The sequence below is a fragment of the Lycium ferocissimum genome, chromosome 4 (assembly GCF_029784015.1).
Source record: "Lycium ferocissimum isolate CSIRO_LF1 chromosome 4, AGI_CSIRO_Lferr_CH_V1, whole genome shotgun sequence".
Classification (NCBI taxonomy): domain Eukaryota; kingdom Viridiplantae; phylum Streptophyta; class Magnoliopsida; order Solanales; family Solanaceae; genus Lycium; species Lycium ferocissimum.
In genome coordinates, this window is record NC_081345.1 from 51,159,143 (window position 1) to 51,222,248 (window position 63,106).

Genomic DNA, 63,106 nt, shown 5'->3' on the forward strand with positions numbered 1-63,106 from the left:
ACAATATTCAAGATTCAGATACTAACAGAGTCCAATGACACATAAATGAAACTTGGCATGACTATATACATATGGTATCTGAATTACTCTAGTTAGACAATCATCAGGTTCAGCCAAGTGTCAACAAGTTCTAAATTGGAGAAAGAAAGATGCAATATTATGTAAACCAAACAACTAGAGGCATGAATATTAATAGAGTTAATTGAAGGTATACATGTAGGTATAAGACAAGATCCTCAATCTTTTTCCACATATAGACATACATATTAAGTGATCTGTTCTCATGTGGTCACAAGAAAGCCAGGAGAAATGATTTCAAATAATAGACTAACAAATGCAAAGTTTTCAATTTTAAACAAGACTTATGGAGAAAAATATGCATTTATCATGTTTACGTGACACTTTGAAAGTAATAACTATATCTTTGAGATGAAGAACAAGTTCAGATTCAGTAGGAGGCAACATGAGACTATGCAACTGAACATTTTTAACACTTAGGAAGTCAACAAAAGCCTCAGGGCTCACATTAGATTCAGATTGGTGCCCCTTAAACCTTTTATGAAAATGACACTTCTCACAGTAAACATTCAGAGGTTCAGATTGAATGGTTAGGATATGCAAAGATTCATACTAGTCATGCATTTGACTCAGACTCAAGGACTGTGTATAAGATTCATGGAGATCAAAATAATAAGTCTTAAGTTCAGGTTAACCTGTATTTAGACTACAAACAATGACAAATGGTAATTCTCATGTAGCCTATTTAGGAAGCAGATAACGGGGTCTATCAAGAATATCAAAACCATTTTTTAGACTCAACAATGGACTTAAACAAAGCAGTGGCATTAAACAGGAGCATTCATCTTAGCAAAGGGACACACTCAGCAAATGTAGAGGTGGGATACCACATTCAAGCATAGGTGACTAAACATGATGGCACATTTAGCACAGTTGGGGCATGTACACAGAGTTCTCATGTCAAAACTTTAAAACTATGCTTATCAGACTATCATATGACCAACTTAGACATTTTTTATCCAAATAAGTCATAAGAGCACTTAGTATGGCATCAAACTGAATTTAGGTGGCTCAGATCTCATTTTTTGAACTAGTACTTAAAAATACATGATCTTTGCCATAGTTTTAACATACCCTATACTATTATTAGCCAACAAAACCTTAAGCCTAATCTTAAATCAGATAAGAGCATATTGTATCACATGAGATCAACTAACCATTTAACAAGACAAACCTTATGCTAGTCACAGATAGCTTGCAGACCATTTAACAAACATTAATCCAACTAAACAGGTTTATATAGACATGCCAGTAAATGGGTCCATTCATATGCTAAACACAACCATGTAATTAAACAATACAGACTTATCTAAATAGCACAGGCTAAACTTAAACAAGAAAATAGCATTCAAACATGGTCTAAAGCTGAGTTAATATACAAACTAGGCTTAGTTTGACATAGTAAGGACTAAACTACCAAAAAGCAAGTCAAAATTAAATAAGGCACTGAAACAGGAAACCAACATCTATAAACAGGATTAGACAGGTTTTAGACATGAACAAATACACCTAGGCTAGTAGCTAATAAATTAAACTAAACAAAGGTAGCAATTAGCACATATAAGCATGACTTAGACTAATAATTACATATGCATTAATCATGCTGAGCTATTTATTAACAGAAGCATGGCTAACAAGCTGGTTAAACACCTCTTAATCATGCTTAGGCCAACAACAGCAAATTAAACATACACTGTTCTTGTTAAAGCCAATATTAACTGAAGGCAGCTAATATACACTAAACATATTTAAGCTAATAGGAAATTAACTAAAATGGAACAAGATTTAAACACATATTAAGCATGCTCAAACTAGCATTAACAAGAAACAACCAAACAGTAATTAAAGCACATAACAAGTTAACTATAGCAACTAAAACAAAATAGGAATTAAATAACTTAAAGGAGGAAGATTTACCTTTTGTATGCGCAGTCTGAGGTTGAGAATGGACTTGAGAAGATTCCTTACTCCTCCACACTCAGCCAACACATAAGAACAATAATTAAAAACTTTTAAACTTTAACTAATTTGAAAAAATTAAAGGTCTTGAGCAAATTGCTAAAACCCTAGGTATTTTCGAAATTTTTGTGCATATGTCGGATATTCGGTCTATGCAAAGTGTGGATTGGGGGTTATTTATATAGAGCCCCAATTCTTCGAAACCCTAACTTCAAACCGACGTGGGAGTTTTGCAATTTTCAAAATTGCATCTCTCAATACCACATCCAACGGCCAGGAATAGAGTAAATAAACAAATTAAAGGTCGGATTTGACGCGAATTCGGTCAATCTGTGGGGTTCTTCATGAACCAATAAAAATTGAGCATTAAAAAATCAATTATAACAAAACCCATTAAGGTTTCTCAGTGTATGACCATTGCAATGCAGAAAAAGTGAAGAAATGGGGAAGATTATACCTTGTTTGTTTATAGTCCGGTAGAGAGAGACAAAGAGCGTTTAATTTTTGCCTCAAATGGTAGTACAATCTCTGTAAAAGGAGATTGTACACTGGACATTTCCAAAAATGGCCTATGACGATGAGACAGAAAGGGTTTGAGCTACGGCGGCGTTTAGGGAAGATTTAAGTTGTGGTGACAAAAAAGTGTGATAATTAGAAATGGTGACAAGTTTGACCAGCCAAGGTCAAACTTGTCTTAAAAATGTGATTAACTTAAATTGGGACTCAATTACAATTTTTAAAACTTATAATCTTTTACAAAATACACAAAAACCCATACACATTATACAAAAACTTCTTCCAACCCACACACATTATACAAAAACTCCTTCCAACCCCAACCCACTTCCCCCACGACCCACTTCGTTTTATTTCAAAAAAAAAAAAAGAGCAGTTCATTCTTCAGTTCATCTCATCTCTCTCTCTCTCCGTTGCTGCTGTTCAAAACCGGTGATCACCATTGTTGTTGCTCGTTCCTCTCTCTCCATTCTTTCGCGTCGCTCATTTTTCTCTCTCTCATTGTTGTTGCTTGTCTATTCATTCTCGGGTAAACTTTTTTTTTTTCACTTGGTTCAAAAGTTAGGGTTTTGAAATCAGAGTATGAAAATGATGATTTTGGTTAGAGAAGATGAAGAAGAGCATGGATTTTTCTTGAATGTTGTTTGTTTTGTTATAGTTTCGTGTATTTGTTGCACTTGTTGGGGTTTGTGAGTTTGTAAATAGTGGTTGTAGTTGTGAAATTATGGTATTTGGTGCTGTTTTTGTTCTTTTTCTCCTTGTTATTTCAAAAAAAAAGGCTTGCAATTTTGTTGATATTTTCCAACAACTGAGGTTACCTGTTGCAGCAAATTCAGCACTTGTTTGACAGTTGCAAACATCTGCTGAGGTTGTATGGTTTTGGTGTATTTTGTTTAAGTTGTGAGTGAGATTTGTGATGGTTGTGTGTTTGTAGTGAAATATAGATGTTTTGCGAGTTAAATTTAGATGTTTTTCTTTGTTGTTGTTGTCATGCTATGGTTTAGGAAAAGGTTTGATTTTATCCAACAATTTCTTTGGATAAAATCAAAACAATTGTTGAGGTTTTTGCAAAGAATCGACAGCTTGTTGTAGCATATTAACAAGTTGTTGTAAAAAATCAAAACGATTGCTAAGCTACGTTGCAATCGTTTTTCTATTTCCAACAACATTAAGATTCTCATTGCAACAAGTAATAAGTTGTTGCAACAACTTCGTATTTTGTTGCAACATATTATTAATACGTTGCAACAAGCGATTACTTGTTGCAACATATTCCTTTTCCCTTTTTACTTTGAATGTTGCACTAACCAATTAAAACTTTTTTCTATCTCTTGTGTGTAGATAAAATGTCTCCGGTTAAAAGAAAAGGAGAGAAACCAGGCGAGGGAGAAAGTAGTAAAAGAGCTAAGTGCAAACACCATTAGATAAACTTGTGACTGCTATTTGTCAATCAACAAATGAGGAAAGATTTAGTGAAACTGGGGCTTCAGAAAGAGAGGAAACCCACGAAACCTCTGTTGGGCATGAAGAAGAAAGTGGTAAAAATGAACAAAGTGAAGAAACTAGAGAAGAAAGTGAAAAAGATGATGAAAAATCTGTGAAGGAGATGAAGAAAATGAAGAAAATCTTTGAAGGAGATGAAGAAAAAGGAGATGAAAAAGAAGTAAATGAAGAAGAAGGAGATGAAGGGGATGAAGGAGGTGAAGAAGAAGTAAGCGAAAATGGTAATGAAGAAGAAGAAGAAGAAGAATCAACAGATCAAATCTTAGCTGAGTTAAGAAGAAAAAGGAAACATAATGTGGATGCCAATCTTGTTGAGTCTTCTATTATTGCCATAGATCCCAATAGACCTTCGATTGAGGAGGTCGTCAAGAGTTTCAGCATTGAAAAGTACGGCGTGACGATGCCGCTGAATGAAAATAAGGATTTGTCTGGTGATTTTGTGGTTAGATCAACCATGGGCAAGGGCTTTGACACTTTCAGGGGCATTCTCGGCGAGGGTTGGAGAATTTCTTTAGGGCTAGCTGCTTTGGGCTCTATTTAGATTTGCCTGAAGATACTAGTGCTCGATTTCAAATGACAATGGTTTCTGAGCTTTTGAAGCGTAAGATTATTTGTGATAGAAAGGATGAGATTTGGATCAATTACTGTGGCATGCCGGTTTGCTTTGGCATGAAGGAGTTTGCCATAGTTACCGGATTGAGATGTTATCCTTATGAGCCTCTTCCTCTTTGTTGTATTAACCAAGCCGGCCGGACGCCCAGGCGGACAAGAAAGCGAAGGGTTCCAAAGCTAAGAATAATGTCTCTTTGGTAAACTTAGTGGGAAGGAGCTACACTCAAAAGAAATTATTGCAAGACTTGGAGTCCAAAACTTTCTCAAAAAAGCACAAGGAGGCACTGTGCTTAGTTTGGTTTGTGCATAGTGTTCTTTGGGCAAGAGACGTAAACTACAACATACCGCTTGGATTGATTAAACTCGTTGAGGACTATGATGCCTTCAACAACTATGCCTGGGGTTTTCAAAGCTTTAACTTGACTATTGAATATTTGATGAAGGATTTGAAGCCAACGGGGAAGACACAAAACCTATATGGCTTCCCTTGGGCTTTCATGGTAAAATTTTCTTTAATGTTTTACCTTTTTTTTTTATTTATTTCAATCACTATTTTGATTTTTGATGGCATCTTTTTTTTCTAGGCTTGGGCATTTGAAGCCATTCCTCACCTCAGGCATCAAGTCAAGGAATACTCCAAAGAAGTTACCTATCCAAGAATTGTTAGATGGCTCACTGCCAGGAACAACACAAAATTGAGTGTTGACCTTTTCAACCCCCCTAAGGAAGCTGTAAGCATTAGAACACAACAGATGACTAGGTGTTGCAACAACTTTTATAATCTGCTACAACAACACATTTATCTGTTGCAACAAGTTATGCATCTGTTGGACAATGTCCAACAGATAATTAACTGTTGCAACAAGTTACCCAAATGATGAATCGTTATAACATGCAACTAGTTTTTTACAACGTATGAATAACTTTCTTGAAACAAGTTACCCATCTCGTTGGAAAATGTCCAACGGATGATAAACCTGCTGCAACAAGTTGACAATCTGTTGGACAATTTCCAACAAGTACCACAGTTGTTGCAACATATCACTTTATTTACTAATTTGATAACTTCTGAATCTGTTACAGTAAGTTTTTACAACAAGTACAATAATCTGTTGCAACAAATTACTAATCTGTTGTATAATATCCAACATATGAGAAACTTTTTTGCAACAAGTTACCCATATTTGGAAATTTTTCAACAGATGAGATACCGCCGCAACAAGTTACCTATTGTTGGACATTGCCCATGACGATGTGTAACCTTTTGCAACAACCTGTTAACTTGTTTTAAATAGGTTTTGCTTTTTATGATTTAGAACCATTATGATATATCTACTTTTTTGTTGTAGGTTGTGAACCCATGGCTTGTTCCAACAATAAGAGAGTTGGAGATGCCATGCCTTGTCACCTTTGTGCCCATAGAATCGTGCTGACAGTGATTAATGGGTTCAAAGCGGGGAATTGGCTGGAGTGACAAAACCATCACTAGGGTTGATAATGTTATACCGGTGGTGGTGGTGATGTTCTTTGGTGGTCATGTTGTTGTTGGTCTTTGGTGGTGATGTTCTTGTTGATCTTGTTGGTGGTCGATCTTGTTGGTGGTGGTGTTCGACCTGTTGATGTTGTTGGTGGTGGTGGTGGTGATGATGTCACAAGTATTCTTTGGGAAAATTAAGAGATGATGATGCTAATATTGGTGGATTTACCCCAGTTCCTGGATTGAGTGATTTTTCCGGATTTGGTGGTAATTTTAGTAGTGGTGGATTGAGTGGTAGAAGATTTGTTGATGTTGGTGTCGGTACTTCTAAGGTCCCTTCATGTGTTTGTGAGTGCACCACTTGCAAGGACACAATGGATAATTTGATTAGAAAGGTGGAGGAATTAGTGCAGTGCCCGAAGCCACAAACACTTCTATTCGAGGTTGATATCCAAGAGGGGTATCAAACCATCAAAGAATCTTTCCTCACCTTATACTCCGTTCATGCTCGGAGGAGGGGCAAAGCAATTGCCAAGGCACTTGCATCGATTAGATCAAGAAGATCCGTTGCTACTCTAGTAAGTCGGTGAGACTCCTCTTCTTGATGTTGGGCCAAAAGTGCTAAAAAAGGTGGACATTTTCAAGCTCGTACATGCCCAAAGAAAGAAAAAGGTTGAGCGCAATCAAGTCCAAAAAGAGTGGGAGAACCATGTACTCAATGCATGAATTTGGAGCGACGGACTTCAAGGCTCGACAAGCATGGAAATATGGTGGGAGGATTGGGTAAGTTTCAACACTTGTATATATCTATCTAATTCGGTATGTTGTTGCAAAAAGTAGATAATCCGTTCCTTTATTTTGTTGAATACGATACACCAAGTTAACTAGTTGGTGCAACAAGTAGATAATGCGTTGCAACAAGTTAACTAGTAAGAGTTGCAACAAGTAGATAATCCGTTGCAACAAGTTAACTAGCTTGTCATGCAACAAGTAGATAATCGTTGCAACAAGTTAACTATATTGTTGCAATGAGCTTTCCTTTATTTTGTTGAATACGTTGCACCAAGTAACTAATCGTTTTACTACTTTTACTTTAGTATGTAGATGAAGTCCTGCTTCTAATGCGTATGAGGCAAATCAATTTCCCCGAGTACTATGATATATACCGACATAATCCGGACCTCAACTTTTATAACAACATGTCCAAGAGGTACGCGAATTGACAAAAGAGAGTACGAGTTCCAAATGCCGTGTCTCTCGAAGGTTAGACTTGTCATTGAATTCAAGTGGGATGATGATATGGTCGATTATTGTAGGGGTGTCGGACCCTACCCGGGGAGGCTGCTCTTGGGCTGGTGCAAAGAGGGTTTTAACAGTGATGAATATTAATGCCACACATTTTGTCACTCTCGAGTTCATGATTGAAGAGGGAGTGGTAAATGTGTATGACTGCAACGTTCCTGTCTATGAAGAATCTAATTTCTTTTGTTTCATGGAGCCGTAATGGAATTGTGGCCCAAGTTATTGCAACAAGAGTGGAATGTTCGCACACTTGCTCGCAAAGTTACTCAATGAATCTTGGGAATTCAATAGGCTACGAATCTCCCCCGCAATGTCCTTTGGTAAGGCATGTGGTTCGTGGTCAATTGCTTTTATGGAGGCTTTGCTTACCGCACAACCGTGACAAAACCCGAAAGTCTAATCGGCGACAACTCGTAGGAGGATGCAATGGAGATGGGCATTAGTGTCATTGAAAAGGTGTTGGAGCCCTAAGATGGGTTGATAAACAATTCATTGATTTTGCGTTTTTTTGGAGCCAAAATGTGGCCTGTTGAACAATTTAAGTATATATTAGGAGTTTTTTTATGACATTGTGTAATTTAAGTATATATTAGGTGGTCAGTACTTTTCTAAGACATTTTGTTAAGTATATATTAGGTGTTCATTATTTAAGTTGTGTTCAATACATTATGTTCAGTGGTTTCAGTAGTTTTAAACAAGTCACAAAATCTAACGGTTGAAGAAGATAATGCATTGCGACAAGTTAACGATCGACCTATCCGTTGCAATCTGTTGCATCTACTACTTTTCGATGTTGAAGAAGTTGAGGCAAATCAACAAGTTGATAATCTGTTGCAACAAGTTTGTCATCGTTGCAAAGAGAACGAGATGAGTAAGTTGTTGCAACAAGTTTGTAATTATTGTTGCAACGGATGGTTCGCTTGTTGCAAACGTATAACGATGATGATGCCGCGCGTTGCGACAAATCTGCGATGTTGAAGAAGTTGCAACAAGTTGATAATCTGTTGCAACAAGTTTGTCATCTGTTGCAACAGATGAGTAAGTTGTTGCAACAAGTTTGTAAATTGTTGCAACAGATGGTTCAGTTGTTAACATATGGGTCATTGATGCGACAAATCTAGCGATGTTGAATTTAAGTTGCAACAAGTTGATAATGCCAACAAGTTTGTCATCTCGTTGCAACGGATGAGTAAGTTGTTACAACAAGTTTGTAAATTGTTGCAAAGATGGTTCGAGTTTGTTGTTGCAACATATGGGTCGAACCGTTGCGACAAATCTAGCGATGTTCAAGATGAGTCGATTACAACGGATAAAGTGGAGTTGTTGCAACAAATCTATCAATTGTTGAAGAAATTGCAACAACTAACCCATCCGTTGCAACAAGTTTTTAATCCATTGCAACAGATTGGTTAGTTGTTGCAACAAGTTACTAATATGTTGCAACGATTAAGTTAGTTGTTGCAACAAGTTACTAATATGTTGCAACAAGTGCATTATCGTTGTAACGGATGAGTAACTCGTTTAAAAGTTTCACATTTAGTAAACAATAAGTATCATTGGTTTTCGTTATTTACACCTAAATATGGGTGAATCAAGTAGTTCTCATCAAATTACACCAACGATCGCTCGATTTGGGAAGTATACGCTTAGTTGATCATATGTCCTGACTCAGAATACCATCAAATTGGTTAGGAACATTTAATAAATAATAAATATCATTGGATTTTCGATGTTTACACCTAAATATGAGTGAATCAATTAGTTCTCATCAAATTACACCAACGATCGCTCGATTTGGGAAATATACGCTTAGTTGATCATATGTCCTGACTCAGATACCATCAAATTGGTTAGGAACATTTAGTAAACAATCAATATCATTGGTTTTCGTTGTTTACACCTAAATATGGGTGAATCAAGTAGTTCTCATCAAATTACACCAACGATCGCTCGATTTGGGAAGTATACGCTTAGTTGATCATATGTCATGACTCAGGATACCATCAAATTGGTTAGGAACATTTAGTAAACAATCAATATCATTGGTTTTCGTTGTTTACACCTAAATATGGGTGAATCAAGTAGTTCTTATCAAATTACACCAACGATCGCTCGATTTGGGAAGTATACGCTTAGAATTTCCCATCAAATCAATGAAATTACCGTCTAATCCATTAAGGATGTTAGTAGATATATATATTGATCACTAAATATCATTGAATCCCTTTGTTTAACACTAAATATCATTGGTTCCCTCTGTTAATAACTAAACATATGTGACTTATATCCTAGTTGTGTTAAAGCAATTTCATGATCTGTTAATTACTAATTACATAACTGCGTTGCAACAATTGCATAATCATATTCTGCAACAATTACATAATCATTCGCAACAATTGCATAATGTCATGTTATTCTTGCATAACCTGTTGCAACAAGTACATAATCTGTTGCAGCAATTATTTAACCTGTTGCAACAAGTATATAATCTGTTGCAGCAGGTAACATAGCTGTTGAACAAGTCATATCACTTGTTGGATGAAACAACTCATTCTACTGTAACAAGTCATGTCACTTGTTGGAACAAGTCATGTCACTTGTTGGAAAACCAAATTAAGTTAGTTGCTGCAACAAGTACATAATCAAGTTAGCAAAATCCCAACAAGTTACACAATACTGTTGCAACGTAATTTTTACTTGGTGAAAACTGTTCAGAAATTTCAAAACCACAGAACATACATTGGTGATTTGAGCAAGATCAACATATCATTTAAACCAATTTTACTAACAGAAACGACATAAAAATGTCATAAAGTCTAATTTCACAAACACAAAAAATAGTAATTATTATTACAAGACATTGCAAATTTAACAACTAGGGAACAATTCGGTTCGGGCATGTAGTTTTTTTATGGCCATTGTTTTACATATGGAGCATTTGTTTTTCCTCGTTGCAAGTGATTCCCCGATTCCACGCCTCCTCTTTGTCCGTCTTCTTCCCGGTTTGCTCGGATCAACATGTGGAGGAGGTATTTCTCTCTCTAAAATCTCCATAGGAACTTCCCAAGATTCTTCAGAAGGCACGGGATTCATTTCCTCACAGTATGCAATTATGTAATTCTCCACCCTATAATATGGAGATGAGTAGTCATAAATCCGCCTTCCAAAATCTTCACCATATTGGACTCGAAGCGCTGCCATAGCATGTGGGCAAGGTATTTTGTCCAGGTCAAAACTCTACAAGTACAAGATCTTCTTTGCATCGATCGTTGCAACTAAACCGTGGCCGATGACGTCGAACTTGTAGTTAGCAATTTGATGGGCCAATAACTTATTACCCAAGTTGATAAATTTTGATATTTTTTTTTCCATTAAGGGAACAAAGATGGTTGGTGAGTCGATGAACTCCATACGCCTCTCATGAAATTTCTCGCAAACCTCCCGTTTATGGAATCAAATAGAGCAAGAATGGGAAATTCTCTTTCAACATTGAACATTGAGTTTATCGACTCAGCAGCCGTTTGTCGTCATAAAATCATACCGACAAAACAAACATATTAGTGTTAGAACATGTGGCCGAGGCTCCGTGTCAAAAATCACAACAAGTACAATATCCGCCGCAACAAGTTACCTATTAGTTGCAAAACAGATACGTTACTTGTTGGAAACGTAAATGTGAAAATACCTATTTCCGGCGTAACGCTCGCTCCATCCGTGGAATCCAAAGACGTTCAAGATGTTCGGCGGCCCTGTGAACCAAATCTCTCGATTTGATTGAAATGGTCATTGAAGACATCAATATTGTACGCTTTTTCGCTTTATAAAATTGAGATACGACCGCCCCATTGTGAAAGGTGGTTCTCGCATTTTCCCCTAGGTGCCTCATGCAAAAACCATAATGACACGTAGGGAAGACAATTGAAACCGCCTTTTTGATACTTGGATGTCTATCGTAAATTATGCACAACTCAGGGGTATCCTCTATATAGCTTCTCATTTGTTCAAAAAAATATTTGTACGAAGCATCACACTCCTTGTCCACCACACAAAATGCCACTGGAAAAATATGATTCTCCGCATCTTGTGCAACTGCTGACAACAACACTCCTTCGTACTTGCTCCTCAAGAATGTCCCATCGATGCCTATGACTTTTTTCATTTGCGCAAAACCAAGCATCCAAGCCTTATAGGCTACAAAAAGTACTTGAACTTCCCATTTTCATCAACTTTCAATGCCGTCTTACTTCCCGGATTTGCGAACGAAGCATATAACGGTACGCATCAAGCACCGCATACCCGTGCTCACGTGTCCCCCTTGTCAAAGCCTTTGCAATCTCCATGCCCTTCCGTACCTTCCAATAACTTACCTTACAACCCAAACCGTACGGATTGATTGACTCATATCTTTTGTAGATGGGCCTTTACCGTAAGGAAACTTATGTTTGAAGTATTCACCAATGACTTTCGCATAGCGTGTGGATTATGGCTCGTAATGTGCTCGTAACCACATGTGTGATGCTTTATGTAAGTTCCGATACAAAATCGTTAGAACTTAAAAGCTTCTGTACCCCTAAGCCACCACTTGCACTCCGGATGTACACATCCGAAGCAATACACAAGACGCGAATTAATCACCTTCGATTCTAAAATCTTTCTTCAAGCAAGCAAGTTTCAACCAAGTGGCTAGTTCTTCCTTGTTCTTAAATGACATTCCTTTATAAAAACCTCGTTTCATCATCTTGAACATGGCTAGATTGTATTGATTGTGTAGTGCCCAATGTATTGCTCGCAACTTCGGGTATAGGAATCGGGTCAGCCCCACTTCCATTATCTGGGATATGCACATCCACCCCATCTAATTCATCATTTAACACATCTTGTTGGTCTTGAGATAAATTGTGGTTCTCTATCGGGCTTCCAACAACGTATACCCTTAAAATGGGCCTAGCTACATCATTCAAATAAGCACGCAAACGAACTCCGATCATTATCTTAAATGGCAAGACCCTCTCGATTTTCAAAAAAGCGGCGTGCATGTAAGTGATGGCAAGATCTTTTGGTTCACAAGTTAATTCGCAATAGGTGATGATTAGGTTCACAAAATCATCGAACATAACATCTCTTTGGACAAATATCGCTATCGTCTCTAATGTGTCACTACCCTTCCATCGCCAAATATATCGATTGTTCTTCTCGATCCATTCACCATGGCAATCAACCCCTATTGTTATTGAGTCCCCCATTAGTGGTGTTCGAGGTACCTGAAGATATTTTTTTTTAACAAAAAATTGGTCATGAGAGTACATATCAATCTATAACAAAATGAAACAAGTTAAAGCAGCTTGTTCCAACAGATTATTGACTTGTTGGAACAAGTGGACTACTTGTTGCAACAAGTAATAAAATTGTTGCAACAAGTCACTAATCCGTTGGAGCTTTTGGGTTCGTTTCAAACAAAAATTGAAGCCGACTCAACAGATAGTTGAGTTGTTGCAACAAGTGGAACACCGTTGCAACAACTATACAACTTGTTGTAAAGAAGTCAATAACTGTTGGAGCGGCTTCAGCTTTTTGGGTTCTCCGTTTCTTTACAAAAGCGAAGCTGACTCCAACAGATAGTTGAGTTGTTGCAACAAGTGGAACACCTGTTGCAACAACTATACAACTTGTTGCAGCAAGTCAATAATTTTGCTTGTTTTTCTGCATAAAACCGAAGCCGACTCAACAGATAGTTGAGTTGTTGCAACAAGTGGGTTGCAACAACTATACAAATTGTTGCAAAGAAGTCAATAAACGGGAAGCGGCTTCGCTTTTTGGGTTGACAAAATCGAAGCCGACTCCAACAGATAGTTGAGTTGTTACAACAAGTGGAACACCCGTTGCAACAACTATACAACTTGTTGCAGAAGCAAGTCAATAATCGTTGGAAGCGGTTTCGCTTTTTGGGTTCTGTTGCAAAAAATCGAAGCCGACTCCAACGGATAGTTGAGTTGTTGCAACAAGTGGAACACCCGTTGCAACAACTATACAACTTGTTGCAAGTGATAAAGTCAATAACTCGATTTTTTGAAGTCGAAGTTCGACTCCAACGTGGAACACCTGTTGCAACAACTATACAAAAGAAGTCAATAACTGTTCGGAAGCTTTTTCGGGTTCGTTTGCATAAAAAATCAAGCCGTCAACAGATAGTTGAGTTGTCGCAACAAGTGGAACACCCGTTGCAACAACTATACAACTTGTTGCAAAGCAAGTCAATAATCTGTTGAAGCGCCTTCAGCTTTTTGGGTTCCGTTTTGCATAAAATCAAGCCGACTCAACATCGTTGAGTTGTTGCAAAGTTGGAATTTGCTGCAACAACTCACTCGATTGTTGGAGTTATTTATTTAACAATTACAACAACTTCATAACCGTTGTAGAAGTTGCAACAACCACATTATATGTTGCAACAACTACAACAACATCGTAAGTTGTTGAAAAATCAAGTAGATTTATACCCAGTGTGAAAAATTGAAATAAAACAACGTTGTTGTACTTACCAAATGAGCGGAAAACACTTATGAAGTAATTGCCGTGCTACACCAACAAAATTCAGTCAAAAAATTGCAAAATCGGGTGGTCACAGTTTTTTCTTTCTTGAGCAACAATGGCGGACGAAGAAGAAGAAGAAGAAAGCAAAACAATGGAATGAGTTATGAAGTAATTTCCGGTGCTACAAGAATGAAATCCAAATCAAAAAATTGCAAAATCAAGTGGTCTTGTTTTTTTCTTTCTTGAGCAAAATCCAAGAAGAAGAAGAAGAAGAAGAAGAAGAAGAAGAAGAAGAAGAAGAAACGAGCATCAGAATAAGAAGAAGAAGCAAGAAGAAGATCGTAACGAAGCAAAAAAAGAAGAGCCCAAAATGGTGGAAACGGCGCGCATACAAACAAAATATTTGGCGCGTTATTTTGGCTCGTAGGGTTTATATGGGTTGGGTCAAAGTGTTAAAAATAAAACTTGGGGGCAAAGTGTAAAAAATAAAGCTTGGGGTTAAAATGTTAAAAATATAACTTTGGGGTGAGTCAAATTTCTCTAATCACTAATCCAAAGTTTATCACCTTTACTCAATTAAAAAAACTAGAGTTACCCCAACTCAATTTTAAAACCCATTTGTCACCTATAATTAAAACCCCCGGCGTTTAGGGTCTGCTTAGAGGAAACCCTCTTCTTATGCGTAAAGGGTCGTTTGGCTATGCTAAATATGAAAATGAGGAGGGGAAGGGGTATTGCCCCTTTTAGTGATCAGTTGGGCCAGGTCATTGTCCTTATTGGACCGGGCCCGACTAAAATAAAAGGGAATGGGGAGCAGTCTTTGTGTAAACATGCATATATACATGTATATACATGTATATCTGTTTATATATGTGTATATATATAGAAAGAACCTGACACTATTTTAATAAATGGCGACAATTAAGAAAGTCTATTGATTGAAACCCCTCAATTATAGTCAAACACAATTAATCAACCGTCTAAACAAACTAACAAACATGGTTAGTTATGCAAATGGACTTACATTGCGAATATAGCCTTAATTGACTTTAAACCCTGAAATTGGTTATTTCAATTATGGCGATAATTAGACCAATCAAACAATTAAAGACTAGTTTTTGCAATAATGACATTAACTCAAACCATGAATTTGGCTATTTCAATTAAGGCCAGATTTGAAGTTAGCCAAGTAATTAAAGGCTAACTTTGCAATAATGACCTCAACTGACTTAAACCATGAAAATTGGCTATTGCAATTAAGACCAAAATCACCCAACAAATTGGCTATTTCAGTTGTAGCCACAATTACCCACATAATAAACAATTTAGGGAATTAACCACAATTAAACACTTGATTAATTATGATTAAACTCTAATAAATATTCAAATGCATATTGGATATGCAAAATCAAGAATTGAGGGCTAAAATGATAAATTCATTTAATTAATCAAATTTCTTGAATTAAAATGGAGCAAAATGCTTGCTAATTGATTTTTCTGATAATTTTAGCAATTAAATAAATAATTGTTTTTAAATTACCGTCTTGCTTAATTTTAGCAAATGTGTAAATTAACTTCTAAACGGCCTTATAATATTATTGAAGTTATTTGCCAAATGAAATGGCAAAATATTATCTAAATAATTTTATAAAATCATTTTGACTTGTAAAATATATATTTTACTCCATTTGATATCCAAAGACTCTGGCTAATTAAAATAAATTATGGGAAGTCAAAATTTAGGCCTCAACATGTATTATATTATTTAATTACTAAATTATGTAATCAATATGCTAGTAATTAAGAAAACAGAGGTAAATATAAAATAAATAGCAAACTTAGGGTGCGTATTTGAACATTTTCCTTTCATATTTATATGTTAAGAAAGATATATTTGCTAGGTTTACCGGAGAAGAATATACTTTCCTCTTGACTTACCAAAAAATCGCCGTCCCTTTCCCCTTTCTAATCACTTTGCTTTCAGAAAGTCAGAAACAGAGAGTCCACCGAAGCCAAAGAATTTGAAGATATAAATATATAATTATTTAATTCTATATATCATTTAAAAATTATATAATATTTTACAAACATATAATTATTTAATATTATATTCTTAGAAAATAATATATATCCTAAATACCTAGCGATAGATAAAATTTAGTAATATATCTTATATGGACACACATTTATCAAACATCAACGTTTAGTCTTTGATAAGTAGCTTTTATTTTGAAAATTTTAAAAAATTATTTGTGTAATTATATTTATCCAATCAAACATTACGTTTGTAATTACATAATAATTGTGTTACGACAAATAAATAGACTTCTATACTACTACTCTAGTAAGTACACAAAATCCTATTGGAAGTTGACTTTCACAACAGATATGAGTTTTTATGGACAGATATGTAAAAGGGAAGTAAGGCCTTCTAAGTCTCCATGGTCATGCACTGCTTTTTATGTTAATAAACATGCTGAACAAGAACGAGGAGTTCCTCGATTAGTCATAAATTATAAACCTCTTAATAGAGTTTTGAAATGGATTAGGTATCCTATTTTAAACAAAAAGATTTGTTAGATAGACTTCGTAATGCTATAATATTTTCAAATTTTGATTTAATATTAGGCTATTAGCGAATTCAAATTGCTGAAGGTATAAATATAAAACTGCTTTCAATGTCCCTGTAGGGCAATTCGAATGGAATGTTATGCCATTTGGATTAAAAAATGCCCTTTCGAAATTTCAATTTTTATGACTTATAGCAATTTTATTATTGTCTATATTGACGATATCTTAATATTTTCAAATACTATAGAAATGCATTTTAAACATCTTGATATATTCAAGAAAATTATTATTCAACATGGATTGGTTATATCCAAACCAAAAATGTCTCTTTTTCAAACCAAAGTGAGATTTTTGGGTCATAATATTGAAAAAAGAAAAAAATTATTCCTATCGCTAGAAGTATTGAATTTGCTTCCAAATTTTCTGATATTATTACTGATAAAACCTAGCTCCAAAGATTTCTTAGAAGTTTAAATTATATTTCACCTTTTTATAAAGATTTGGCAAAAGATACATCTATTTTATGTGATAGATTAAAAAAGATTCCTAAAGCATGGACTGAGAGTCATATTCAAGCAGTTAGAAAAATCAAGGAAAAGGTTAATAACCTTCCTTGTCTCATCTTAGCAAATCCTATTTGGCAAAAAATTATTGAAACAAATGCCTCTGATATTAGCTATGGAGGAATATTAAAGCAATATTCCCCGGAGAAAGACAGGAATATTTGTTTCAATTTTACTCTGGCAAATGGAGTAATAGCCAGAAAAACTATGCGACTGTTGCTAAGGAAATCCTTGCAATAGTGAAATGTGTACTGAAATTTCAAGGTGATTTATATAATCAAAAGTTTTTAATAAAACTGACTGCCAGGTAGCCAAATTTATGTTCAATAAAGACTGTAAACATGATGTTTCTAAACAAATGTTTGCAAGGTGGCAAGCTTTGTTAGCACCATTTGATTTTGAAATACAATATAAAAAAGTGTCAGATAATAGTCTCCCTGATTTTCTTACAAGAGAATATTTGAGTTCATAACTCTTAATTACATTATATGCAGGATGAGACCGCAATTTAACTCCCACTCTAATAGAGGCTGGGGAGGCAGATGAACCGTTCTTGCCTAAGTAGGCAACCAGAGGCTTATAGCCGACAATGTTGCAGGATCTTCTAATATTAATATTACTAAAGAATACCCCACATATCAACAATTTCTCGATTTTATAAACTCCAAAAAGAAGGGTGATAATACTCCGCCTCCTTATTCAAGTGTCGTTACTGAAGATGATCATGAGGACACAGATACACATGATCAAAGTGAAAACAGAGATTTAATAATCCTCCTCGAAAATGAAGACCTTCAATGGAAGGATGAACCTTGACAAATAATGCAGATGTATTTTGACACAACGTCATACGCTACTCATAAGTATAGAATGAATTATGAGCTGATACTCTCTTCTATAGGATCGACAGAATTTCAACATTTTTATCATGCTAATAGCAAAAAAGTTTATAACTTTTCAAAAATTATAATAAAAAAGATTTTTTCTCCAGTTGAATGGGGATTAAGCCCTATTAAGGAAAGGGATTATATCCATCCTAATCAAAAAGTCCCAGTTAAATTTAATTATTGGGATTATGTTGAAAGCTTTAATAAAGCTCTTTTATATGAGAATGCTAATAAGAAACATTTTTGGTTTATCAAGATATGTGTCAATGTTTATAAACAAGGCATACCAAATTAGTTTTGTCAATGGTGGATTAATTATGGTCCATCGGTGAAAATATTACTCGAACTCTTCAAGAGTTTATATACAAAAGGGTTGAAGTCTCTCCCAAGTTAATAGACTTGGAAACTAATAATACATTTTTTTGATGGAATGGCTAATATGTATTTTTTCATAGAATTTTCAATTCCATGGATCATGATATGATCTATAGACGTGGGTTATACCCCACAAAACCTTCCTTGTCTCAATAGAATTTTTTATACAAAATTCTGGAAAAAACTTATTCACAAAACAGTTGATGGTAATATCCCCGGCCAAGAATTAGTCGATCAGATAAAAACTACTGTAATCAGTTATAGAGACTCCATTAATTCCAGACAACAGAGGGAAATTCCAAGTCCCTTCCAGCACATAGCCAAAAGAATTCAGATGAAGAAAGGTGTTATATCCCGAGCAGCAATGATAGTTGCCTATATGGAAGAAGTCAAAAAAGATTTAATGCAAAATCTAGACATAGAGGTGCCTTCAGACATATCCATGGCATCGGTTGGTAATACCACAGACAATGATGATGAAGACCAGACCTGTTTAGCAGGGGAATCCCAAAGTCTTGATGATACAGAAGATGTTGAATTTTTTTTGAAATTTTTGAAAAAATTCAAAGGCCAACTGGAAGAATCTTCAACCTTCGCAAAAGACAGAGGAAGGGAAAAGATGACGTGATGCATAGACCTCACGACAAAGTGAAGAGAAGACTTTTGCTTTTATAAAAGCAGAAACTTTAATAAAAGTTTTTCTGTTTTGTATCTATTATTTTACTTTTCTTTTTCTACTTTTCTTTTTTCTTTAGCCACGTTTTTCAAAAGGTGATACCTTTTGCTTTTTTATCTTGTCGGCCAAGAAAAATTGTCGGCCATTTTTATCATTTGAATTTTGTCGGTTTGTTATATTGATCCGTTATAAAAAGATTATAATATGAGGAAGAAGGCAGGCTTTCACGGACCCCCTTCTCTTTATGTAAAAATACTCCCCATAATAAAAAATTTGCTGTTTATGATATCTCCATTTTTGCTGAGCACAACTTCCATTTCTAGGTAATTTTCCTTTTATTTCATTTTTGTTTTAAATTTTAATTTACAGACTCATATTTAGCCTGAATGACAGGCTAAGCATCTTGTGTTGAACTATATCACACTAGAGTACTGAGAATTATGGTGAAAATGCTTTAAGTAGTAAGGATTCACCAAGGATGGTACTGAGGTCAGATAGAGAATAACCCAGGCGGACTGTTCATATTCAAGCAGATGGTCTTGTTGTGTGCTTACTGAGCCGAGGTGGCGTTAAGGGTTGTTTTTGGACATGGCCTGAGTTGGGCAACCTCCAAGCCAGGGTTATTGACCTATAAATGTCCCTCTGTAGTATCATCCCTCGCTATGCGGTCCTGTTCGGTTATGGTACACAGACAATGACAATGAAGACTAGACCTGTTTAGTAGGGGAATCCCAAAGTCTTGATGATACAGAAGATGTTGAAATTTTTTTTGGAAAAATTCAAAGGCCAACTGGAAGAATCTTCCATCTCCGCAAAAGACAGAGGAAAGGAGAAGATGAAGTGATGCATGGACCCCACGATAAAGTGGAGAGAAGACTTTTGCTTTTGTAAGCGCAGAAACTTTAATAAAAGTTTTTTGTTTTGTATCTGTTATTGTACTTTTCTTTTTCTTTATCCACCTTTTTCAAAAGGTGATACCTTTTGCTTTTTTATCTTGTCGGCCAAGAAAAATTGTCGGCCATTTTTATTATTTTAATTTTGTCGGTTATGGTATCAGAGCCATGATATAATAGTAGTAATAGGTGGTATAAGTTCAACAAAAAATGCTTAGCCTGTCATTCAGGCTAAATATGAATATGTAAATTAAAATTTAAAACAAAAATGAAATAAAAGGAAAATTACCTAGAAATGGAAGTTGTGCTCAGCAGAAATGGAGATATGATAAATAACAAACTTTTTACTATAGGGAGTATTTTTTCATAGAGAGAAGGGGGTCTGTGAAAGCCTGCCTTCTTCCTCATATATTGATCCGTTAAAGTCGACTTTCCAAACATATATGAATTTTTATGGACAGATAAGTAAACGGATGGTAAATGTAAGACAAATATCAAACTCATGGGGTGTATTTGAACTTTTTTTCCTTTCACATTTATTTAGTAAGAACTTAAAAGATATTTCTGCTAAGATACACTCCTCCTTCCCTCTTGACTTACCAAAAAGTTGCCTCCCCTTTCTCCTTTCAAAATCACTTTGCTTATTAAAAACAAAGAGTCCACCGAAAGCTAAAGAATATAAATATTTTTCTTTCTTATTTTTTTTAATTAAGTTGTGATATTATTCCATTTTTTAAACCATACTTTTAATCGTTAAAAGAATGAGTCACTAAGGGTGTCAAATGGACAATTGGGCTGAATTTGGGTGGGTCTTAACAATTAATTTTTGATAATTAGCTTTCATTTTCAAAATTTTAAAAAGTTTCTGTGTGTAATGACACTTGTGCCATCAAACATTACGTTTGTAATTACATTACGATAAATAAATAAGTCTTTGTAATTATTATATTATGTAATTACTATCCCAATAATTACACCAAATCTTATTCCAAGTTGACTTTAAAAAAGATACAAGTTTTTATGGAATGTTAAGCAAGCGGGGGTGGGGGGTGGGTGGGGGATGGAATCTTTAACACAATTAATGTATCATATATTCGAAATAAATTCAGAATTAAATTGAATAGATATATCAAGGGAGAATTCACTTTGAGGAAACTATTCCCTAGATACGCATGTCGTGTTATTTTGCAATTGAATCAAATAATTTTTTTTTAAAAAAGACCGAAAATTAGGAATTTATCAATAGGTAATGTTGCACCAATGTCTAACCAAAAAGCGACTGCGGTACCAACCAAAAAGGCAGTCATATTAACATCCTCTAAAAAAAGGTACTGTTAATATAATCCTAGGCAGTGAGGTGGGGTAAAGATATGACAAGTAGAAAACTCAAGGGGTGTATTTGAACATTTCCCTTTCAAATATATTTGCTAGGGTTACGTGAAGAAGGTACTTAGACTTACCAAATCACACTTAGGTATACATCAAAAGTGAGAGTGCACTTACTAAATTGCGAGATTATATAAGACCATTAAATTCATTTGAAGAAAAGAAAATATAGTATAATGTATAACAAATAATATTTTTCTCCAAAGAAAAGGCTAAGACCTGAATAGTTGAAAATATGAAGCCACTGTTCCATACTTATATTAGCCAGACATCAGATATGTTACCAGATGTTATACCAAGGATGTATCAAGGGAACATTCAAAACCCCACTTACTGAACTATCCCGGTGGCAGTAACGCTGCATCAAACATGATAAGACTCCCAATATATGTGATGAGGTTAACAAGATAGGTGTCTTTCTGTTAAGAAATGTGGATATATCAATTTTAAATAATCACATATAAAACCCCTGTAGCCAAGTCCAAATATAACAGAGACAATGAAAAATAATCTATACCTTGAATGTGAGCAAAGGAGAATTACTTATTCAAACCTTTTCCTGAAATGACTTTATGCATAGTATTTTACCTTTAATCTATGCCTCGTGCTGACAGAGTGTTATAAAATAAAAACGGTGTAGTAAAATAAAGTAGCAAAATGGAGAGAGAGAGCGTAAGAACCAAGTGTATTAGTACTGCTTTTCTCTCTATTCTAAATTGTGTATGCTTCCATCAATTATACAGGGCTATATATTTCTATTATATATTGTAAGTGTCCAAGAGGGACTGACACAGTAATGAATGTGTGTACTAAAAGCTATATAAACTGTACACTTTATGTCACACCCTAATTTCCGATAGGGCATGACGGGCACCCGACCCTTACTTAGGGCCGAGCGAACCCGCAGACTCTCATAATACTCATAGCCATACTGGGCCCGCAAAGCATAACATAAGCACATAAGGAAAACCCTTTTTTTTTTTTCGACAAATCAAACATGCTTTTCATCTTTTTCAAATCAAATAAAACCGGTAACCATAACAAATCTGTAAACACATGAAATTCATAACACAATACATAATGATACAGCGGCTTACATAGCCGCTTACAAACGAACATCTCATACACACGACACTGTCTGCAAGGTCTCTAACATGAAACAGACTCTCACAACATAAATACTCTGACTCGGCAGCACTCCGGGAGAAAGTGGAGCTCGCCAATCCAGCTGGAACATCTGCTGCTAATATCCTCTACTCATCTGAATACACCTGCGTGGTACGAAACGCAGCCCCCCGAAGAAAGGGGGTCAAGACGACATATATACCGAGTATGCAAAGCGTAACATACAAAAAACCAAGATCATAACCGTAGTAAGAAGTACGGAAAGTGAGCACAATAACCGAATACCAAAGGCTTGACCGAAACACAAATCGTATCCGCCCATACCCGGACCGAGTGACATACGCAAATAATCATCATACTCATACCGAAACACATCATAACTCGTCATATGAGATAACATTAACCGATGTGGATTTGCCTAAACCAATGCGGGATTTGCCTAAACCGCAGGGATTTGCCTAAACCAACGTGGAATTTGCCTCATCATCGGGTTTGCCCCACCACCGGGTTTGCCCCACTATCGGGTTTGCCCCACCATCGGTGAACAAACTCATCGTATCATCATACATCATCACATATCATACGCGGTCCAAAGTGGGACCCATGCGGACAGTAACGTGGTCGCCACCCTATCCGGCGCCACAACACAAGATAACACCGTACGTTTTAAATCTCCGTATCCCCATCACACATCATAACGCCAAACACAAGATAACACCAAATATAAACGGAACCCCAGCCTCAAGCGAGTGCCCGGTGAACCGTAACACAAGATAACACCGAATATATCATATGCGCACGATAACATACCGGCCCGGATCCGGTGAAAGAGGTAACACAAAACGACGAGCAGATCGTAAGTAGCCATAATCATACAAATCATCATTTCAAACTCAACCGAATAACCAAAGCGAACTATTGGTTCGAAACCGAAACAAGAGTCAAATCAAAGTTTTCTTCCGAATCCCCCTTGGGAGCATATCAAACCGAACTTCAAAAACCATAGTTGCGTATCAAAATCATAGGCATAAAATCCTTATTTCCAACTCGACGACAAATAAATAATCATGCTTGGGATCGGAAAAGTGGTCGTATTAAGTCCCTTTTAAAAAAATAGGTCATTTAAAACCAACATAGAAAAGTCGCGGGACTACGGACGAGCGTCAACCCAATCCGGGCCCGCCTATAAGAATCAAAGTCCTTACTCGTCATAAAATCATTTGCGAAGGAATCAAGGCGATCCGAGCTCTTTCTTGAAAGCTACGGTCGTTCGTAGTTTCGAACTCGTTCAGGAACAAATCTCTTTTTGAAAAACAAAATTCTTTTGAAAACAAAACTCTCTTGAAAACCTTAAAAATTTAATCATACAAAAGATATAAGAATCATAACTCAACCGCATTAAGGATACGAATATCAAGAGACGAATGAGAATCGTTTACGAGCTCAAAGCAATCCAATTCCGTTCATGAAAGTTACGAACATTTTTAGACGTAAGATCCTTTCAAAGTAAAACCGTTTACACAACTTTTCAAACTCAATCATATCAAAGACATACGAACCACTACCTAACCATACTAAGGATGCCAACATCAAAAGCAAATACGAATCACAAACATACTCGAAACCTAAGAATAGAGTTACCCCGAGGCACAAATCATGTCATACCTTAATCCCGTCTAAGACATGCCAAAAGAAAAGAAGCGGTAAGCTTCACATACCTCACTTGCTTCCTAAGCTAATCCAAACGTAAGTCTCGTCTTCTCAAAATCTACAACAACATCAATAGGCATCGAACATTAGCCATAAGCGTCGAAGAATTCAATTCCAAGCCATTACTTTATTTACGTAAATTTTGGCAAAGACTTCCCCGTAAATTCAACAACCCCGAGATTTCAACTCGGCCAAATTCATCAACAACAATACCAACAAACATTCTAACAACATCAACCATTCAAACATGATTCAATAACATTTCCAACAATCCACAAAAATATTCAAACAATCCAAATAATATGCCATAGAACCCAAAACCTTCCCAACTACAACATGAACAACCATAACATATTTCTTCCTTCCAAATTCATAATTTACACCAAAAACAATTCCAACAATACCAACATTAACCATAATATTTCCAATTTCAAAATACTTCATAAACATTCCATACGGTATTTGTCCCATATTTCCATCACAGAACCATTTTATCCGATTTTCTGACTCCTTCTCCGTAAATAAACCAATATTAACACAAATAGAAAGAGATTCATACCTTTCCCTCGATAATAATGCTATATATTTACTCCTCCACCTTGAACTTAAGCCACAAAGCCTCAATACGTTAGCTTTTGAAGTCGCAACTATACGCCGTCCGGACCGGAATTTGGGAATTATACCGGTTTCGGCTAAAAGTTGGTGGTGGAAGGTTGGGGAATTTTCTAGAATATTTGAAATATGTTTGGTCTGATTTTTTTAGCCGAAAATGAGGGGTTAAGCCCTTTATAAAGTGCGAAGTCACCGTAGCGTCTTATACAAGCGATCTTGTGTGCAGCCGATTACCGTAGCAATCACTGTTCATCCACGGAAATTATTTCGAGACCTAGAACTTTTATACACCGATCTCTTTATTTGCATACCTGGATATGTCCAAAACTCCATACAATCTGTATAACTTATTCAACATCCCAAACTTTTCCTTATTCCAAATTTACCCTTAACACTCCATACCAATGAAAAGATGAATATGCAACTTGTGCATTAAAACAAAAACAAAATCAGAAATTAAAAGTCTTATCCACAACTTGTCGCAATCCAACTTAAAATATTCCAACGTGCAAAATACGGGATATAACACTTTAACCAATTACTTTTTTATCCCACCTGGACATATGTCATAATACTGAATATTTATTCTCTTCTCATGTATACACGTATGCACTTCAATTTTAATTCTCCGACACATATATTTCCTCCGTGCACTTTTATTTGTTCACTTTTGACTTTTCAAGTTCTTTAAGAATTAATAAATGAAGTACTCCCTTCGTCCCATATTACTTGGTCACATTACTAAACTATTTTTTTATCCCACGTGGACATATGTCATAGTACTGAATATTTATTCTCTTCTCATGTATATACGTATGCACTTCAATTTTAATTTTCTGAAACATATTTATTTTCTCCGTGCACTTTTATTTGTTCACTTTTGACTTTTCACGTTCTTTAAGAATTATTAAATGAAGTACTCGCTCTGTCCCATATTACTTCGCCACATTACTAAAAATATATGTCTAAATTACTTGTTTATTTACAAAACCAAGATAAAATTAATTAAATCTTTCCCATCTTACCCTCTCCGTCCCATATTAATTGGCCATATTACTAAAAATATATGTCCAAATTACTTATTCATTTACAAAACCAAGACAAAATTAATTAAATCTTTCTCATCTTACCCATAGTAATAAATGTTCTTGAAAATAGTCAATTTGATTAGAATATATTTATTGGAGGGAGATAGGGGTAAGATATTAAAATACATCTTTTATTTATAATTTCTTAAGGGGCATGCAAAAGGGAAAGTGACAAGTAATATGGGACGGAGGGAGTATATATTTTACCATAATATTCATATTTATTGGTACAAGTCTCAATAGCCTTGGAAAATGATTTGAAAATGAGTAATTAATGTGAAGAGTAAAATTAATAATAAGAACAAAAATTTCTTTCTCTCGATATGTTAACATGGACAAGTAAAAGTGAACGGAGGGAGTGACTTTTATCCCCGTTTTCCTTCTTTGTCAATACTTTAAACATGAAGAGAGGACGAACAATAGCAATGCAAATTTGTACCAAAAGTTATATACATTGTACACTTTAATACTTTTTTATCCCACTTGGAGATATGCCATAGTACTGAGTATTTATTCTCTTCTCATGTATACACATATGCACTTCAATTTTAATTCTCTTACACATATTTATTCCCTCCGTGCACTTTTACTTGTCCACTTTTGACTTTTCACGTTCTTTAAGAATTAATAAATGAAGTATATATTTTATCATAATATCCATATTTATTGGTGTATAGTCTCAATAGCCTTAGAAAATGACTTGAAAATGAGTAATTAATGTGAAGGATAAAATAAGAAGAAGAAAAATTTCTTTCTCCTGATATGTCAACGTGGACAAGTAAAAGTGAAGGTAGGGAGTTACTTTTATCCCGTTTTCCTTCTTTGTCAATACTTTACTTATTTTACTCTCCTCTGCATTCTCTGATTATTGTTTCTTTACATTTATAAAATGTATTCCTTTATATTTTCATTTCGGAATTAAAATTTGGTGATTTACGATATAACATATATCTTTCTAATTTTGATTTCTTTGTAACAATTCTTTTTATCTATAATTGTTAATATAAAAAATTATAATATATTTTTAATTAATTTAATGAAAATATTTTATTAGTTTTGCTTTTAAAAAATCCAATAGATACAACAATGGTTCTTAAGTTTGGATCTGAACAGTTAGTTAATTGAGATGTATATCAACCTGTCGGTATACATATAAGATATTAAAGAATTTAAAAGAAAAAATCTAGAATCAAAATATTAATATTTCCTCATATTCTTACTAATTTTCTTTTTCACATCGATGAACAACTTTTATTGTCATGACAATGAGAAAAAAGCCCGACTCTTTCCGTCTCAAAGACTTAATTTCATCCTATGTTTTTAATTTTTAAACTCCATTTTCTAATTATAACTAAAGTGATGGTACATAAAATACATTTTGTATATGTTGCTATATATAATAACAATTACAATGTTTTTAAAAGTTATTTTTAAAATACAAACTTTAAAAACTGGCTAATTAAAGTGAATAAATATGTTCAGCACGGGCATATATTTATTGCTAGTGTAAAGCCTTAAAATGTAGTGACTTGCACCACATTTATTATATTATGTAATTACTATCCCAATAATTACACCAAATCTTATTCCAAGTTGACTTTAAAAAAGATACAAGTTTTTATGGAATGTTAAGTAAATGGGTGTCACGGTGGGGGGGTGGGTGGGTGTGGAATCTTTAACACAATTAATATATCATATATCCAAAATAAATTCAGAATTAAATTGAATAGATATATCAAGAGAGAATTCACTTTGAGGAAACTATTTTACAATGTCCAACCAAAGGTCGATTTTGGATTTTTATTAACATCCTCTGAAAAAAAAAGGTACTGTTAATATAATCCGGGGGGAGGAGTGGGGGGTGGGGTAAAGATATGACAAGTAGAAAACTGAAGGGGTGTATTTGAACATTTCGCTTTCAAATATATTTGCTAGGGTTACGTGAAGAAGGTACTTAGACTTACCAAATCACACTTAGTTATACATCAAAAGTGAGAGTGCACTTACTAAATTGCAAGAATATATAAGAAGAAAAGAAAGCAGAATAGACGTAAGATAGACCATACGAATCTTTCACTTTTTTTGCGTGATTTGTACGGTCTATCCAACGCCAATCTGCAATCTTTTTCTCTCTTTTTTGTTGTTGTTGTTGTGCACTAAAGTGGATCCAATTCCTTTTATAGCAGGTTTTATTTCTATTTCTATTATTATGCTTAAACAATTAATTTTCATTCTTGATTGGGTGTTATTTTCTGTTTTTACTGATTTGGCTTGCTCTTAAAATTAGTTAAAAATCATATCTTTACTGTAAAAATGGTTTCTTGGGTTGAATACAGGATCTTGGTTTTTTTTTTTTTGGTACTCATTTGGGTGGCTCTTTAATTAGTTAAAAACCATATCTTTACTGTAATAATGGGTTCTTGGTTGAATAAATTTTGATTCTTGGTGGTTTTTTTTTTTTTTTTTACTCATTTGGGTTGCTTTTAAATTAGTTAAAAATAAAAACTTTACTGTAATAATGGATTCTTGGGTTGAATAAATTTGAAACTTGGGTTATTTATTATTATTTTTTTTTTGTTGTGCACAAAAGTGGATCCAACTTCTTTTATAGGAGGTTCTATTTCTATTTTCTATGATTATGCTTAAAGAATTAATCTTGATTCTTGATTTTGTGTTATTTTCTGTTTTTTGTTGTGGGGTTTTGTTTTTACTCATATGTGTTGCTGTTAAATTAGTTAAAAATCATGTCTTTACTGTAAAAATGGGTTCTTGGATTGAATAACTTTTGATTCTTGGATTGAATAAATTTTTGTTCTTGGATTAAATGTTACCTTATTCAAAAAAAAAAAAAAATTTGATTCTTGGATTGAATAAATTTTGATTTTTGGGTTGAATTCAGGATCTTTTTTTTTTTTTTTTTTTTTTTTTGTGGTTGTTGTGGGTTTTTATTTTACTCATTTGGGTTGCTCTTAAACTAGTTAAAAATCATATCTTTACTGTAAAAATGGGTTCTTGGGCTTGAAAAACTTTTGATTCTTGGATTGAATAAATTTTGATTCTTGAGTTGAATTCAGTATCTTTTTTTTTTTTTTGGGTTGTGGGTTTTTATTTTACTCATTTGGGTTGCTCTTAAATTAGTTAAAAATCATAACTTTATTGTAATAATGGATGGTGATGATGGTCGATTCCTTCTTTTTGTTTATGCCCTTGTACTACCAGCCTATATATGCTATTATGCTGAAAGAATAAATTTTGATTCTAAGGTTTCGCGTTATTTTCTGTTTTATGTTGCGAGTTTTTTGTTTACTCATTTGGGTTACTCTTAAATTTGTTAAAAATCATAACTTACACGATTTTTAACTAATTTAAGAGCAACCCAGATGAGTAAACACCCACAACAAAAAAAAAAAAACAGAAAATAAAGCAAACTTTACTACCAGCCCATATACAATTATGCTGAAAGAATAAATTTTGATCTAGGGTTTGTGTTATTATTATTATTATTTTTTTGGTTGTGCCTTTTTATTTTACTCGTGAGGGTTGCTCTTAAATTAGTTAAAAATCATAACTTTACTGGAAAATGGATGGTGATGTTGGTCGATTCCTTATTCTTGTTTATACCCTTGTACTATTATATGCTGAAAGAATAAATTTTGATTCTTGGGGTGTTTTTAATTTGCTCATTTGGGTTGCTCTTAAATTAGTTAAAAATCATATTTTTTCTCTCCTTTTTTTTTTTGTTCTAGCAGGTTCTATCCAGCCCATTTTTTATGCTTATGAAAGCACATATACTATAGATTTTGTTTCTTTTTGTTGAAACAGGATCCGGGTTCGCGTTATCTTCTGTTTTTTTGTTGTGGGTTGTTTACTCATTGGGTTGCTCTTAAATTAGTTAATGGGTTGCTCTTAAATTAGTTAAAAATCACAACTTTACGATTTTTTACTAATTTAAAAGCAACCCAAATGGGTAAACACCCACAGCAAAAACAGAAAATAAAGCAAACTTTACTACCAGCCCATATACTATTATGCTGGAAGAATAACTTTTGATCTAGGGTTTGTGTTATTTTTTTTTTTTGTGGGTTTTTATTTTACTCATTTGGGTTGCTATTAAATTAGTTAAAAATCATAACTTTACCGTAAAATGGATGGTGATGTTGGTCGATTCCTTCTTCTTGTTTATACCCTTGTTCTACCAGCTCATATATACTATTATTATGCTGAAAGAATAAATTCTTGGGTTGTATACAGGATCTAGGGTTTGCTTTTATTTCCGTTTTTTGTTGTGGGTTTTTAATTTACTCATTTGGGTTTCTCTTAAATTAGTTAAAAAATCAAATCTTTTCTCTCCTTTTTGTGTTCTAGGAGGTTCTATCCAACTCATTTTTTATGCTTATAGAAGCGCATATACTATAGATTTTGATTCTTTTTGTTGAAACAGGATCTGGGTTCGCGTTATTTTCTGTTTTTTGTTGTGGTTTTTTTGTTTTACTCATTTGGGTTGCTCTTAAATTAGTTAAAAATCATAACTTTACTGTAAAATGGATGGTGATGATGGTCGATTCCTTTATGATGGTCGATTCCTTCTTCTTTGTTATAACCTTGTGCTACTAGCCTTGCCTTATTTCTTGTGTTGGTTCCTTGATCATCAAGTTTATTTCTGAAAACCCCCCTAGTGCCAATGATCGTTCTATCTTTAGGCTTTGGGATGAAGTTTTCTTGCATTGCAATGATCCTAGTCGGCATCTAGAAGAGCCTCTTTGATGTTTTTTTGGCTCAATCATTGACAGGTAGGCAGTGAAGACACATAGATTTCTGGCGTTGGATCTTGTTGTGCACAAGCGGATCCTACTCATTTTGCAGCAGGTTCTGTTCAGCCCATTTTATTCCGAGTCCGTTAGCGTATATACTATTATGCTGAAAGAATAAATTTTTGGTTGTGGGTTTTTGTTTTACTCATTTGGGTTGCTGTTAAATTAGTTAAAAATCATAACTTTACTCTAAAAATGGATTCTTGGGTTGAGTAACTTTTGATTCTTGGGTTTCGCGATATATATATATATATATATATTTTTTTTTTTTTTTTGTTTGTTGTGGATTCTTTGTTTACTCAGTTGGGTTGCTCTTAAATTTTAAAAAAATCATAACTTTACGATTTTTAACTAATTTAAGAGCAACCCAACTGAGTAAATACTCACAACAAAAAAACAGAAAATAAAGCAAACTTTGCTACCAGCCGATATACAATTATGCTGAAAGAATAAATTTTGATCTAGGGTTTGTGTTATTTTCTGTTTTTTGTTGTGGCTTTTTATTTTACTCATTTGGGTTGCTCTTAAATTAGTTAAAAATCATAACTTTACTGTAAAATGGATGGTGATGTTGGTCGATTCCTTATTCTTGTACTATTATATGCAGAAAGAATAAATTTTGATTTTTATTATATGCAGAAAGAATAAATTTTGATTCTTGGGGTGTCTACGGTTTCCTTTATTTTCTGTTTTTTGCTTTGGGTTTTTAATTTGCTCATTTGGGTTGCTCTTAAATTAGTTAAAAATCATATCTTTACTGTAAAATGGATGGTGATGATGGTCGATTCCTTATTCTTGTTTATACCCTTGTACTACCAGCTCATATATACTATTATTATGCTACAAGAATAAATTTTGATTCTTGGGTTGTATACAGAATCTAGGGTTTGCTTTATTTTCTGTTTTTTTGGTTGTGGGTTTTTAATTTACTCATTTGGGTTGCTCTTAAATTAGTTAAAAATCATATCTTTTCTCTCCTTTTTGTTGTTCTTGCAGGTTCTATCCACCCCTTTTTTTATGCTTATAAAAGCGCATATGCTATAAATTTTGATTCTTTTTGTTGAAACAGGATCTGGATTCACGTTATTTTCTGTTTTTTGTTGTGGTTCTTTTGTTTTACTCATTTGGTTGCTCTTAAATTAGTTAAAAATCTTAACTTTACTGTAAAATGGATGGTGATGAGTAGGGGTGGCAAACGGGTGGGTCGAGTCGGATATGGGTCGGGTCGAAAATGGGTTGACAAAAAACGGATCAGTTATCCGACCCGCCCATATTTAACACGGTTAAAAAATGGGTTACCCGTCGGATAATATGGATATCCATATTATCCAAATTATCCAAAGCTACTTCAAAGATGTTGGCTTCATGTAGCCAATATGGAGAAGATTAATTTACCATTTTGTCCACAAATCCAATCTAGTACATAGTTGCACCTCAACATTTGTGGGAAAAGTAGAACTTCGAACCTTTTCAACATTTGTGGGAAAAGTGACAAAAATGGCTATTTTTGTAAATTGACCATTTTTATAAAGTGACAAAAATGGTTATTTTTGCAAAAATTTATTTCTTGGAAAACGACCGAAAATGCAAATTTGCAAAAATAAGCAACTTTTTTGTCATTTTTCAAAAAATGGCCACTTTACAAAAGTAGCCATTTTTGTGCCACTTTAAAAAAATGGCTACTTTACAAAATTGACCACTATCTTGGAAATGGTTATTTTAATACTTTCACAAAGATGCTATTTTAAAAAATGGCTACTTTTGCAAAGCAGTTAGTTTTTAAAGTAACTACTTTCACAAAATGACTATTCATGAAAATTGACTACTTTCAAAAAGTGACTATTTTTAAAAAGTATCTACTTTCACAAAGTGGCTATTTTCTAAAAGTGACTAATTTTACAAAGTGACTATTTTCTTAAGTGAATACTTTTGCAAAACGACTATTTTTGAAAAGTAGCTACTTTTCGCAAGTAATATTTTGAAAAAGCGGCTACTTTTGTAATGTCATTACTTTTGCAAAGTTGCTATTTTTGAAAGTTACTACTTTCACAAAATGTCTAGTTTTGCAAAGTTGAGAGATAGGGGTGGTGGTGGGGAGGTGAGAGGTAAGGGTTGGGGGTAGGTGGTGATAGGGGGAGGGGGTGGGCTGGGTGGTTATAGGGGTGGGGAGGGAGGTAGTGGGGGGTGGGGGTAGGAGGGGGTGGTTAAGGAACTTGTTTTCTAGAGAAAATATTTTCCAAAACATTTTGACCAACCAAACATGGGAAAATGGGAAACATTTCCTTCATACCAAACACACTCTATATGTTGTGGGTTTTATCCATTTTACCCATTAATTTACCCATATTTTAAGTGGATAATATGGGTTGACTCATATTGGACCCATATTAAATGGATAGGGTATCCAACCCATTTAAAATGGGTTGGATCGGGCGGATAACCATATTTTTAACCCATTTTGCCACCTCTAGTGATGAGGGTCGATTCCTTCTTCTTTGTTATAACCTTGTACTACTAGCCTTGCCTTATTTCTTGTGATGGTTCCTTGATCATCAGGTTTATTTCTGAAAACCCACCTAGTACCAATGATTGTTTGGGCTTTGGGATGAAGTTTTTTCTTGCACATTGCGATGATCCAGTCAGCATCTAGAAGAGCCTCTTTGATGTTTTTTGCCTCAATCTACAGGTAGGCAGTGAAGACACATAGATTTCTGACCTTGGATCTTGTTGTGCACAAGCGGATCCTACTCATTTTGTAGCAGGTTCTATCCAGCCCATTTTATTCTGAGTCCGTTAGCGTATATACTATTATGCTGAAAGAATTAATTTTAATTCTTTTTGTTGAAACAGGATCTGGGTTCGCGTTATTATCTGTTTTTTGTTGTGGGGTTTTAGTTTACTCATTTGGGTTGCTTTTAATTAGTGAAAAATCATACTTTTACTGTAAAAATGGATGGTGATGATGGTAGAGTTTCTGAGAAACCCTCTTACTGGCTTGATGCTTGTGAGGATATCTCATGTGATGATCTTATACAAGATTTTGTCCCCGGGTCGACCGCTCTACCCGTTCCGCCATTGAATCAATTGGGTCCGGATGGGAGTCTTGATCCTTGTTTCTTTGGTGGTATTGATGGGATACTTGAAAAATTAAAGAATGGTGATGATTTCATACCGGAATCGGATAGTAAAGATTCAGCTGCACCTGAAATTTCCAATTACAGTGGGCCACAAGTTAACAAGGATACAGAGCAAAAGAAGTCTTTAGACGAAGGAAATGGATTTAGGCATAAGGAACGAGATTATTATGATAAAGAAGAGAGAAATGGAAAAAGGGCGCGACTTGGTGATGATAGCTACCAGAGGAGAGGAGGGCGTGGTAGACCTTTGGGCAGGAAGAGACTCCGCGAGAGTGATGAGATGAATAGAGTAGAGAGGGATCAAAGAAAAAGAAGAGAAAGTCGTGGGGGTGGCGGCGGTGGAAGAGATAGGGACTGGAGGGAAGGGAGGGGCTATTGGGAATGGGACAAAGAAAGGAAAGAGATGGTTCATCGTGTGGGTTCATGGGAAGCCGATAGAAATCGAGAGGGAAAGTTACCAACTGAGAGAAGCCTTGAAGCTTCTGGAGTTGTTGAGAAGAAAGATGACAAACCAAAGGAACAAGCTCCCAAGGAGCAAGCACGAAAGTATCAGTTGGATGTGCTTGAACATGCCAGAAAGAACAATACCATCGCTTTTCTTGAAACAGGATCTGGAAAAACGCTTATTGCTATCCTCCTCATGAATAGTCTATGTAGTGATTTGCAAAAGAAGAACAAGAAAATGCTGGCAGTTTTTCTGGTTCCTAAAGTTCCACTTGTTTATCAGGTATTATTTCTTTAGCACGTCTTCTGCTTCCCCCTTTTTACATCTGTGTAAACTGGAATTAAATTTGATTTATTGTTTTGGAACACAGCAAGCAGAAGTTATTCGTGACCAAACCGGTTATCAAGTTGGCCATTATTGTGGTGAGATGGGCCAAGATTTTTGGGATGCACGAAAGTGGCAGCGTGAGTTTGAAACTAAACAGGTAGCTTCAAGCTTCTCTCTTCTAATGTTGTGATTATCATGAAGACTCTACCTACAAGTTTGTGCAAACCTGTTTGTGCTGAATTTCATTATATTCATATCGACCTTGTCATACCTTTTTTTTTACCACTTGGAAGTATTAAGTAATTGCTACTTATGAAGTCATATGTTGGTGTAAGTCAGCTGATCAAATTTCTTGTTCTTCTTTTTGGGGTGATTGTTTGTGGAATTTATTTACTTCTGTTTTCCGTTTGAGTAGTTTTCATAATCTGCTTGTTTTGTAGTAGTTTTTATGTTAAAAAATAAAGGTTCCTTATTTACAATCATTAGATTTGTGAAACAATAAAAGTTGTTGCGTGGGAGAAGGAGGATAGTTAGAAATATGCAAAAGGTCAAGATCATCAATTTATCCATGGAATAACTTTGGAGCTTTCAAAAGATAGGTGGAAACTATTCATAACTGCTTAGCCAAAATTTGTTCACCTGCCTGGCCCACTTTTCATTTCATCCGTAAATCAAAGGTAAGGAAAGAAGAAAACTGCCAGTGAAAATTTGATCTTTTCTTTTTCCTGTCTATCAAAAATAGAAGAAAATGGAAGAACAGTGAATGTTAGGGGCTTTGTTCCCCTCCTAATCAACAACACAATTACTTCTCCCATAAAAAGAAAAATCCTTCAAGTATTAAAGAAAGAACGTCCCGTACTTGGAAAATAATGAAACTAAAACACAAACATATGAAGATTATATTTTCCCAAGCATCAGCTGATCCTTGGCAACATCTCTTTGCTTGACGTATGACCCCCCAGAAAGACTTTCCCGTCGAGGTATATAAACAATTTATAAATAGTATAATGAAACTAAAACACAAACATATGAAGATTATATTTTCCCAAGCATCAGCTGATCCTTGGCAACATCTCTTTGCTTGACGTATGACCCCCCAGAAAGACTTTCCCGTCGTGGTATATAAACAATGTATAAATAGTATATACCACTCAAACACCACCGCATCTCCGCCTGTACACCACTATCCATCACTTTCATTTTCCCCAATCTTCACCATATACACGATAAAATCCCTCTTTTGGAACAAAGTACCTTTCTCAATTGGCAAAAATCTTAGAAGCTCATAGCTTTGAGATGTCAACGCAAGGGGTTTCACCCTTGCAACAGTGATAGAAGGTTAAAAATTTCGGCGCCTTGAGATCTCACCAAAGCCGAATCAAAGGTTGCTTGGACCAAATCAAAAATAGATTTTGAGGGGATTCCATGTTTTATTATATATTTTTAAATATTTTCACCCTTTCTTTAAAACCAAGTTCCATTGTTAATTTCAGTGTTGTCAAAGGCGCGCTTAAAGCACGCTTAAGCCTTGAAGCGAGGCTCAAAACATGTAGAGCGCTTCGCCTCGCTTTATGTGCGCTTCAGTGTCATCATCAAGGCTCTAAGACATACTTTTCCTTGCCAATTAGCCTCTCTTGAAGAGATGACACCAGATAATTGATATTTCACTTTCGTTATGTTTTTACAATTTGTTTGCCCATATATTTCACTATATATATTTTATTATTTTGTCCCATTGCGCCTTTTTTCATTAAAGCCCACGCTTTATTTGCGCTTTGCGCTTAAAGCCCCAGCTTATTTTTTGCGCTTTTCGCTTTTGATAACATTGGTTAATTTCAATGCTCTTTGTTTAAAGAATTATTATTTTTGTATAATTCATAAGTATATTTGTAGTTAGTTCATTAGACACATTGGAATTACTAGCTTAGCTGACCTGTGGAAAATTATTTTTACTAGTAATAGACCTTTAGTGAGATGTAGAGAGTTTTTAAGAGCCAAAACGGATCTCTACACATTCTAGAATAATGTGGGGTTATGGTGCAAATTCGGAGAATATTCCTAACAATTTTCTTGAAGCTAATTTTTAACTTTTAGATGGTAAGAGAATCAAATTTTCTACCATTCTTTGGTATCTATTCACGTAGGCAGCCCCCCAACCCACAAAACCCACAACACACACAGAGTTTCCAAAGTCACTTTCTTGTTTTTTTCTTTACCAAACCCTCCATGGAAGAAGGGTCAACTCAACCTTTACTATATTGGCATGCCTCTCGATACAAAATGGTGTTGTATGAGAAGTTCCGTTGTTAAAATGAAATGTAAATCCAAAGCCAACATGGAGCAAGATCCATATAGTATCAAGAGGCATGCCTACATGAATAGTTGTTGTATAGGTGTGCGTTGACTCTTCTTCAATGGAGGGTTTGGTAATGGAAAAAGAAGAAAGTGACTTTGGGAAGTGGGGGCTTCCTACATGAATAGCTACCAAAGAAAGATAAAATTTGTTCTCTCGTCATCCAAAGGCTAAAAATTAGCTTCACGATCCAATGGTTAGGAATATTCTTCAAATTTGCACCATAAACCACCTACATTCTAAAATGTGTAGAGAACAATCATAAGGCAATTTTTTTAAAATGAAGTTACTCTTTTGAGATAGTAACAGTTCTGTATATTTAAACAAAACAATACATAGGTTGTACTGAAACCATATATACAATGGGGGAAAAGGAAGAGAAACTATTCAAAAGTCCTACCAAAAGCCGAGGATATCTATGATTGAAACAGTTTCTTCTATGTAAATCTGTTTACACCAAAAGCAAAAATGTCTAATGCAATTCAATTTGATCTTCTGTACTGAATTGCTACTGTCTTCAAAAAAATCTGGAATTCCCCTTTTTCTGGATTGTCCACCAGATACGAGTTGGGACAATCCTCCGTCTCTGTCTATTGCTCCTACTCCAGCCTCCTCCCAACTAAAAAGAAACTTCAGTAATCTTCCTAGGCATTATCCAAGCTATGCCTCTTAAGATTAATAAAATTCTTCAGTAGCTGATCTGTTATCCTGCATTGTAGAAATAGATGGCTGACTGTCTCGGCTTTTTCACCACAAAGATAACATCTTGAATATAGAGAAATCCCTCTCCTTCTAAGGTTGTCATGGGTCAATACAACTTCCCTTGCTAGTAGCCAAGTGAAGCAAGCTACCTTGAATGGTATCTTCACTTTCCATATGTGCTTCCATGACCAAAAGGGCCATCTGTTGGTTGGCTTGACTCAAAAACTTGTAAGCTGAGCTCACCTTGAGAATTCCCCTACTGCCTTCTTGCCATTATTATCTTTGTGCTCCATCCTGTATAGCCTTGAATTCTTCCAGTTGCTTGTAGAATTTATTTAACGTAGCCACTTCCCGGTCATTTAAATTGCTCCTGAACTATATGTCCCAACCATGAGAGGTCCATGCTTCTGCTACTGTCTTCTGTTGTTGCAAAGTTAGAGCATCAATACTAGGGTAGAGTTCCTTTAGGCATCCAAAACCAATTCAATTATCCTCTCAGAAGGAGGTATTACACCGATTGTTCACCTTGATGAAAGTATGACTCCTCATAAATGGCCAAAGTGCTCTTATAGATCTTCACAAACTAACTCCATAAAGAGAGTGCACTTCCCTAGACATCCACCTGTTAGCCGCACCATATTTAGCTCTGATTGGGTTTGGGGTTCTTGGGAATACCTCCATAGCCATGTCAGTCTGAGGGCCTTGCTCTACAGCTGTAGGTTCCCACTGCCTAATCTGCCTTGCCTTTCCCAAGAAGGATAGGGCTCTATTGACCAAATGGAAAGTCCTATTATCCTTTGCCATGGAAATCCCTGCTAAGCTTGTCAAGTCTCTGAATAACCCCATCTGGGATGGGAGAAGGGACATCATATAAGTGGCAAGGCTCCTACTTCTCCACCCAAAATTAGACTCAACTGATCTATATTAGAGACTTCATTAATATGATACACATGTGACATGACTCTTTTTTCAGTTTATATGTAAATCAGACATTCCTTCAAACAACACCGAAATGATTCTGAGAAATCTTAGTTGATCCTCTTCAGCATCACAAAAATTTAGGGGTGTCAAATGTGGAGAATGGGGTGCAGAAGATCAAGCTAAGCTTTATTTTGCTGTTGTGTTTTTGGTGCAATCAGATCTACTCTAATGATACTGTCAATATAATTGATGTTTTAGATACAATATAAAGAGAGGGCAGTAAAAGTTAGACTTTCTTGTAAATACGGTTTCAGTACTACCTAAGTACTGTTTGCTACATATGAAATATAGAAAAAGTTACCAGTTTAAAAAAAAATAAAATTTAGGGGTGTCAAATGGGCGGCTTGGGTTTGAGGCATAAAAATCCGACAAAAATGGTGGATGGTTAGGCGACTTCTCTGAAAATAAAAGAAAGAGAAGAAAAAGAGTAAAGGCGGTTGTCCCAACGGCTTCTTTCATTGTAAGTTAACATGTAAAATCTGTTTTTTTGCAAAATATATACAAATGGGCCATTTTGGGTAAGAATTGAAATTTAAGCACATTTTTTATATAAGGTTGGGCTCCAGTACATGTGATCTATGTTAATTCAAGGAGCTAATAGATTTCAAAAAATGATCTACCCTATTTATAGGGGTGAGATAGTTCCTACTAAATAGATTTTCTAAGCATATAGGCTTGAGGGGAGTAGGTTGGAGTTGAGACTTGAGATGCCATGGAAACACTTGTGGTTTCTGTCTGTCTAGATACGCCAAAAATTAACTGCTGGAATCATTCTCTTATTTGGATGGCTTTATCAACTCTCCAAAAGCACCAGCTTTCACAGGCTTGCTTTATTGTCTGTGGCATGACCCTTTCAGACCGAAAATTGAGTAGAAGTGGCTCAAGAATTCACTTGCAACTGAGCAATTGAGGAAGAAGTGGTTAATAACTTGACACTTTCTAAATTCTGTTTGCACATGTAGCATCTGTTTGCTAGTGTAATATTCCTTTTGCTTAAGTTGTCTTGAGTGAGACGGGCCCCAATTTAGAGTTGTCCAAGTGAAGCAAGGACAATTAGCTATCATACCATTCTGGGCAGAATAGTGTTTGTAACCATCTTTGATTGTGTATTTTCCCCATTTAGTAGAGCTTTCCCAAGTGCGTCTGTTTGGCTGCTGATCATCAATGTTGCGGCCTTCTAGGCAGCTTAGCATAGCTAGTAGGTCATTGACCTCCCAATCCTGAAGATTCCTCCTGAAATGTGGGCAGCAGGTGCCATTTCCTCTATTTCTTCTATTTTGAGCAACATCGGAATCCATGTTTAGGAAAAGTGTCCCATCAGTGGTGTACTTCCAAGCCATCTATCCTTCCAAAATTTAACATGCTGATGTTCTTCCGAAGGCCAATCCTTATTTGGTGCAGCCCCAAAAGTCCGTATAATCTTAGTGATTCTAGAGAGACTGCAGGCGGTGGAGATGTTGCTTCAAATTTGCTTTTTACGTAACAAGGACTTAGCAAAATTTTGTTTTTTGATCTCCATGCATACTTAAAAATTGGAATGGAGGGAATACACATCCAAAGGTTGGTGGAATCAAACTTATTAATTCACTTGCTGAAAATAATGCACCAAAGTCCTTATAAAAAAAGAGAGGAAGAAACAATGCACCAAAGTAATCTGGATATTCTACTTTCAGAGTCACTTTCTCTTTTTTTCTTTTTAAAAAAAAATGTTATCGGTACATGTTACCTTCTCAAAAAAAAAAAAAAAAAAAAAAAAAAAGTTATCGGTACTATTGTAATATCAACAGTGTTGCTGAATCCCGATAGGGGTGTCTACTGTTTCTCCATCATCACAAGTCATAGTTGTGTTACCGGAAGGCTGATCTGCTATTTGTATTCTCGATCAATGTTCCAACCTTCAGAAGGATCACAATTGCTTCAATTTTGTCCCGGTTCTTGTTTTCAGCTAGAAATCTAGCTATAATTTTTCTTCTGATAAATGAATAACCGCTTTTGACTAATAATACATCAAGATAGTTTCAATATTATTTAACAATATGGATGTTGGTATAATCTCATCCTTCTATCGAGCCTACCCATCCATGCAAAGAGGTATCTTCTCTTTAGTCTTAAGTTGAACAAATAGCTAGAGTTGTTTGCTGCATGCATCAGTTTGATCTCATTTTCTGATTGCTCATTAACCTCTGTATACGAAACAAGATGGAGAATAAATAACTGTCACATTACTATGTTGTGGGAGTTGGTAGATGGTTGAAATTTCCATTCCTTCTTACCCAAGTACTTCTGTATTTTGCAGGTCCTGGTTATGACTGCCCAGATTCTTTTGAACATCTTGAGGCACAGTATAATAAAAATGGAAGCAATTAATCTCCTTATTATGGATGAATGTCATCATGCTGTGAAGAAGCATCCATATTCTTTAGTCATGTCTGAGTTCTATCATACGACACAAAAGGAGAAAAGGCCATCTGTTTTTGGCATGACTGCTTCACCTGTTAACTTGAAGGGTAGTCTTTCTTTTCCCTAAGACAATTTGATTTGATTCTATCGAAAATTATAGGTTTGCAGATGAGGTTTCCTCTTCACTCTTTGCTCCTGAATCTCTAACTTGGCTTGGTCATGTTTTTCGTTTTCTATCTCTCTGTATTTACGGGTTGCATTAATTCTGTCAAAAAGTGGTGGCCTTGTGAACAAAGTCTCCTCTTCCTTTTTGTATTAAATCTTGAACTTGGCTTTATTCATGTTGTTTTTCTCTGCATTCTTGTTGCCAGTCAGCTACTGCATTATATAAACTTGTAATGTCTCGATTGATGTAGGTGTTTCCAGCCAAGTTGATTGTGCAATAAAGATTCGTAATTTGGAGACTAAATTAGATTCGGTCGTCTTTACCATAAAGGACCGCAAGGAGCTGGAGAAACATGTCCCAATGCCGTCAGAAGTAGTAGTGGAGTATGATAAAGGTGCTAATCTGTGGTCCCTTCACGAACAAATAAAACAAATGGAATTAGCAGTTGAAGAAGCTGCTCGGGCAAGTTCCAGAAGAAGTAAATGGCAGTTTATGGGCGCTTGTGATGCTGGAGCTAGTGCAGAGCTGCGCCAAGTCTATGGTGTATCTGAAAGAACTGAAAGTGATGGGGCTGCTAATCTAATTCAAAAGTTGAGGGCTATCAACTATGCTCTTGGTGAACTGGGACAGTGGTGTGCCTATAAGGTAGCAGATGCTACCACTTTTGCTGTGCCTTATTACCTTGTAAATGTGATATTCTTGCATGCAGCGTCTCCTGAACCCCTTTTATGTTGTAGGTAGCACATTCTTTTTTGACAGCTCTACAAAATGATGAAAGGGCAAGCTACCAGCTTGATGTCAAGTTCCAAGAATCCTACCTGGATAAGGTTGTCTCTCTCTTGCAATGCCAGTTATCGGAGGGGGCCATTGCAGAAAGTAACTTGAATGGCGAGATGGATAAAGGTGATAATCCGAATAGTGATCGGCCTGATGAGATGGAGGAGGGCGAGCTTCTTGAAAGTCATGGTAAGCACCTGTTACAGTTTTGTTTAATTATTTGTCCATAGTACAACAATTGATTACAACTCGTACGTTGAATTTTGTGAATGCGGAGAACATATATTGGATTCTTAGTCAGATATTTATGTGTTCCCATTGGACTTCGGACTACACACCAACATGAAGACAGCAAAATTAATACCAATTGGAGTGTGGAATCCTCATGAGCTTGCCACGACCAATGGTTGCAGGATGGCCCATCTTCCGAAATATTTGGAGTTTCATTTGGGAGGGAAATTCAAAGATGTAGAGCTTTAGAATCATGAGATTTAGAAGATCGGGAGAAGATGGGAGGGATAGATAATACAGTAGTCCTTCCATCCCATTTTATGTGAAGGTGTTTGACTAGACACATAGTTTAAGATACAAAGGAAGACTTTGGATGCATAAGATAAATATATGCAAGTATCAGAATTGCCCTTATTACCTATAATTAAATGTGCTGGTGAGAGTTCCACATGTCTTTTCATTTTCTTCTCTCCTAGTAAAAGAATGAACTTTCATATCAAGTGGGTCCAAAAAAGTCTCGTGGATAATTTGGGATAATTCTTACAGGTTTCCTAATAGAGAAAGGTATCTTTTTATTTTTTTATTTTTTTTTATTGACAGAGTAAAAACGATAGTATGCCACATAAAATGGGACAGAGGAAGTATTGTTCAAAACAGAAGTCTCCTTAATAGTGGACGCTCTCTAGTATAAGATATGTGCTTCATGTTTTTGTTTATTATTCCAACTGTAATTAATATTAGAATTGATAAGCTAATTAGGGAATTCTTATGGGGTAGAACATATAGGACGTTACCATAGGCATTCTTAGATTCTTTGTTAATGATCTTCGTCGGTCTCATTTGAGAGGTGGCTGTAGAGATTCCTTCCCCAAGAGAAAATAGCTATTTCTTGTTCTTTTGGAGTATAAACGATACTATATGTGTAGATACTGGGATGGATATTTCTGAAGCTGGATATCAACTGATTTCACAGTGATTCCTATTCATATGCATTCCAGTTATTAGTTTCAACAGTGTACTTTTTGATAATGCATGACATTAGCTGTAAGACCTGAATGCCTTGACCATCACTAGGTCTGAAAATAAACAAATCAGACATGCATCAGAAAAATTATATGACTTCAAGTATTGGATTCTGGAAGCTGCAGTAGACAGATTACAGGGACAAGGAATAAAGAGTACAGCAACAACAACAACAACCACCCAGTGAAATCCCACAACGTGAGGTCTGGGGAGGGTAGAGTGTACGCAGACCTTACTCCTACCAAGGTAGGACGGCTGTTCCGAAAAGACCCTCGGCTCAATAGAAAGCATAAAAAGAGGTCAGATAAAGCCAAGAAATTCAAAGCGATATGGAAATGAAAATAACTAAATCGGCGAGCGCATGATAGGAAACAGTTGCAAAGTAGTAGCTATCACGGATTAAATAAGATAATCAAAGTACAAGAAATAACAGATAGTAGTAGAAATCAAAGCACAAGAACTTATATCGCGATAATGCGACTACTAATATGAAAGGATAAACGATACTATCTACTATCCCTTCTACCCTAATTTGAGTCCTCCATACCCTCCTATCTAAGGTCATGTCCTCGGTAAGCTGTAACTGCGCCATTTCCTGTCTAATCACCTCTCCCTAATACTCTTCGCCTACCCCTACCTCTCTTCGAAACCATCCATGGCTAACCTCTCACGCCTCCCAGCCGTGGGTGCTCTACGTGTCTCTCCTCTTCACATGCCCAAACCATCTCAGTCTCGCTTCCCTCATCTTGTCTTCCACCGAGGCCACTCCCACCTTGTTTCGGATAGCCTCATTCCTAATCCTGTCACTCCTGTTGTGCCCACACATCCGTCTCAACATTCTCATCTCGGCAACTTTCATCTTTTGAACGTGAGAGATCTTAACTGGCCAACACTTCGCCCATACAACATAGTCGGTCTAACCACCACTTTGTAGAACTTGCCCTTAAGTTGTGGTGGCACCTTCTTATCACATAGCACTCCGGAAGCGAGCCTCCATTTCAACCACCCTGCGCCAATACGATGTGTGACATCATCGTCAACTTAGATCTATCCTTATGCATATTTTGGACAATTTGGTTGGAAGGAACTCTAGACATTTTAAAATGGCCTAGCCTTGTCTTTTGCTGTAAATGATTTTGAAATGTGCTGGAATTCATAAAACTCCTTATAATAGGAGTCAATTCCACAGATACTTTTGTAAGCTTACAGTACCTTCTAGGCGCTGTGGTTTGTTAATCAAATTTTAGCTTATACAAAAGAGAAGGAAAGAGGTAACAACAACAACAACATACCCAGTGAAATCCCACAATGTGGGGTCTGGGGAGGGGGGAGGGTAAAGTGTACGCAGACCTTACCCCTATCTCGGAAGATAGGGAGGCTTTTTCCGAAAGACCCTTGGCTCAAGAGAAAACATGACGAGAGGTCAGATAAGCACAAGCAGTTCAAAGCAAAATGAAAATGAAACTAACGAAAGCAATAAAGTCATGATAAAGCAGTCTGAGAAGAAGAAGCAGTAGCTACCACAGATAAATAAGATAATTGAAGTACAAGAAACAACATATAGTAACAAGAATCAAAGGAGAGAAGGAAAAGAAGTATAGGAGCGAAATGTCCAGGGAAGAGGTTTCTGAAATATCACACTATTTCTAGTAATATTATTATCTTTTATCATAGTGAATATATTCCATCAATTGGATATTAGGTATGCCCTTCTGTACTCATTTGTGCTTATTTCATTTCATGTCTTACAACAATGCCAGGTATATATTTGATGTGCCTCTGATGTAACACTTGTTCCTGAGTATGCTCTTATATCAAGAGAAACATAAGTTTGTAGCAAATCTAAAAAGTTTGTTACTATTTTCTTCTTGAAGTGAGATATGTTGGCCAATATGCACTTTTGTGCTGAACTTTTGTTCCGTGAATTTTCTCTGAAGTCTATGCTCCTCACGTTTAGGCCTTTTACCAAGAAAAATGTACTTGTGCGCTTTGGCATAATTGGATATGTCTGTTGCAGTTGTATCTGTTGGAGAGCATGTAGATGTGATTCTAGGAGCTGCTGTGGCTGATGGGAAAGTGACACCAAAAATTCAATCATTAATTAAGATACTTCTCAAGTATCAGCATACTGAGGATTTTCGTGCTATAATATTCGTTGAACGCGTTGTGACTGCCTTGGTTCTTCCAAAGGTGCATTGTTGCTGCTTTCATTTTCTTGACAGGCAAAGTACATTGTTATAGCCCTATGCTATAACACGTTTTGTTAAGCATGCAGGTTTTTGAGGAGCTCCCTTCCCTAAGTTTTATCACTTCATCAAGTTTAATTGGGCACAACAATACTCAAGAAATGCGAACAGGTCAAATGCAAGATACGATAGCCAAGTTTCGAGATGGTCGTGTATGTCTCTATACTAAGCTGTGGTTTCGCTGTTATTAGTTTTACATCAGTGACCTACCTACAACATTTAGATTGCTAATTCTGTTTTGTATTGGCAGTAGATTATTGGAATTATATGCTATATGATATTTTAGATTAGTGGCCTTGACTTATCTATGTACTTTCAAGTTGGAGTCAACTCTTATGTGTTACATGCCTACTGCTTAAAAACTTTACTGCCTGCCTTGCTATTCTTGAGTTCTTTGTTGGATCTGTTCTGAAAATGAACTGTTGAGTTTGAAATGTAAAGTTGGTTTTGTTTTATATTTCTTCTCGTTGTTGTAAGTTGATTAAATAATTCTAAAACAAGATATACTTCAAATTATATGCTGCAACTTATTCTGTTGGAATTTTGAAACAGAGTGCTAGTACCTATAAGGAAGTAACTTTAGTTGTCTTTCGATGGCCAAATATTATTCAAATTATGCCCTCATTACTGCATCTTACTGTTGAGAATTCCTAATTTCATGTGGTCAGCTTTACGCACAACTGAACCTCTGGAAAATTTCTTTTCTAGAATCTTTGGCTGTGTGCCAAAAGGAGCTTGTGTATAGTTGATCATCCCTATTTTATCCTAATTGTTTTGCATGGTTTTGACAGATTAATTTGTTAGTTGCCACTAGTGTTGCTGAGGAAGGACTTGACATCCGGCAATGCAACGTTGTCATCCGGTTTGACCTGGCCAAAACTATTTTGGCGTATATCCAGTCTAGGGGCCGTGCCCGTAAGCCTGGATCAGATTATATTTTGATGGTTGAGAGGTATCTGCATCTTTATGTATTCCAGCACGTATAGTCCTCCTCCTTGTGCACTATATGGGTTCTAATGCGTTATAATAAATCATTGTTTAGGGATAATTCATCACATGAAGCATTTCTGAGGAATGCCAGAAACAGTGAAGAGACGTTGCGGAAAGAAGCAATTGAACGGACTGATATTAGTCATCTCAAAGGAGTGATCTCTCGGGAGGCACCAACAGATTCAGTTTATCAGGTGGAGTCCACTGGAGCTGTTGTGAGCTTAAATTCTGCTGTTGGGTTGATCCACTTCTATTGCTCCCAATTACCAAGTGACAGGTGAACTACATACATACGCCTACTCAGAAATTTATTTTAGTGGTGATTGGTTTAACAGAACTTCTGTCCCATTCAGGTACTCGATTCTCCGTCCTGAGTTTATAATGGAGCGTCACGAGAAGTCAGGTTGTGCAACCGAATATTCATGCAGGCTTCAACTCCCCTGCAATGCACCGTTTGAGAAACTTGAGGGCCCTGTATGCAGCTCAATGCGCGTTGCACAGCAGGTCAAAAAAAGTTTCCTTTTGTTCTCAATTAACAATCTTGATGATATAGCAACATATTGAAAGTAGTTTTGACGCAGGCTGTTTGCTTGGATGCTTGCAAGAAGCTCCACCAGATGGGGGCATTCACGGACATGCTCTTGCCAGACAAGGGAAGTGGGGTGGAGTTGGAGAAAGTTGAACAGGATGATGAAAGTGATCCAATTCCCGGAACTTCCCGGCACAGGGAATTTTATCCCGAAGGTGTTGCTGATATTCTGAGGGTTAGTGCCTTAATTTTTGGCAGTGGACTTTTTCTTGGCAGAGTTTGGAAAGTGATTTACTTTCTTTTCGGGAATTTTAAGTTGAAAAGCTTTGTGCCAACAATTTTTATCATGCTTTCAACCAAACTTCGAACCTGTTTGGACAATCTTCAGCAAATCTATATATATATATTTAAAAGCACAAAGTCCCTTAGCGGAATGGCGTTCGCCCTTTTTTCCCTTTAAAAACAGATTTTACATTAGACAAATAGTCATTTCATTATTTTCCTAATATTTAGAACTTCGAAATCAACTAAAATTTTGGTCATTAAATCTTTCCTTATTCGAATTGTGTAGGAAGTCCTAATATTTAGTACTTCAAAATCAATTAAGACTTAACCTAATATAAATTCTTTTCTTAGTTGAAAAAGCTTGAAAAATATATATATTCCATGTGGAAAAAAAGAATGTTACAAACCGAATGAACACAAAGTAGGAATATTGGTCCATTTTGACACCAAGTTTAGTCTCATATGGAATACCTGGTGTTGTGGAATACTAACGTCCATTGTTGAAGATTAGTACATTCACTGAAGACAAATATTTATATGGAATTGTTAAAGTAAAGTTATTGTACATCCAATAATTTTTGTTTGAAACTGGTAATGTTGTATTCCTCATTACAAGCTTCAAAAAGGGACAGAGAGGAAAAAGGGTACTTGCAGAGAGCCTAACAAATCTACAAGCTCTGATTCCTCTACTTCTTTTTCTTTACACAAAAAATAAAAAAGTACAATACAATTCCATTTAACTATGTGAATGGAATTGGACCCATCTTCAAAGCTTCTGCTATTCTTTCCGCCCACACAGTCCACCAGATGTAATGTGGGGTTAATCCACAACTCAATATATCTGCAGTATGCTCAGGCATGGTCCATTTTGTGTTTGTGAGGGTAAAAGATAAACCCCATAACCGTGCAGTGAATTTACAATGCAAAAAGAGATAATTGTTGGTCTCTTCTGTTTCCCCCACATAGTTGACATCTGGAAACAATAATCTGCCCCTTTCTTTTCAAAACTTCTTGTGTCAAGCAAGCCCTTCTGACTACAAGCCATGTAAAGCATTGTTATGTTTTTCCAGACATTGTTCCACAAAAGTTGCTGGTTTCTGTTTTGTTGTACATTGTCAATTTCATAAGCCCTTTTAACCGAAAGTTTCCCATCTTTGTTATGTTTCCATTTGATAGAATCTGAATCTGAGGTAGTGCCAGAGAAACCTTCTAGCCCATGAAGCAAATTGGCCACCCTGTCTACCTAAGTTGCATGAACTCTTCACTTTGGATGCTGCACCCATGTCAGATTCTCCAAAAATACACGACTTTTGGAGAATCCGACACGCACCCGTTCACATTTTTGAAGAGTCCGAGCAACATAGCTGTCTACTTCCCAATCATTCAAAAGTCTCCTAAATGATAAATCCCACTCCTGAGCAGTCCAGCACTCATTGACAGTTGCTCCGGATTGTTGCATATGTTGAAAAGATCAGGAAAGTCATCTAATAATTAAAGCTTCGATAGAACGCAATAATTACATATTGGAGCTATAGTTATATGCTTATATCCATATATATATATCTATCTCTATATATGAAAGCACGAATGCCTATTTACCTTTTAAAAATAGTTTTTCACACTAAACAGAATAGTCTTTTTTATTTTTTTGATGACATGTGAACCCGCAGCCACTACCCTTTGGGTGCGTATAAGGTAAACCCATCTCCTGTGCAATAGCTCGCAAACCACACAGGAGAGGTAACCCGCACTAGGCAAGCCCCGTGCGACGAGCTCAATTCATAAGGCAAATCCCCTGCTGTCGTAGGCAGGGGGTTTCGAACCTGAGACCTCCATTATGAAAGACCCATATGCTCAACCAACTGAGCCACCCTTGCGGTTCAGAATAGTCATTTTTTGAAATTGGTAACTGTATCTATATTTCATCATGAGAAAAATAGTACATAGGTTTTACTGAACCATATTACAAAGGTATTCCTACTTTTTTTTTTTTGGGGATGATGTAAGTGTTTTATAATAACAAAAGCATCAAGGGGATGCATAGTTACAAAAGAGGGGGAAATATTAGCTCATACAAAGATAACAAAAAGCCTATCATAAGTCTAGAGAGCTGACAAATCCAAGAATCTATCATAAGACTAAGGAGCTAATAAAATCCAAAAAAGAGTCTGGGTTATATGCAGGGGTAAGATTAATCCAGCTAAAAAGAGTAGTCAGGCATCTGGCCTTGAGACCATAAGCACCACAAAATGCAAGTAGGGACCATAGACCAGATTCTTCTGATGGCCTTCCCAACTTTCCAAGAACTCCAACAGACAAAAACTTCCCTGACAGTGCAAGGTATAACCCATTGCAAACCAAACAAAGTGAGGAACATATTCCACACATCTGTAGCAACTGGACAATGTAAGAACAGGTGGTTAATGGTTTCAGAGGTGCAATGGCACATGTAACATCTATTAGGGAGATGAAATTTCCTTTTCATGAGGTTGTCCAGAGTTAAACAAGCCCTTTTTAGAGTGACCCAGAAGAAACAGGAGACTTTAGGCGGTAAATTGACTTTCCAAATGAGCTTCCAAGGCCATTGGTCAATCAGGTCCTTGTTGGAGCTCAGAAGCAGGTAGCCTTCTTTAACAGAATAAGAACCGTCCTTGTTACTGCCCCACTTAAGTCTGTCATTTCTCTGAGTGAGAACTGGACTGTTCTGTAGACACCCAATCAATGCTATCATGTCCTCTATTTCCCAGTCATTTAGGTGTCTCCTTAGGTGCAAATTCCATGAGTTGTCCTCCCAGTTTCTGAGCAATTGTTGAATCTGGGTTAGTTGTTATAGGGAACAACCTAGGAAAAGCATCCTTAAGAGTAATAGAGCCAAGCCATTTGTCTTTCCAGAATAGAAGATGAGCCCCATTTCCCACTTGGAAGGAAGAGTTGAGAAAGAACTCATCCCACAATCTCCTGATATCTTTCCATAAACCAGTTCCATAAGGAGCTAAGATTGGGTTGGAGCACCAATGGCTAGTGCTCCCATATTTAGCTTGGATAATCTCCTTCCAAAGACCAGCATCATCTTGGTTAAACCTCCAGTGCCACTTCATTAACTTACATTTGTCGTGTACTGCTAAATCCTTTATACCAAGACCACCTAGATGTTCTGGAAGAGTTACTTTGTCCCACTCGACTAGATGACACTTGTGATTTTCGCTATTACCTTCCCATAAAAAAGTCCTCCTTAGTTTGTCAAGTTGATATTGAACCTCTGATGGTATTGGGAACAGAGACATGAAGTAAGTAGGAATACCATCCAAGACACGATTGATGAGTGTTACTCTGCCACCAAGAGAAAGGTACTGTTGTTGCCAAGAGGCCAATCTTTTCTCAAACTTTTCAGTGACCACATTCCAAATCTCCATTGATCTGTGACTAGCTCCCAAGGGAAGTCCTAGATATGTGGTGGGGAAAGTGCCAGTGCTACAATACATGATGCTGAGAAACTCTAAATCTGGAACCATATTAACAGGGTAGATAATGCTTTTAGTCATGTTAATGTGGAGCCCTGATAAGGCTTCAAAGATCATAAGGGTGAGGTTGAGATACCTCACTTGAGACTCCTCAGCACCACAAAAAATAAGGGTGTCATCAGCAAAGAGAAGATGAGAAACAGGAGCGGTAAGACCAGGCCTGTCACCCACTTCAAAACCACCAATCCACTGCAATTGCTTTGCCTTTTCCAGCATGTTACTGAGACCCTCCATGGCCAAAATGAAGAGAAAGGGAGATGGGGGTCACCTTGCCTTATCCCTCTCTTAGGGGAAAAGAACCCTACAGGACTTCTGTTGACCAGAACAGAAAATTTAACTGTAGAAAAGCTGTATTTAATCCATTTGATCCATTTCTCACCAAACCCCATTTTCCTTAGAATAGAAGTGAGGTGCTGCCAGTTGAGTTTGTCAAAAGCCTTCTCTATATCCAACTTGAATAAGAGACCAGGGGCATCATTTTTTTGTCTCCAATCCAAGACTTCATTTGCTATAAGAGCTGCATCAGTGATCCGCCTGCCTCTTATAAAAGCATTTTGATAACCTGAGACCAATCTCCCAATCACTTTTTTCAATCTTTCAGTCAGCACCTTTGCCACCAACTTGTAGACACTACCAATAAGACTGATAGGCCTAAAGTCTTATTCTATAGCACCTTTCTTTTTAGGGATAAGGGCAATAAAAGAAATAAGGTATTCCTACTTACTGATGTCCCACTCCTGCATTGAATCTAATACATCAATGATGGACACACTGTCATTGTAATAGACCTGAATACACCAAAAACATAATAACAAAATACAATTCAGCTTGATTTTCTACATTCTCAAAACACCTAGAGTTCCTTTCCTTCCAAATTGTCCACTAAATGCTTACAGGGACAATTCTCCATCTACCTCTGTTCTTTGTCTGCCCTGCTTCCTCCCAAGTGCCTCTGTAATCTTTCCAGGCATTGTCCAAGAAATACCTTTCTAATATTTAAAACTTTAAAATCGACCAAAATTTTGGGTTATTAAAACTTTCCGTATTTAATCTAGCTAGGAAATCCTCGAATTTAGGACTAAAATCAAGTGAGATTTTAACATACAAATCTTTTCCGTATTTGAGCTCTATATATAACATAAATGTAATTACCTTTTATGGATGTATATTCTGCGGAGAAAAAGAGTAAATTAACGTGTTTTTTCTTTAACGAAATTAATGCAACTAACAGATCCTGCAACTTTTATGCCTAATAGTTAAAAGGGCATGTAAAACATGATTTTGATTTAAAAACAGTGTAGACAATGCATACAGATGTAATAGGTGGGCATGAATTTAGAACTTCAAAGAGCAGTTAAGAGGTTCTTTTTTGGTTGGACAATAGGAGGACTTTGAATTGGAAGTACACTCCAATTCTTTGTCTTCTGTTATTGTCTAATCCAATTAATTTCAAAATCATAAATTTTATTTCCTCCGTCCCAATTTATATGAGGGTGTTTGACTAGGCACGAAGTTTAAGAAAGAAAGGAAGTCTTTTGAATCTTGTGGTCTAAAACATGCCAAAGAATTTTTTGTGCCTAGAAATCATTTTAATAAGAAAATGGGAATTTTAGAGTTAAATTGTTGCTAAATATAGAAAGATGTCATTCTTTTTGGGACTGACTAAAAAGGAAAATGTCAAATAAATTGGGATGGAGGGAGTAGAAAGTAATTAAACATTTTTTTTTCTAATCTGAAATCTATCTTAAAAGGGTAAAATTTTTATTAACATTTTGTACAAAAGATAAGGAATAGGAAAAGGATGCATTTATATAATTGTTTGTGTGTAAATGAAGTACCTTAGAATGAAATCATAGGCAGAATAAGATAATGACCGACATAAAAGTTTTATAGGACGATTAACAACTGTCGAGTTCGAATACATATGTGACTACTAAGGTATGAATAGAACAAGGTACAAGTTTTAGCACTCTCATAAAATGAGTAAAATGTGGATAGAAAATTTTCAATTGTTAGTAAACTGTTGAAGAGTCCCACATCGGATGAAAAAGGGACGAGTGGTCTCTTTATATGGTCTTGGGTAATCCTCCTCTCATGAGCTAGCTTTTGGGGTTGAGTTGGGCCCAAGATTTATTTCTTAACATGATACCAAAGCAGGACCCATCTCAATTCTTGTTTACTGATGTTGGGATCCCATACCACAAGATTCAAAAGTCTTCTTTATTTTCTTAAACTCCGTGCCTAGTCAAACTAAGACAAACAAATTGAAACAGGGAGAGTATCTAAATTGTTTTAAAAGTTTGTTCTCATTAATGCGAGGGACACTTCGCTGCTGGGATTTCTCCTCTGTAAATATGGCTTCAGCACTGCCCTAGTGTTATCAATGCCAATGTAGCAGGTATCCAGCGGAATAGTAGAGGTGGCGCACACACTGGCCTGGATACAACCATCAACAACAACAACATACCCATAAAAAGAAAATCTAATCCATACTATGTTTTTTATTTTGATAACCAAGATCTAATCTATACTCTGTTATGACAATGGAAGAGTTTTAATAATTTTTCTCACTACTAAGTTTGGTGAACAAACTTTGGTTTTAATCTCTGTTTTTCAATATTCTCGACACACTTATGGGCGACTCCTTTTTTTTTATTTTTCTTCCTTGAAGGGTGATTGGATTTTGTCGGGGAAGGATTCGTGTGACAGCTCAAAGTTAACTCATCTCTATATGTATGCTATCAAATGTGTGAATGTTGGCACCTCGAAGGACTCATTCTTAACTGATGTGTCAGAGTTCGCTATACTGTTTGGCAATGAGCTGGATGCAGAGGTTTTTCTTTTCTTTTGCTTTTTATATCTTAAACATGAACATCTATTTACCAAATGTGGATTCTGTTAACGTTTCCTCACTTAATAATATTTTATCGGTACAGGTATTATCGATGTCGATGGATTTGTTTATTGCTCGAACAGTAGTAACGAAGGCGACTCTTGTCTTCAGAGGGGCAATAGACGTTACAGAGTCTCAGGTTGAGTTTCCTTTTACTATCTAACTTATAATGAACGGATTTAACTACCTTGAGCAAAATTCTAATTTTCTGCTGACTGGCAGTTGGCGTCCCTTAAGAGCTTTCATGTAAGAATGATGAGCATTGTTTTGGATGTTGATGTTGAGCCGTCCACCACTCCTTGGGACCCAGCAAAGGCATATCTATTTGCCCTTGTTACTGGTGATGAATCTGGAGATCCTGCAAAAGATATCAACTGGGATCATATTAACAAAATTACTAAAACTGATGTATGGAGCAATCCTCTTCAGAGAGCTCGCCCAGATGTGTATCTTGGCACCAATGAGCGTGCTCTTGGTGGAGACCGAAGGGAATATGGGTTCGCAAAATTGCGACATGGTATGGCCTTTGGACTGAAGTCTCATCCAACATATGGTGTTAGAGGTGCTATTGCACACTTTGATGTGGTCAAAGCATCTGGATTGGTCCCTAACCGGAGTAGCCTTGATATGGTTGAAATTGACAAGATAGTGATGGCTGACTGTTGTCTTAGAGCAGAAGATATAGTAGGAAGAATTGTCACTGCTGCTCATTCTGGAAAGAGATTTTATGTTGATTCCATTCGCAATGATATGACTGCCGAGAACTCATTTCCTAGGAAAGAAGGTTACCTTGGTCCTCTTGAGTACAGCAGTTACGCTGCTTATTATAAGCAAAAGTATGTTCCTCTTTTTCCATTTCCTCAGAAGTTTGAACCTTTTTCTTGATTTCTGCTGTGCTAACAAATGCTTAATTATGTGCAAGGATTAGGTGGTTACAGTGCACCTTGGTTGTACTCGAAAATAACAAAAGAATTCTCATGTTGAAGGCTTTCAAGGGTGGTATAAGTTGGCTTTCTGTGGCAACTAGCCTGTACTTTATCCCTTATCCACTAGATTTGAGAAGTTCTTTTGTTTGTTTTCAAGTACAACCTTGGTGCACTTGGCTATCCAGTCCAATTTATATGCAGATATGGAGTTGATTTGGTTTATAAAAAGCAGCCTCTAATAAGAGGCCGCGGTGTTTCATATTGCAAGAACCTTCTGTCACCACGATTTGATCATTCAGAAGGTCTGTCTATACTTTGCATTTTTTTTTTTTTTTTTTTGACTGAGCTTGTCTTTTATCATGTCTTAAAGAGTGTAAGCTCGGATCTTTCTTTTTTTTTTTTGGTAGAACACGAGGGTGAATTCGAAGAGTCAACTGACAAAACGTATTATGTTTTCCTCCCTCCTGAGCTCTGTTTCTTGCATCCACTTCCGGGATCCCTTATTCGGGGTGCTCAGAGATTGCCCTCGATCATGAGGAGGATTGAGAGCATGCTGCTTGCTGTTCAGCTTAAGGAAATGATTGGTTACCCTGTCCCAGCACTGAAGGTAAAATAAACCTCTGATTTTTTTTTTTTTTTCTGGAATTTGTCTTGTAATTTCATTTGATGCCTAAGCCTTTTTTTCTTGGGCTTTTTTCATTTTACCCCCATTGGCCGAAATTATTGCGGGCCTAGCCAAAATATACAAACCTATACACTGATTATATATAATAGATTTATACTTAATATACAAAACCTATACATTTACTGGCTAATATTCTTTTGCGCTTTCCAAAAATGTAATTATCCTTTTTTTTTTTTTTTTTTAACAGATCTTGGAAGCACTGACAGCCGCATCTTGCCAGGAGACGTTCTGCTATGAAAGAGCAGAACTTCTTGGAGATGCATATCTGAAATGGGTTGTTAGTCGGTATCTTTTCCTCAAGTATCCCGAGAAACATGAAGGTCAACTTACCAGGATGAGACAACAAATGGTAAGCAACATGGTGCTGTACCAAAATGCCTTAAGTAAAGGACTCCAATCATACATCCAAGCAGATCGATTTTCTCCATCGAGATGGGCTGCTCCTGGGGTGTTGCCTGTTTATGATGAGGATACCAATGAAGAAGAAGAATCGTCAATGTTTGATCATGAAACAACAGAAAACGGGACTGTAGCAGCAATGGCAGCTCTAGCTGGTGATGAGTTTGAAGATGATGAAATGGAAGAAGGTGAGCTTGATAATGATTCAGGTTCGTATCGTGTACTCTCTAGCAAGACGATGGCTGATGTTGTGGAAGCACTGATTGGAGTATATTATGTTGAGGGTGGAAAGTATGCTGCAAACCACTTCATGAAATGGATTGGGGTTGAGGTTGATTTCAATTTCAATTTCAAAGAGACTGAATACTCTATTAGGCCTTATAGCATTCCCGAGAATGTACTCAGGAGTGTTGACTTTGATGCATTACAAGGTGCTTTGAACATCACCTTCAATGATAAAGGCCTACTGCTAGAAGCAATTACCCATGCTTCACGTCCGTCTTCAGGAGTCTCCTGTTATCAAAGACTCGAGTTTGTGGGTGATGCAGTATTAGACCATCTCATCACGAGGCACTTGTTCTTTACATACACAGATCTTCCCCCAGGCCGATTGACCGACTTGCGAGCTGCTGCTGTGAACAATGAGAATTTCGCACGCGTTGCTGTTAAACACAGCCTTCATTTACACCTTCGTCACGGATCTAGTGCTCTAGAAAAGCAGGTTCTTTAACTACACTTCCACTTCGCATACTCATTTTTGTTGGGTTCTTTTTCGGTTTTGGCCAGTCACCTGAAATTAATTTGGGCGCCAAGCCAAAATATGCAAAACCTATGCACTGGTTATGTATATTAATATATGATATGTATATTATATGTATATTTTGTGTATGCAATATGTATATTATACTTAATAGACAAACGCATACTTTTGCTGGCTAGTATTCTTTTAAAGCGGTCCAAAAATGTAATTATCCCTTTTTTATTTGGTATTGGGCTTAATCATGTTGCAAGGAATATTTACGTATGTCTTCTGTACCTTACATCTTTTCCAGATTCGTGACTTTGTGAACGAGGTTAAAAATGAACAATCAAAACCAGGTTTCAACTCCTTTGGTTTGGGGGATTGCAAAGCTCCTAAAGTTCTTGGTGATATTTTCGAATCAATTGCTGGGGCTATTTTTCTCGACAGTGGGTGTAATACTAAAGTTGTATGGGAGGTTAGTTTCAAGGACCTTGTACTCGCGCTGTTTGAATTTGTTTGTTTTACTTTCCTTTTTAGTCTGTTTAAAAAAGAATGCCTCTTTCTTAATTTGTCATTTCTTTTGTTTCAACATTCTATATGGCATGTTTAAAACCATAAGTTTAAAAGATATTTGGTACATTATACATATCTTTAGTTTAAGACCATTAGATTCAAAAGTCTTCTTTACTTTCTCAAACTCCGTGCATTGGTAGTGTTGTAATTTCGGCTTACTTGATTTATGAATTTTTGTCAGGTTTTCCAACCACTGTTGCATCCGATGGTCACACCAGAAACACTGCCAATGCATCCAGTTCGTGAACTGCAAGAGCGTTGTCAACAACTAGCTCAAGGTTTAGAGTACAAAGCAACTCGAAGTGGGAATATAGCTACAGTTGAAGTATATGTGGATGGTCTTCAGGTTGGAATGGCGCAGAATCCTCAGAAAAAAATGGCACAGAAGTTGGCTGCCAGGAATGCCCTTGTTGTGTTGAAAGACAGGGAGGAAGCTGAAGCTAAGAAGGCTGATGATGGGAAGAATAAGAAGAATGGAAACCCGAGTTTTACTAGGCAGACATTGAATGATATATGCTTACGCAGAAATTGGCCTATGCCACTGTATCGGTAAGTAGTTTTTTTCATTTTACTCCCTCGACACTTTCCTTTTTAGTAGTCAAATAAAGAAAGACAGAGACCTTTCTATGTTTAGTAACTATTTAACTTCAAACTACCCACAAATATTTGTTTCAGACCACAAGTTTCAGAAGTTTTCCTTTATTTCTTAAACTCCGTGTCTAGTCAAAACACCATCACCTAAATTGGGATGGGACGGAGGGAATAGCTTTCTACCTTGCATGCTATGCTACTGCTGTTATATTGATGGTGTACATTCACTATGAATTGCATACTGAATCAATAATTTGGTCTTTTTTAGATGTGTGCACGAGGGTGGTCCAGCACATGCAAAGAGGTTTACATATGGTGTACGCGTAAATACTTCGGACAAAGGGTGGACAGATGAATGTATCGGGGAACCTATGCCGAGTGTAAAGAAAGCCAAGGATTCTTCAGCATCTCTTCTTTTGGAACTCTTAAATAGATGGTACTCATAAAACCTTTGTGCAACTCTAGTCTTCTGTCGCGTTTATCTAGTTTATTACCTCTTTATGTTTCTGTCATTCGGGCTGCGTCCCTAGACCTTTGTACTGAGTTTCTATCAGATGCTCCTTGACTATGTTATTGTGGGATTCAGATTGTTTTCCCCACATGTAATACTTCTTTCGAATATTTTGCTGCTTATGATATTCTGAAACCTTGTCTTTTTCAAAATTTGATTCTTTGCTGACGTTCTTGTATTGGTTTAAAAACAATGGAACGGTTCGCCTAAAGGAGCGATAGCGAGGTAGGTGCCAATTTGGTAGTACGGGTGGGCGTTCGGTTTTATCAAACTTTAGTTCGCTGTTTCGTTTTCGGTTTTTGAAGGAGGACACCAAACACCCAATCAAATCAGTTCGGTTCGATTTTTTGGGTTTCGCTTTTTTGAAGTTCGGTTCGGTTTCGGTTTCGATTTTTTTGATATGATATTAGAGGTGACTCTATTTACACTAATTCATATTCTTAAAAGCAATAAAACATAAAACTGATAAATTGAAATCAAAATCAAAAAAATAGGATATACAAAAACAAAAAATCATAACCATGATATAAGATTACTAAGTGTTATATACATACAGTAAGAATAACTAAGAAAACACATAAAGGTTATACATTAATCCTAAAGACGTATCCTAGTCATCTTCCTTTGTTAAAGATATTTAATTTTTTCAACTGAAGTGAAAAATTAGGGATGCAAAAGTAAAAGAGGACTTCTTACAATTGGGTTTTTTTAGGCTTAAATTTAGTGGGCCTGGACTATTTTAATTTTTTTGGGTAATGTATTAAATTTCTGTGCGCGTTCGGTTTTTCGGTTCGGTTTTATCAAACTTCGGTTCGGCTATTTCGATTTTTTGAAGGTGGACACCGAAGACCGAACCAAACTAGTTCGGCTCGATTTTTTCGGTTTTAGTTTTTCGAAGTTCGGTTTGGTTCGGTCCGATTTTCGGTATTTATGTCTAGCCTTAATTGGCAGTGATAAAAGTGCATGATATGGATTTCTTCTAGAATTTCTTTATGAGATTCGTAATAATATTGGCTTGAGATGAAATTAATTGGGGAAATATGGTTAGTAGAATTCATATAAGCCAATCCGAACTTATTTGTGTTGATGCATATTATTGTTCTTATTATATATCACCGGAATAAGGCATAGAAACACGCTTAAAATATAGTGAAATTGTCAACTACACGCTTAACTCTTATGATCCTTCTGAACTTATCTTTTTCGTATTATTTATACATTTTAGTAATTACCTGTAAAGAAAATAAGATAAAACCAGACATGAGCATGCAAATATAGGCTTATTCAGAACTTAAAAAAGGAGTCTTTAATATTTTTTTTCATTTAATTCTTTCAGACCCAAATAAACCCTCATCCTCATAACCGTCTGTCCTTTCAACCGGAGAATGTTGTATGCGCTTGCCTTTTTGTTGTTGTATTGGATCACTCCTCTTCAATCTTTTAATTCTTGATGCTTTTGCATCAACCTTCATTTTTTTAAGGCCAAACCCATCGACAGACACCTGTGGTCGTCCACTTCTTTCACTTGAGCACCTAAAGTGACCCTTGTTCCATTTAGACACTTCAGGTAAGGTTCGGCTGTGTCATTTAGACACTTTTTGCGATCGACAACTTGGGTGAATTGCACACCAAATAGGCGCGTGAAGAGCTCCATGACATTTTTTTCTTTTTTTCTTTTTTATTTCTTCTTCTTCTTCATTCTTTTTCTCTACCATCACCAAGGACCAAGCTTACTCCTTTAATGGAGGTCGGATTTTCCGACTCAAATCTGTTACCATCGCTATTGCTGCCATTTCCACCGCCACAACTGCTACACCTAATAATCAATCTACCAAAATTCCATTTCAACATTTGCTTCATTTGGATTCTTAAAAAAAACCAAATGGATAATTGATTTTGTTCTTAATATTCACCAAAATAGGATAAAACTCTTCTAATTTCAGCAACTTTTGGAAAACGTATCACTGGAAAACACAATATCAGATAATAATTCCCAAAAGAAAAGGGGTCAGATTCGTACGGAGAAAAAGATGGGTCATTGGATCAATGAAAAAATGATGTTTGTGGTGGGGAGGGGGTGGGTACGGCGAGGAAGACGATCAGATCTTGGGGGGGGGGGGGGGAGCATGACAACGACGATGGAAATGGAGGGCTACGGAGAAGAAGAAGACTATGGGGGGTGGGGGCTGGCGGGGGGGGGGGGTCTTGTTGGGTGGGATAAGGTATTTTCTCTTTTTTTGAAATATTATTTTTTCTCAAAATTTATTTTAATATTATTATTTGATCAAACGCCACATGTCCTAACTTAATTTGTCATTTTGCCACGTCATCAGCGAGTGTGTTACACACATTTCACATATTTGGCTGATTGTGCAAAAAGTGTCTAAATGACACGGTCGAACCTTACCTGAAGTGTCTAAATGGAACAAGGGCCACTTTAGATGCTCAAGTGAAAGAAGTGAACGACCACATATGTCTGTCGATGGGTTTGGCCTTTTTTTTTAAAATAAATAAATTCAACCTTGGAATAGGAAACTAAATTTGTCTAGGATTCAAATATTTATTTAATTCATGTTTAAATAGAATTTTTACTCTGAATAATATAGGACTAGATTTTCTAGTTCCTAGCTAAATTAGATGATGTCAGCTTTTTTCTTATAGTAGAGAATTGTGGAGAATTACTTACTCTATGTATACATATTTTCTTCAACTTTTATTTTCAAGAATAATTAATATTACGGGCAAAATGAGGGGAAAAAATTAATTGTATCTTGATTTTGTAAATTAATGACAAGTACTTTTTGTAACCTTAACAGCTAAAACGGGGTGGAGAGAATGTTGGAATTAAACCAAGATTACTAATCCAAAGTTGTTTAGGATTGATATTTGGTATTTATTTAATTCATATTTAGTTAGGATTTATTTGTCTAGTTCATATTGGAATGGGTTTTCTAGTCCTAGTCTAGTTTGGTTTCTAGTATTATAAATAGGGATGCTATGTCACAAATTTTATTGTAGTGAGATTCAACAGTTTTGAGTTATTAAGTAAAGTCTCTTACCTTCTCTCTCTAGTTTGATAAATTTCTTCTATATAGCCATTGTTGAGTCTTCCGCTTGTGCTTATATTATTCCTTTGAGTATTTTTATTTCCTTCAAATTGGTATCAGAGCCTGTGTGAGATCCGATCAAAGCCTCGTGTGAGATCCGGCATATATAAAAGAATATGAATATTCCATATTTACCGGATTGTCCCGTTTTTGTGTTTGATGGCAAAAATAATTTTGAGAGTTGGTATCAACAGATGAAGAATTTCTTCAATGTTGTTGGACTATGGTCCATTATTGATGAAGGGTTCGTGGAAACCCCAGATGGCACAACATTGACTTGTGAAGCAGCTACACAATTGGAGAAAAATATGCAATTGAATTATAAGGAATTCTATTACCTCAATAGCAAAGTCCAATTGCATGTTTATAATAAATATTTGCATGCAAAATCAGCAAAAGAGGCTTGGACAATATTGGTGAAATCATATAGGCGTGCTGCAGATGTGAAGAGAGAGAAACTGCAAGAGCTTTGGAGACAGTATAAGTTGGCCCAGATGAAACCAACAGAATCTGTCAAAGAATTTTTTACAAGAATTATAAAAATAGTTAATGATATGAAGGCCAATGGAGAAGTATTGGAAGATGTTAAAGTTGTTGAGAAGATATTGCAGTCTCTAAGATTAGAATTTCACATTAAGAAAACAGATATTGAGGCAACCCAGGATCTTAATACGTTGAGAGTTGATGATCTAGAAGATGAATTGGTGGCATATGAGATGTCATTGAATCAGCAAATACATGAGATAGTGGATGAGGCATTGCAAACAAAGGATGAACCAAAAGATAAAGAAAAGTCATCGAATCTGGCAGAAATAAATGAAGAAGGCCTGAATTTAGAAATTATGGAGAAAAGAAGAGAATGTAGAGGTAATTTTTGTTGTGGTATAGATGTCTTTGATTGCAATGCAGAATCCAATAACGTTCAAATTGATTTATCAATGATTTCTGGGATAGCTAAAAAGGATAATTTGATTGGGACTGATACTCTTTCGGTAGAGGCTACTAGTGTTTTAAGTAATGAAATATGTAATAGACATGATTGGTCTATACAATGTGGGGCTATTGAAAAAGGAATAGAAGTACCTGCCATTATCACACAAGAAAAATTGTTTGAAGGTATTGAAGATGAATCTAGTGATGAAAGAAGCAAAAGAGTTCATCAAAAGCAAGTTTTTGATGATCTACCCAAAATTGAAGCGAGAAATAATTAAGGGTCCAGATCCACAATTGACGTGCATGATTCTGGATATTGAAGACACAATCAATTTTGAACCATTATCTGAGATTGTATATTTTGAGGAGCTTGAAGAAATTTTTTTTGTTGATGATACTGCTCTACCACCTATTGAAAGGTCAACTAGAGTCGGATGGGCACACAAGACCAAGTACAAATCAAGTGAAGAAGCAGATGAATTTAAATCAAGACGAGTTATTGAAGGATACAAAAAGAAGAAAAAATATGCTCATGATATTTTGAAGATGGAGAAAGCCAAATTAACTTTGAATCTTGTTGAAGAGAAACTGAAGCTGACTAAAGATGGCACTCGCAAGTTTGTTGATGCTACGTACTTCAGGAAATTGTTCGAGAGTCTGAGGTGGTTGACTTCTACAAGATATGATATTGTTAATGGCACGCTCAAGGTTGAAGATCTTGGTTTAAGGGAGGCTATGTTGGAATTAAACCAAGATTACTAATCCAAAGTTGTTTAGGATTGGTATTTGGTATTTATTTAATTCATATTTAGTTAGGATTTATTTGTCTATTTCATATTGGAATGAGTTTTCTAGTCCTAGTCTAGTTTGGTTTCTAGTATTATAAATAGGGATGCTATGTCACATATTTTATTGTAGTGAGATTCAACAGTTTTGAGTAGGGGTGTACATGGACCGGGTT

General features: G+C 36.1%; 2 protein-coding genes across 2 annotated transcripts; both read left to right on the top strand.

Moving 5' to 3' along the window:
• Window positions 1-4,456: 4,456 nt before the first annotated feature.
• LOC132054165 (uncharacterized) lies at window positions 4,457-6,142 on the top strand. The gene is made up of 5 exons (XM_059446217.1): window positions 4,457-4,553; window positions 4,598-4,713; window positions 4,818-5,168; window positions 5,253-5,523; window positions 6,018-6,142. Exons 1-5 carry the CDS (start codon window positions 4,457-4,459, stop codon window positions 6,140-6,142), a joined length of 960 nt encoding a protein of 319 aa, XP_059302200.1.
• Window positions 6,143-27,822: 21,680 nt separating this feature from the next.
• LOC132053481 (endoribonuclease Dicer homolog 1) lies at window positions 27,823-58,257 on the top strand. The gene is made up of 23 exons (XM_059445525.1): window positions 27,823-28,047; window positions 30,652-30,727; window positions 33,229-33,434; window positions 33,523-34,536; window positions 34,625-34,738; window positions 40,914-41,124; window positions 41,434-41,828; window positions 41,921-42,149; window positions 45,232-45,404; window positions 45,490-45,612; window positions 46,252-46,412; window positions 46,503-46,727; window positions 46,804-46,954; window positions 47,032-47,214; window positions 53,457-53,618; window positions 53,722-53,817; window positions 53,901-54,514; window positions 54,806-54,906; window positions 55,012-55,211; window positions 55,477-56,409; window positions 56,741-56,905; window positions 57,185-57,552; window positions 57,863-58,257. The coding sequence occupies exons 4-23, from the start codon at window positions 33,622-33,624 to the stop codon at window positions 58,038-58,040; spliced, it is 5,697 nt and encodes a 1,898-aa protein (XP_059301508.1). The 5' UTR covers window positions 27,823-28,047; window positions 30,652-30,727; window positions 33,229-33,434; window positions 33,523-33,621; the 3' UTR covers window positions 58,041-58,257.
• Window positions 58,258-63,106: the final 4,849 nt, after the last annotated feature.

Excerpts from the sequence above, each read along its gene's own strand:
- LOC132053481 (XM_059445525.1), top strand. The coding sequence starts at position 33,622 with ATGGATGGTGATGATGGTAGAGTTTCTGAGAAACCCTCTTACTGGCTT. Across the intron at positions 42,150-45,231 it reads CGAGCTTCTTGAAAGTCATG|TTGTATCTGTTGGAGAGCAT; the intron begins GTAAGCACCTGT and ends TGTCTGTTGCAG. Across the intron at positions 45,405-45,489 it reads CTGCCTTGGTTCTTCCAAAG|GTTTTTGAGGAGCTCCCTTC; the intron begins GTGCATTGTTGC and ends TTAAGCATGCAG.
- LOC132054165 (XM_059446217.1), top strand. The coding sequence starts at position 4,457 with ATGCCGCTGAATGAAAATAAGGATTTGTCTGGTGATTTTGTGGTTAGA. Across the intron at positions 4,554-4,597 it reads CAGGGGCATTCTCGGCGAGG|ATTTGCCTGAAGATACTAGT; the intron begins GTTGGAGAATTT and ends GGCTCTATTTAG. Across the intron at positions 4,714-4,817 it reads TCAATTACTGTGGCATGCCG|GCGGACAAGAAAGCGAAGGG; the intron begins GTTTGCTTTGGC and ends CCGGACGCCCAG.